This window comes from Gossypium hirsutum, chromosome A05, assembly GCF_007990345.1.
Source record: "Gossypium hirsutum isolate 1008001.06 chromosome A05, Gossypium_hirsutum_v2.1, whole genome shotgun sequence".
Lineage (NCBI taxonomy): Eukaryota > Viridiplantae > Streptophyta > Magnoliopsida > Malvales > Malvaceae > Gossypium > Gossypium hirsutum.
In genome coordinates this window covers 80,568,740-80,640,828 of record NC_053428.1, presented here as the reverse complement: position 1 = coordinate 80,640,828, position 72,089 = coordinate 80,568,740, and the positions used below count along the sequence as shown (strand labels likewise).

Genomic DNA, 72,089 nt, shown 5'->3' with positions numbered 1-72,089 from the left:
CACCACCTTGCCACTCTACCAAGGCCTTATTTGCGTCATAATTTACGAAGTTCTTCTTAAAAGCCCACTTAACCAAGTCTACTATTCACTTAAAATCCAACCTTGATATTTTACTGTGTTTAACTTAGGCTTGGGCCTTCTAAAGGCCCACTAACACACTTAAACACAATTCCAATATTCAGAACACAAAAATTTCAAAATTTACCAAAAATCACAGAAACCCGAAAAATCCCGAAAATCAGGGCGTTACAAATATAGTTACAATGAAGTGGGTGAGTACTCCGAGGATCGTACCCAAGAGAGGCAAACTACTAGATTAATCCTACGCAAATAGATTTAATTAGTATTTTAACTAATTATATTATGATAAAACATAAAAGAAAGATTTTTTTGTTTTTATAAATAGAGGAAATAAAAATAATAAAAACCTAAATAAAAAGGACGTCGAAAAACTATTTTATAAACTTAATCAATTCTAGGCATGGGTGATTAGCTTATTTCTATGGTCATAACTAATTTCTATTTTGGGTTTCTACTCAATCAAGTAGTCATTACCCTAGCAGGATCTCTCGATCTTCCATTAAACTAATGATTTGGCAAGACTGGTTTGCGGCTAAGTTGTTTACGGATAGGTCATACCAATTTTGGGTTAATTCCCACCTAAATGATTTCCTAGGGTCATCAAGCCTAAGGTTCAAGTTCTTTTGCTCCCAAACAGATGATCCAATAGGAAAATTCTACATAGAAATTAATTCATCACACCCCCACTTACTAATCCTCCATAAGAGGATTAGTTCCTTATGGATCTCGTGGGCAGAATAAAATTGAAGTTAAGGGGAAACTTAAATAATAAATCAAGATTAGAGTTTAGAGAATCCTATTTGTATTTGATAGATGAAGCGCAAAAAATCCACTAGCATTTGATTGTGTTTTCAAACCACGTTCGCCAAAGAACACAAATAAAAATATAGCTAAAGCCTAAAGGAAAGATAAACTGAAACTTAAAATCACAAAGAAAACTTGAAGTATCAAAATTTTTCCCTAAACAAGTGTTTTTAGAGCCTATTTATAGAGTTAGGGTTTTCATCGTCCTCAACATTAGGTCAGCTGATGCTCTCATGTTAACTTTTTATTGTGTAAACCAAAACACCCCTAGCTTGTAAGTATTTCCTGTACAAGGCCGATGTCGCAACACCCTAGTGCCTATTTTGCTACATTGGAGGCAATATGCTTAGGTTTAGGGTATCTTTAGGGGTGTGTCGTGAAACCCCTTGGTTGTGTCATGACACCAAAAGTAGTCTAATGATTCTTACATTCCTTTCCCTATGTTGCGACATCAAACTACCCGTGTTGCAACACCGCAACTAGTATTGAGTTTCTACACCCTTGAATGATCTCATATATAATTATTAAGTATGTTAGCTCGCCTTCAAGCCTTATTCAGCCCCTAAGGTCAATAAGAGACTCAAAATAATACACTTTTTATTAAATTTAAACTAAAATATAAAAACTTAACTAAAACATAATGAAAGTGTTTATATTCAAGCTCCTTAAGTATGAAAACTAGTTTAATCTGTTACATCAAATTAAGATAGATCACTTACTAAGTATTTGAAATACTTACCTGTTATTACTATTTTCTCTGTAGATGTTATATGCTCGGTAGGCTTTTGATCTTTCGAGCTTGGTTATATGTGGCATGTACATAGGATGGTCAAATACTTGTGATGTAATGTATGTGTTTGTGTTTTGGCATTGTTGAGCTTTGGCTATATATAAATATGTGGATATGGTAACATGAGGAAATGTTGAATGGTTATTTGAAAATGTGAATGGTAAAGCTTGGAATGTAGTATGCATATGATCTTGTTTATGGGATGAAATGGTTAAGGATTGGTATGACTTGTAATGATCTATTTTCATATTTTTGTGTTTAGGACCAAATAAGTCGTAATAGTTTAGTGAATTATGGAAATGATTATATGATAGGTTTTGGTATGGAAATGTACATGTTTTGGATATGTTGTCTTGGTTTGAAGATTCATTTTAGTTCACTTTTAGAAGTGGAATTGCATTTGGCACCAAATTGTTGATTTTTTACCTTACACGAGCTAACACACGGCCGTGTGCTCACTGTAATTTAAGGAAAAATTTCATACACGGTTACGGTTTGTCACATAGGCTGACCACACGTCCATGTTTATTTTTTGGATGAGTTACTTATTTTACAAATGGTCTTAGTCAGATACGTGGCCGTGTGTCTAATTGTTAAGTTTTTGTACTTTGACCTACACGGCCACAGTAGGATACATAGTCTAGAGATACGGTCGTGTGACTCCTTGTTCCATGATTTTAGTCTGTTACACAGCCTAGGCACACAACCGTGTAACCCCTATTTTGCAGTATTGTCCTTTCTTTGGTAAAGGTTTAAAAAAGGTCATTGATTGATTTCAATTTGATTTTAGAGCTTTCGTAAGCTCGATTTAAACCCAATTTAGATTGCAAAGAATGATTTTGTATGAATATATGAGGATTATTGCATGTCTAAATGAATTCTTGATTTACAATCATATGTAACTATTCTGTTATTTACTGTAGCATTTCATAACTCGATTCTGGTGAAGGGGATGGGTGAGGGGTGTTATAGAACTCTTGTTGAATTGCAGAAGTTTATTTCAACTAGAAAAACAAACTTCTAATTTATCTAGGATTATAGGGGGTTTGGGGCCTAGTTAATAATACTAGGGTTTTTCGTCCCACTTATTAACATAATAGGCTTTTGGGCCTCTTCCATATCGTGTCCAAGTACAAATACTTCCTGGATTTTGACCTAATACTTTATAATTTGATCCAAGCCGATATTTTTTTTTCTATTTCCTAAAATAAGCATCCAAATATTTTTCCAATTAAATAATCTTCTCAACCCAATTCTAATTCCATTAAAATCATGACAACTACTGTAAAAGAATCTTTGAGAAAATATATTTAATATTTCTACATTCAATGATTCACTACGAGCAAATGATATTTTTTCCATTTTTGAACTTCATTTAATTCGAAAAACATAAATTCATTTCCAATTCATTTTCATTCTCATTTTGAAGAAAACCACATTCATTTACAAATGATTCCATCTATTCATTTTCATTTTCATTTTCATTTTGGAGTAGACCATAATCATTTCCAAATATTTCCCAATTTTTTATTTTCACCATATCTAATTAGTTATGTTCATTTGATTCAACCTGCAATTCATTTATGGTTTCAATGAGTTAACAGAGGGACTGATTGGTCATATGCAATTGAGGCTCAAATTATTTATAATTAAGTTTCATATTTTCACCAATTAATTATAAACTCATTTAGTCATAAAGTCATTCCACTATAGTATTGTGACTGAGCTCTCCCTAATGGCATACCATTACTGTAACATCCCTTACCCGTATCCGATGCTAGAACAGTTCAGAGAGTTACCGGACTTAAACATAAACATTCATATAAAACCGAGCCATAAAATTTTTTCCCAATTTAACACTTTTAAATCACATGCAAATTGTCCCTTATAAGGGTCTACAAGACCCGAAACATACATCGGAAGTGGTTCGGGACTAAATCGAGAAATTTCAAAACCTTTTATACACTTAGAAAATCTTTTTTTCTGAAGAGTCACACGCCCGTGTGGGTAGGCCATGTGGTTGCACACGCCCGTGTGGCTCGGGACACGCCCATGTCCTTAGTCCTTGTAACTCTCTGACTATGACATCATCAACAATTTAAGGTCACACGGCCAAGTGACATGCCCATGTGCTTAGGCTGTGTGGTGAATTAAATTCCAAAAATTAAGTGCAGACTTCACACGGCTTGGGCACACACCCATGTACTAAGGCCATGTCCTTCACATGGCTGAGACACACGGTCGTGTCTCTGCCCTTGTGTTTACTACTGGGCATTCTATTTTGCATAATTAGGGTGTAGGGGACACATGGCCGGATCACACGCACATGAGGCAAACCGTGTGTCACATGCAGCCTAGACATATGCCCGTGTGTCTAACCATGTGGACAATTTCTAGGCTATTTTCCAAGCCATTTGCCACCCTTAAACACTCACACATTTACACTCACTTCATGACATTCAACATGGAAAATTTGATTATTCAAACATTCATATTCATGATTAAACGATGACTTAGTAAAGTCATCATGTTACCTGTAATACCCCTTACCCGTGTCTAATGCCGGGACAGGATACGAGGCTTTACCGAACTTCAACATACACTACTTTGTAAAATTGAGCCATAAAATTTCGTTCAAATTTAAAATTTATTCAAGAACATGCATATCGTCCCTTATATGGGCCCATGAGGCCCAAATCATACGTCGGGGGTGATTCGGGGCTAAACCCTGAACTTTAGAAAAATTTTCTTAAAACAGTTACACGCCTGTGTGCCATTGACACGCCTATGTCCCCAGGCCATATAACTCTCTGTTTATAACATCAGCATAAATTTAATATCACAAGGCCAAGTCACACGCCCTTGTGCTAGACTGTGTGGTGAATTTAATTTTCGCATTTAAGGTGTAGACTTCACACGGCCTGGGCACACGCCCTTGTCCTAAGGCCGTGTCCTCCACACAACTGAGATATATGGTCGTGTCTCTACCCGTGTGTTTACTACCATGCATACTGACTTGTAAAACTAGGGTGCAGGGGACACATGGCCGGACTACCTGCCTATGGGGCTGACCATGTGTCACAATATTTAGGGATTTCAACCCAATCATCAATATGAGCCATATTTCATGGTCATATACAAAATGGAATAATATACTAAAAAGAAGCCATCACTTTGGCTAACAAATATGACACATATAACAAAATACTAAGTCCCCTATACATGCCATACTTAAATGTATTAAGCTAATTATACCCCAAAAGATTTGTTGATAGTGTGACTCAAGCTCCAACGTCCACAATCCCCGAGCTAGCTTGACGATGCTAAAAGAAAAGGAAAAGGAGAGAAGGGTAAGCATAGGGCTTAGTAAGTCGCATGTAAATAATAAACAACATAAGTCAAGATATTCATGGATTAAACATATTATCTTTTTTATCACCACAAAATCATACTATACAAATGAACGTAGTCAAAATTGACATTAAATATCATTAAACATCAAGCTTATCTTACTCCTTTCTACTAATGCTAAATTTCCCATCATGAATCGAGTTCAATACTCATAAGGTTTATGTACATACCTGTACCGTATATTCTTACTCATATCACTCCACTCCTTAACCCAACATCTTGAATGGCCCGTTGAAGCACCGGAATACTAAAGGACACTCGGGATTGTCATACACCAATTAAAGCACCAATGCCATGTCCTCGACATGGTCTTACATGAATCCACATATCATCGCCAATTCCATGTCCTAGACATGGTCTTACATGAATCCACATATCATTGCCGATGCCATGTCCCAGACATGGTCTTACACTGGCACATATATCATCGCCGATGCCATGTCCCAGATATGGTCTTACACTGGCACATATATCATCGCCGATGCCATGTCCCAGACATGGTCTTACACAGGCACATTTATCATCGCCGATGTGATGTCCCAGACATGGTTTTACACAGGCACATTTACAATGGTGTCACGACATCCACGTCCTAAGTATTCCTTTGAGTCACCCGAGCTTCTGAGACACGAGGCTATTTGATAAACTGTAATTTATACATATTTTCCCCATGTTTAACGCATTTTATGGATGATTTTCCATTATAATTGGTGAATTCGATGCTCCTAATGCTTTAATTTCATGTTTTACACTTAGGAGAGCATAGGAAAGCGAAAGGAACAGGAAACAGGCCAAAAATGGAGAAAATGGGCCAAAGTACGAAATCAACACGGCCTGGACCTCCTCACACGGGCAGACCACACGGCCGTGTCAATCTAGCAGAATTGGATCACGACTCACACAGGCATAGCACATGCCCATGCCATTCTAATAGGCTCAAACACGGCCTGAAGTAATCGCACACGGGCGTGTCAGGCGGGTGTGTCCCTACCGAGCCCAAGTTAAGTCCAATTCAGAAAAGGCCACTTTTGAGGGCTTCTAGGTATTCCAAAGCCTATAAATACACCCTAGAAAAGGAGAAAAAGGGGAGATGGAGAATAGGAGGTAAGGAAATACCCCAAGAAAGCTGATTGATCCATCTAAGAAGCCGGATTCATCATCAAGATTGAAGTTCCCTCCTCAATTTCCCTTCAGGTGTTTTCGGTTTCCTTTATGTTTTGTATTCTTTATTCTTCTGAGATGTTTTCTTATTTAGTTATGAACTAAATCCCCTAAATACCTAAGGGGAATGAAACCTAAGACGAATCTTGTTATTATTTTCTGAATCGTATGATAAATATTTAACTTGTTTTTAATTATGTGTTTTTAATTCTTGTTTTGATATCCTAGGATACTGATTCAAGACATGCTCTTATTTAGAGGAGGAATAGACCCTGTCTAAGAGTAATTTTGTCATAATTAAGTGGAGTTGATTGCGCGCCTAGAAATAGAGTGACAAGATTTTGCCGGATTAGGGTGAAACGTAATAAGGGGATCCATAGATCGAGTTAATGCAACCCTAGAGCGTTAATTAGAGAAAAGTCTCGGTTATTCAATCTAGGGATTAGACGTTATTAGTCTTGAATAGGGATAATAGCATAACTTAGGGATCTCTACGGAGCAAGTTGAATGAATAAATCGTCTGATTCGGAGCCAGAATAACAAGTAAAGTCTAGGTGGTTTTTTCCTTAGGTATTGTCTCAAGTCAATCGATTTTACCAAAAGCAATTGCCCAATTCTTTTCTCTGTGCATTCTTAGTTTAGATAATTAGTTAATTAAAACAAATAAAACCCCTTTTATTCTTAGGCTAGATAATAAAAAGATAGTTATTACTAGTACTTTTGGTTCCCTTGGGTACGATATCTCGGTCTTGCCATTACTATACTATTGTTCGATAGGTGCGCTTGCCTACATGGCGATAATAGTTAGTTCAGGGATGAGTAATTATAATTATTTAAAACCTATCACGAAACTTTGCGATCAAGTTTTTGGCGCCATTGTCGGGGAACTAAAATATTAGGAACATTCAATTTTTATTACTTTAGCCATTTATTTTTCTTGAAATTTAATTTTATTTCATTATTATTATTTATTGATTTACTTATTCTTTCTCTTGGCAGGTTTTTATAGTTTATGACTAGAAGAAACCCGTCGGACCATTAATTTTTGATGAAGAAATCAATCGTACAGTTCGTAAAAATCAAAGAGAGATAAGGCGTAGCTTACGATACACGGAGAACGAGCGAGAAGATGATACTCAACCTCTAACCGACGAGATGGCTGAAAACCAAGGCAATCAGCTACCTCCTGCAATTGTGACTAATCAAAATCTTGCTCCACGCACTATGTATGATTATGCTAAACCTTTTTTAACAGGAACTGAATCTAGCATAGTTAGACCTGCTGTAGCTGCAAATACTTTTGAATTCAAACCTAACACTATTCAGATGATACAACAGTTTGTTCAGTTTGATGGTTTGCAGGATGAAGATCCCAACGCTCACTTAGCAAACTTTCTGGAATTTTGCGATACATTTAAAATCAATGGCGTTTCTGATGATGCCATTCGTCTTCAGTTATTTCCTTTTTCATTGAGGAACAAAGCTAAACAGTGGTTGAACTCGTTACCACGAGGGTCAATTACTACTTGGGAACAAATGACCAAAAATTTTCTACTAAAGTATTTTTCGCCAGCTAAAATGGCTAAGTTACGTAATGATATTTCTTCTTTTGTGCAAATGGACTTAGAAACACTTTACGATGCATGGGAGAGATACAAGGATCTATTGCGAATATGCCCTCACCATGGGTTACCACTTTGGCTTCAAGTACAAACATTCCACAATGGTTTGAATCCCTCGACTCGGTAAATGGTTGACGCAGCTGCTGGAGGAACCATCAACAACAAAACACCTGAAGAGGCTTATGAATTCATTGAAGAAATGTCACTGAATAATTATCAGTTGCAAGTCATGAGGACTAAGCCAACAGAAAAGGCCGGCGTTTATAACGTCGACTCAGTTACTATACTATCAAATCAGGTAGAACTTCTCAATAAAAAGATTGATGGTTTACTTGGTTCTACACAGGTACATCTAGTAATGAGGTGTGACTCAAGTGGAGGAGGTGTGCATACAGAATATCAATCCTTCAATCCCACAAATGAAGAGGAACAAGTCAACTATATGAGTAACAATAACTTTAGATCTCAAAATAACCCATACAGTAATACTCATAATGTAGGTTGGAGGAACCACCCAAATTTTTCAACAGCCACCTTATCAACAAGAGAAGAAACCGAACCTTGAGGAGATGCTCTCAAAATTCATATCAATGTTAGAAACTCGTTTCCAAAATGCCGAGACAGCTCTTAAGAATCAACAAGCATCGATCCAAGGACTCAAAACTCAGATAGGCCATCTATCCAAACTAATCTCCGAGCGACTACAAGGTAGCTTACCAAGTAATACTGAACCTAACCCAAAGGAACACCTCAAAGCAATTAGTACTCAAGATAAGGAAGGATTCATTGCACCTGAGCCAAAATTGATGCAAGAAACTGTGGTGAGCAAAGGTAAAAGTGAGGTAAGTCATAACAAACCAGTGACCGTCGAATATAAACCTCTTGTGCCATACGCTAACGCGACAAGGAAAGACCGCTCAGACGAACAATTCGGTAAATTCCTCAAACTTTTGAAAAAATTACATATTAACCTACCGTTTATTGAAGCTTTATCGCAGATGCCAAATACAATGAAATTTTTAAAAGAGCTTTTAGTAAATAAGCAGAAGTTGGACGAAGCATCGCATGTGGAGCTAAATGCAGTCTGCTCAGCTATTCTACAAAATAAGCTACCCACAAATTGAAAGATCTAGGGAGTTTTACAATTCCTTGCTTAATTGGTAGTTTAGATATAAGTCATGCATTAGCTGATTTAGGGGCTAGTTTTAACGTCATGCCTTACAAAATGTTTAAGCAATTAGGTTTTGGGAAACCTAAACAAACTAATATGAGCATTCAATTGGCAGATAAAACTATAAGATTTCCTAGGGGTATTATTGAAGATGTACTAGTAAAAGTAGATAAGTTCATATTCCTTGCTGATTTCGTTGTTCTAGACATAGAGGAGGATAATAACACCGCTTTGATTTTAGGGAGGCCCTTTTTAGCAACTGCTAAAACAATTATTGATGTTGGCACAGGTGAGCTCACGCTTCGCGTAGGAGACGATATGATCACCCTTCAAGCTCGTAATTCTGGCATCACATCGAACATTGAAGGTAATAGTCCACACCAATCTACTAAAACTGACAATATGACTTTGTAGAAATTGAGCTTCAAAGAAGTTCACGAGCCATGTTCTAGAAATGATAGAGGACACAGTCATGAAGAACGAAGGCTACGGATAGAGGAGCTAGAAGAATGGCGAGCACACAAATCGAGAACACATGATAAACCGAAACTACGCCAAAACAAGGCTGATACCTCTCCAAATCAACTTAAGGTTGGCGATAAAGTCTTACTAGATGCTGCAGATCCTCACATTGTCACTACCACACCAAATAAGGAAATCCCTCTTACGGTACTCAGTATTTTTCCATTCAGTGCGGTGGAGGTGAGTCACTCCAAGTTCGGCACTTTTAAGGTAAAAAACACCCGATTTAAACCCTATTGTGATGAGATTGATAGTAGGAATGAGGAGTATAAACTCCTCGAACCACCCTGACCATTCACTAGAGAGGTAAGTCGAGCTTAGACTATAAATAAGTGCTTCTTGGGAGGCAACCCGAGCACTAACATATTTTGATTTCTTTATTTTTAATTTCTAACACGTTAAATCATTAACTTTATCTTTGAATTGTAAATTTTTTCAGCACACACGGTCAGGCACACGGGCGTGCCTAAAGCCGTGGCCAAACAGTAGAAGAGACAGGGTCGTGCGATACGGCCGTGTGGAAGCAGGACATGATTTCCCCAAAATACGGGATGCGATAAATTCCCATGGTCGTGCGACATGGCCGTGGGTGAACTTGATAGGTGAACACGAGCGTGGGAATAGAAAAACACAGGCGTGCCAGGGGCAAGGCTCGATTTTGTTTCTTTGACATGGACGTGAGACACACCTGTGTCGTTAATGTGACACCCCTAAAGTGACCCTAGTCAGAAAGTGGTTTCGGGACCACTAAACCGAGTCATAAAGATAATTAACCGTCATAGTTGATGCTCATTATATGTACATATGCATGTGTGAAAATTTCATGTTTGAATTTTGTTAATAGTAAGTGAATTTTATCAAATAGGACTTATGTGAGAAAATTTGGAAATGTGCTAGGCAAATGTAAAGTGGCCTAATAATGCATGTTGTGAAATGATGGGTTTGCATGTCAAATTACCCAAAATTAAAGCATAGTGGCCGGCCATGCTATGGGTGGAAACATGTTGCAAACATGTTGTGTTAGTGAGTTATGTTAGAAAGAATAAAAAAAAGGGGTTAGGATTAAAGTAATGCAAAAAGGTGGAGTGATGAAAAAAAAATGGTCTCATCCATGCCCCCCCCTTTGCCGTGAATGGAAGAAAGGAAACAAAGAAAAAAAAAGTGTTCATCCTTGAACATCTTTGGCCGAATAGAAGAAAGAAAGGAAGGGAATGAGCTTGGAGAAAAATCGGCTATGAAGGCTCACTAGATTAAGGTATGTTTAGTGTTGCTTTGAAAATTCATACATCCCTTGGATGATTAGTCTAAATTCTAACTATCTCATGGATGGATTTGGGATTATTAGAGAGTTAGTATTCGACTAAGAGGCTTCAAAAGTTTTAGTTGAAGCCTTGAGACTATTAGCATGTTAGCTATATAGATGTGTTATGAGGCTTGAGGTGTTAGGTAAATTTGAACTCATCACCAAGTTCTTTAAGCAATCCAAGCTAAAAGTTTCGATATTGAGGTATCTTGAGCATCCGGCCATGGTAGGAAGTAGAAGGGAAAATATGGTTGTTGTTAGATGAAGTAGAGTCTAACAAATGAGCACATATGTGCATTAGTTGCTAGATGGAGAAGAATCGGCTAGCAAGTTGTGTGCTACGGCCGAATATAATTTTGTATATTAATGAGTAATGCATGTGTTGAATTGATGGAAAGGGAGAGGATGCTTTACTAGTGTATATATGTGTATTGGCCAAGTTTTGAACTTGAAACAAAATGGTGTTTAGTCAATACAAGTGACCATACTTGTAGAATGTATTAAGTGTTGCAATCGGCCTCAACATAGACATGTATGTTCGGCCACATGAATGAGTACATAAGTTGATGTGTATGTTCGGCCATAAGTAAGCATATTGGTGGCTTAATCTTGGCTTAGACAATCGGCTAAAAGAGAGTGTGGGTTAATATGTTGAGTTGATTCATGATTTCATATGTATGTGACTTTAATGTCTAATGTATATATATATGGGTTAAGTACCTTGATTTTCTGTTTTCGATGTTCAAATGATTAAATCAATTTATTTGTTAAATTAAGCTCAAGAGCAAGGGGGAACTAAATCCGATAAAGGGAAGGAAAAAAGTGATCGAATAGCCGCCGAAATCGTTCGACCACATCCGAGGTAAGTTTTAAGTGATTAAACGTTGAGTAAATTCAGTCATAATAGGACATAATGAGTCGATTTAATAAGATATGATGTGGCCATGATATGTTTTAAACTCAAATGGTAAGTTCATAAGTGTTTGGACTTGGAAATTTAAGAGCAAATTGTAATAATTTGCTTTGGACAGCAGCAGTAACGTGATTTTAGAAAATCACTATAAATTGTCGGTGTGGAATTATAGGCTGAATAAAATATGTAATCAAAGCTTATTTAGTCTAGTTTCTTATAAAAGAGACCGTGGAAGCAAAGAAATTTCCTATAAAGAGATATTTAAAGTTGTGTGGGACAGTGTCAGAATGACTCCGAAATCCCCTGTTCTGTTTTTAGAAAAATCATTATAATTTGTAAAAAAATGGTTATAAGATAAAATTTATATGCCTAGACTCCTTAATGAGTATAGTTTCAAATGAAATCAAATAGAACACATTTTTAATTCCGTACAATGAGAAATTTGATTCGTAGTGAAGAGTGGTCAGATTAGTCAAACAGTGAAACAGGGGAAACTTTAAGAAAAATCTGGTATTGATTGGCCAAACCAAAAATTCTGAAAATTTTCTGGATAATATATGTATGAGTCTATTTCCAGGTAAAATTAACGGCACTCCATTTGGAGTTTCGTAGCTCCATTTACGAATAATTTAATGACTGTTGCTCAGAAAAAAACAGCTTGTGCTGAATTTGGAATTTTGTTGTAAACCTTAATAAAACCATTTGAGTTGCTTATAAGCTATCGATTAAACATTGGTAATCAAAGTACCAAATTCATATTAAAGTGAAGCTATAAGCCACAAATGACTAGTATACCTAGTGAATTTTGTTATGATGAAATTGATGTACAAGTATATATATGTGATAGGGCCGAGTGGCCAATGTGATGAATGTGAACATGTGTATGTGTGATAAGGCCGAATGGCCAATGTGATGAATGTGAACATGTGTATGTGTGATAAGGCCGAATGGCCAATGTGATGAATGTGAACATGCATATATGAGATAAGGCCGAATGGCCAATGTGATGAATGTGAAAGTGTATATATGTGATAAGGTCGAATGGCCAATGTGATGGATGTGGAAGTGTATAAATGTGATAAGTCCCGAAGGGCAATTGTGTCAGTACTATATCCGGGTTAAAACCCCGCAGGCTTTATGCGAGAATATTATCCTGATTAATGTCCGTAGGCTTCGTGCTCGTACTATATCCGAGCTTTAAAGACCCGACGGCTAAATGCTAGGATTCAAGTAAGACTTTGATATTGAGTATCTGCATTAAGTTACCATCAAATAAGTATTATGTATTAAAGATGTTCAGGTACGTATTACTTACTCATCGGTGGAGTGATTTCGAGGTGAATTATCAGTATCAAAGAGGTAGGTAAATGTGATTAATATTATAACTCCAAATGTGAGAATGATCTAATTGGTAATGGTATGTTTGTATAATAAAGTCTGCGATGAAATATTCTTATGTATTAGTGCATATTCTGTCCAAAATGTTTGTATAATAAAGTCTGCGATGAAATATTCTTATGTATTAGTGCATATTCTGTCCAAAAGCCTTATGATCTGAGTATGGGTTGGGTTGAGCTAGATGTGCCAGTACAAGGTAAGGATTATGATTTGTAAGCTTACATATATGTGATAAGGAATATGTTGGTTCTTTATGTGCCTATGGTAATTTAGTACTTGTCATGTTGAAATACTTAAAAGTATGGATGTGATTATGAACAAGTGGAAAGGATTATTGAAAGTTGAAAATCGATGAAGAATGTGCTTTGAAAATATTTGACCATCTAGGTCATTATTATTCGAAAGTATATATGTGGCAGCCAAGTGTTGCGTTTAATGATATTATAGATCGAGATGAAGCTCTAGATTAACTTCATCGAACAGTTGAAATGAATGACCAATAATAGTGATTGAGAACACTTTGTCTTGCTTAAAACTTACTAAGCATTAAATGCTTACTCCGTTATTTGAATCTCTGTTTTATAGATTTTGGTTCGTCAGGTATCGGACTCGGGATTATTGAAGTCGAAGTCGCCCACACTATCAAAGCCCTTTTGGTACACTTTTGGTTGAACTCTGAAAATGGCATGTATAGGACTACCCTTTTTGTAGTGGGTCATGGACCCTTTGGATTTGTATAATTTTGGATAGCCATGCGAAAATGGCTTATATATGTTTGAGCATAATGTTATAATCATTTGGTATGGATATGGTTATTGAGAGGTGTGGATATGCTTAACAAGGATTGGCCATGGGAATGGTTAATCACTATCATAATTTGTGCTATTTATGCTAAAAGGGCTAGTTGAATCATGGAAACTATGAAATAGGTAAAGTCTACCTTAAAGGCAGATGCTGACAGCAGCAGTGATGTAGATTTGGAAAATCACTAAAAATAGTAGGAATAGAATTAAATATTGAATCAATTATTTAAATGAACCTTGATGAATCCACTTTCATATGGAAGAAACGAAACGATCATATGAGTGGTATGTTAAGAGATAATTAGGTTTTCGTGAGACAGGGCCAGAACGGTTTCTGGATTCCCTGTTCAGACTTTGGAAATTCATTATAAATTAACCAAAGATAATTAGGAGTCATTCCATATATTTATAGATTTCTCTCTGAGTCTAGTTTCTATAGAAAGAAACGGCATCAGTATTTAAGCCCTGTACAGGGAGATATCCAAATTGTAATGCATGAAGGTCAGTGTAGTCGCACCCTGTAACAGGGGAGACTTTAACTAATAAACTGTACTAATTGGCCCGACCAAAAATTCTAGAAAAAAATATGTAGATGGACATAGGAGTCTAGTTTCAGGGAAAAATCACGAAACTGATTTTCGAGTTGTGAAACTCAAGATATGATTTTTAAGGTGACAGCGACACAGTTAGCCAGCTGTCTGGAAAAATTTAAAATGGACTGCGATAGTAAGCGAATTTAGTCTGTGAACCCCTCGTGTCCGACTCCGGCAATGGTCTCGGGTACGGGGTGTTACAGTTAAGCCGTGGACAACAATACACGGGCGTGGTACCCTAACACACGAGCGTGGGATAAACGAACAAAGCTAGGCACGACCATGCGACATGGCTGTGCGCCACACACCCCCAAGACACACGGGTGTGGGATAGTAGTCGGCACGACCTAAAACGTAAAATTCGAAAAAATACGAGCTCACCTTCAGAGTACAAGGGCGTGGTTTCTCAATACCTCCACATCTCATTGCCAGTCCCATCTCGTGAACCATTTAGCGATGAAGATGTTTAGAAATATTTATTTCTTATTTTATGTTTTTATTTTTTTTATTGAAACTACTTTTTATTTTTATTAGATTTTAGAAATTTTATTTTTAAGTAATTATTCTTCCTACTATCCCCTAAAATGTTCCTGATTTTATCACAGTTATATAGAGCTCTTAAGCTCATCCTCACATAGGAACTAAAACTCCACCAGGAAAAGTTCTCCACGACTGCTATGTCCTGCTCGACCACGACCATAGCTAACACTAGATATAATATTCTTTTGGCACAGGGCTTATGGCCTAATGAACCTCTACGACCGTCGGAGTATCCTCCTCCACTCTTGAACCGATCACTTTCCAAAACTCTAGTTCGAGGAATTCATCATACAGGAAGTTTCACTTCTCTCCCTATCTTATTTTTATACTCTAATATCTGTCTTTGTACATTGAGGGCAATGTACATCTTAAGTGTGGGGGGTGATTTATTTCATTATCAGAAAAATCCCTGAATAATCATCTTGTTCTCTTGAAAAACACTCATACCATATTTAGGATAAATTTTAATTGGTTTATGATTTTGATTGATATATCTTGAATTAATACATAGGGATTTATGCATTGATTGTTTAAACTTTAAGACATTAGAGAATCAAGCATGATGAGTTGATTTTTAAGAATTTAAAATTATAGGTTGTCTCCTCAAGTCTGGGTATTACTTTGAATTGGAATTCACGAGTCTAAACATCAAAAAGCCATAATTTTTGTGAGATTTTTTAGCCTTTTGAGCATCTATTCATCCTTTCATGCTCACTTTTATTATTGCTTTGAGTGCGTCAGTATTGAACTGTTATTCTAGAACTTGCTTGATTATGCATGTCGAGACCACACCATTTGATTTGATATATCAAAATGATTAAGGCACTTAGGATTAACCCACTCATGCCATGAAAAGCCTACCTCCACGATTAACCCCTAGTAAACCCCCTTGAGCCTAACAAACCATTTCTTGTATTACCCTTAATATTAACCTTTAACCCATTATCGTTGAAATCCCCTAAATTAATCCCTATTTTTGTTGAGATTTGAGTTGAATGGATTGCCTAGCTATGTTTTTTTCTTGATATTTAGTCTCTATTATTTAACTTGTTCATAAAAAAGAAAAAAAAACTATGTATGCATATCTGTAATTTCATATTCTGAGAGAAGTTCTATTGTACGCAAGTAAAGATTAACTCTTTTTCTAGTTAGGAAACTTTTCAATTCAATCTCGATTCTAACCCTTTCTTTCAGCTTGTGACCACACCCCCTAACCAAGCCTCATTACAACCCTCTAAAGACCTTTTGATTGATGTATCATCTTAAATTATAGTGGTGGAGATTTGATTTTCATGCAAGGCTATGGTAATGACTTTCCATTATTGACTATTTAGTGGTTCGTTTATTGTCCTTAAAACACCTCGAGTGATTTGAGTAAATCTTTAGTGAGGAAGTAAAACTCTGTGATATTCTGAATTAAAGGTAATTACTTAGATGAGGGAAGACACCTATGTTTTCGGAATAAAATGCTCAACTTGGAATGATTGAAACTTTTATGTTCTTTTAGTTAAATTATCAATGTATGATTACCTATGGATTAATTTGAGATATTATTGATAGAAATTATAAGTTGAGAAGGATTTATTTTGATTATGAGTTGAGAATTTTGCTTGAGGACAAGCAAATGCTTAAGTGTAGGGGTATTTGATAAGCTGTAATTTATACATATTTTTTCCCCATGTTTAATGCATTTTTTGGATGATTTTCCATTAGAGTTGGTGAATTCGATGCTCCTAATGCTTTAATTTCATGTTTTACACTTAGGAGAGCATAGGAGAGCAAAAGGAACGAGAAACGGGCCCAAAACGGAGAAAATGGCCCAAAGTACGAAATCAACACGGCCTGGACCTCCTCACACGGGCAGACCACACGGCGTGTTAATCTGGCAGAATTAGAGCACGACTTATTCGGGCATAGCACACGCCCTTTCCATTCTAACAGGCTCGAACACGGCCTGAAGTAATCGCACAAGAGCGTGTCAGGCGGGCGTGTCCTTACCGAGCCCAAGTTAAGTCCAATTCGAAAAAGGCCACTTTTGAGGGCTTCTAGGCATTCCAAAGCCTATAAATACACCCTAGAAGAGGAGAAAAAGGGGAGACGGAGAATAGGGGGTAAGGAATTACCTCAAGGAAGCCGATTGATCCATCTCAGAAGCCGATTTCATCATCAAGACTGAAGATCTCTCTTCAATTTCCCTGTAGGAGTTTTGGGTTTTCTTTATGTTTTGTATTCTTTATTCTTCTAATATGTTTTCTTATTTAGTTATGAACTAAATCCCCTAAATACTTAAGGGGAACGAAACCTAAGATGAATCTTGTTATTATTTTCTAAATAGTATGATAAATATTTAACTTGTTCTTAATAATGTGTTCTTAATTCTTGTTTTGATATCCCAGGATTTTGATTCAAGACATGCTCTTATTCAGAGGAGGAATAGACCCTGTCTAAGAGTACTTTTGTCATAATTAAGCAGAGTTGATTGCGTGCCTAGAAATAGGGTGACAACATTTTGCCGAATTAGGGTGAAACGTAAGAAGGGGATCCATAGTTGTGGTTAATGCAACCCTAGAGCGTTAATTAGAGAAAAGTCTCGATTATTCAATCTAGGGATTAGACGTTATTAGTCTTGAATAGGGATAATAACATAACTTAGGGATCTCTACGGAACAAGTTGAATGAATAAATCGTCCGATTCTGAGCCAGAATAACAAGTAAAGTCTAGGTGGATTTTTCCTTAGGTATTGTCTCAAGTCAATCGATTTTCCCAAAAGCAATTCCCCAATTCTTTTCTCTGTGCATTCTTAATTTAGATAATTAGTTAATTAAAACAAATAAAACCCCTTTTATTCTTAGGCTAGATAATAAAAAGATAGTTATTACTAGTACTTTTGGTTCCCTTGGGTACGATATCCCGGTCTTGCCATTACTATACTATTGTTCGATAGGTGCGCTTTCCTACATCGCGATAATATTTAGTTCAAGAACGAGTAATTATAAATATTTAAAACCTATCATGAAACTTCACGATCACTATCACTAAACCTCCATTGGGTCATCACAAGTCAATTTTATTAAAGCATATATACATGTATCATATAATGGCAAATATTAAATATGTAATATTGGATTTGTTGAATTACTTACACACAGCTTACCTCAATGCAAAATGGAAAATTTACGATTTAGTCCACAACCTTACCTTTTCCTCGGTCAAGGTCTATCCCTCGTCCATCTTGATCTATAATAGCACATTTAGCTTATTTAATACACGCATTATTCACTTCAGTCCAAAAATCACGATATGGAAAAATTAAAATTTTACCCCTAAAATTTTACAAAATTACAAAATTGCCTCTAGGCTCATAAAATGAAAAATACCTAATTTTCTCATTATTCAAGCCTTGCCGATTCATTTTCCCTTTTATACCAACCCATATTTTTTATTTATTCACACATTTACACATAGTTTCTACAACTTTTACAATTAGGTTCTTTTTATCAATTTCACCAAAAACCACCTAATAAAAATTGTTTATCACACCTAAAACCTCCATATTCTTCTATTAGACATCAAAGCACAAGAATGTCATTCATGGGTATGTTTTTGGAGATGAAGTATAGCTAAATCGAGCTACGAGGATTTCAAAAGTATAAGGAACATTTAAAACGGGGCTAGAATGCACTTACTTTGAGGTTGAAAGATGAAAGAAACCCTAGCTATGACTTCTTGTGAAATTCGGCCAAGGAGGATGAAGATGGAGACAAATTTTGACTATTTTTCCCTTTTATTTATTTTATTAACCAATGGTGGCCCTTCCATTATAACTTTGATATTTTATCCCTCCTATGTCCATTTTTGTCCATAATGACATATAATGGTCTAATTGTCAAATAAGGACTTCAAATTTCAAATCTCATCACAATTAAGCCCTTAAATCAACTAGAACACATGTTTTTCACTTATTGCAATTTAGTCCTAATAACTCATTGGACACCTTATCGGTAAAATTTCTCATCGATATTTTCACACAGGCATGCATATATATCATGGACTTCATAACATCCATAAAATAATCATTTCTATCTCAAATTTGTGGTCTCAAAACCACTGATTTGACTAGGCCCTAATTTAGGATGTTACAAATTTTCCCTTTTAGGGATTTTCGTCCTCGAAAATCTTACTGGTAAACAAGTGCGAGTATTGATTTCTCATGGCTTCCTCAGGCTCCCATGTAGCCTCCTCTATCCCATGCCTATGCCATAACACTTTTACTAAGGTGATATTCTTGTTTCCCAACTGTTTGACTTCTCGATCCAAAATCTTGATCAGCTCTTCACCATAAGTCATGTCTGGTCAAATCTCAACTTCTGTTAGTGATATCACATGTGAGGGGTCTGATCTATAACGGCACAACATAGACACGTGGAATATGTCATGGATACTTTCCAATTCCAGCGATAAAGCCAATTGATAAGCTACCAGTCCTATCCTTTCGGCGATCTTATAAGGTCCTATGAAACGAGGACTTAACTTGCCCTTCCTACCAAATCTCAGAACCTTTTTCCATGGGGATACTTTCAAAAATACCTTATCACCCACTTGAAACTCAATTTCTTTTCTTTCAAATCCGCATAAGACTTTTGTCTATCTGATGCCTCTCTTAAACAATCTTTAATTACTTTCACTTTGTCCTTAGTTTCCTTAACCAAGTCAACCCTGTGCAATTTACTTTCCTTGAGCTCTATCCAATACAAGGGAGTTCGACACTTCAGGCCATACAACGCTTCATAGGGTGCCATTTTTAAACTCGTTTGAAAACTATTGCTATAGGCAAACTCAACCAAAGGTAATTATTTTTCCCAACTACCTTGGAATTCTAGATCACAACATCTCAACATGTCTTCCAAGGTTTGAATCACTCTCTCGGATTGGCCATCGGTTTGTGGGAAAAGTGGTACTAAAACTCAACCTCGTGCCAAGGTTTCTTACAACCTTTTCCAAAACTGTGAGGTAAACTTCAGATCTTTATTCGATATGACCGATAGGGGTATTTAATGAAGGATCACAATTTCAAAAATATATAGCTCAGCCAATTTATCAAGCAAGCAGTCGGTATGTACCAAGATAAAATGAGCCGACTTCGTTAATTGATCAATAATGACCCACACCGCATCTTTCTTACTCAGTGTCAAAGGTAAGCTCGATACAAAATCCATGGTAATTCGGTCCCATTTCCACTTGGGAACCATGATAAGCTGTAGTAATCCTAAAGGTACTTGGTGCTCAGCTTTTACTTGTTGACAAATTAAGCATCTTGCAACAAACTCAGAAATATCTCTCTTCACACTGTCCCACCAATATATTTTTTCAAGTCATTGTACATTCTAGTACTACTGGAGTGTACTGACAGACGACCATTAGGTGCCTCATTCAAAATCTTATGAATCAACTTGGTGTCTTTAGGAACACAAATTCTATCTCGAAACATCAAGAAACCATCAGAATCAACCCGAAAATTAGATTCAAAATCTCACTCACACTGAGTTCTTTTGGCTTGCAATTCATTGTCATTACTTTGAGCTTCACAAATTTATTGAAGGAACATCGACCTAGTTCTCAACTCCGCTACAACAGGACCATCGTCTAATAAGGCTAACCGAGCATCCTCGGATCTCAAAGCAAGCAAGGATTTTCTACTTATGGCATCGACGACCACATTCACCTTTCCTGGATGATAGTCAATTATTAACTCATAATCTTTTATCAATTCTAACCATCTCCATTGCCTAAGATTTAAATCCTTTTGGGTCATCAGGTATTTCAAACTCTTGTGATTGGTGAATATTCTGTAAGTCTCACCATACAAATGGTCTCTACAAATCTTTAATGCAAACACAATGGTGGCTAGCTCTAAATCATGTGTCGGATAATTTTTCTCATGCGGTTTCAGTTGTCTGGATGCATAGGCTATCACTCTACCTTCCTGCATAAGCACACATCCCAAACCATTCAAGGATGCATCACTGAAGATCATGAACTCCTTTCCCGGCTCAGGTTGAACTAACCTGGAGCTTTAGTCAACAAAGCTTTAAGTTTCTCAAAACTCTGTTGGCATTTCTCTGTCCATTCGAACTTAACATCCTTTTGTAACAACTTCATCATTGGAGTGCCAATCATCGAAAATCCTTTAACAAACCGTCTGTAATAACCAGCCAAGCCTAAAAAGCTTCTGACCTCTGTCACATTCTTCGATGGTTTCCAATCAACAATGGCTAAAATCTTACTCAGGTCAACTCTAGTACCGTCTTCGAACTTGGCATACAACTATTTTTCCCTCAAAGTCTGGAAAATAGTTCTCAAGTGGCCGGCATGCTCTGCCTCATCTCTTGAAGAAATCAAAATATCATCAATGAACACCACAACAAATTTATCTAAAAAAGGCCAAAATATTCTATTGATTAAATCCATAAACACGGTAGGAGCATTGTTAACCCAAATGGCATAACGAGGAATTCGTAATGGCCATACCTCGTTCTAAAGGCAGTCTTAGGCACATCCTATTCTTTAACCTGCAACTGATAGTAGCCGGACCTCTAGTCTATCTTTGAAAATACTGTGGCTCCCTTCAATTGATCAAATAGATCATCAGTCCTTGGAAATGGATACTTTTTCTTTATTGTCACCTTGTTGAGCTGTTAATAATCTATACATAGTCTCATCGAACCATCTTTCTTTTTCACAAATAACACAGGAGCACCCCAAGGTGAAAAGCTCAGTCTCGCGAAACCCTTATTAGTTAACTCATGTAACTGAACCTTCAACTCTTTTAATTCTATTGAGGCCATCCTATACGGGGTAATCAAAATAGGCGTAGTACCAGGAGTCAAATCAATGCCAAACTCTACTTCCCTAATTGGAGGTAACCTCAACAATTCTTCCAGAAACACATCTGAATATTCACATACTACCGGTACTGACTCAATCTTTAACTCAGACTCTTTAGTGTTCAGCACAAAGGCGAGGTAAGCTTCGAACCCCTTTCTTATACATCTTTAAGCAGACATGGAAAAAATCACTCCAGGCATGCCATTTAATTTATCTAGTTCAACCCGAAAAACATTACCATTCTCACATTTCAGTTCGATAAACTTTCTTAAACAATTCACTACCATATCATGAGTGGTCAACCAATCCATACCAAGAATTACATCAAATTCATCAAACGGTAATAGCATAAGATTAGCCGGGAAATAATGACCTCTAATCATTAAAGGGAAATTTTTACACACTTTATCAACTAACGCATACTTGCCTAACGGGTTTGACACCTTTACTATGAATCCAGTAGGTTCAACAAACAAGCTCATACCAGATACCTACTTCATGCAAATATATGAATGGGTAGATCCTGGATCAATCAAAGCAACAACAGGAATTTCATTGATAGAAAATATACCCATAATTACATCAGGAGATGATGCCTCTTCGCGAGCGCAAATGGCAAAGGTCCTCACAGGTGCCCTACCCTCGGGTCTCATAGTGGACTCTCTAAGTGCACCTTTATTACTCGTTCCACTACCCGGATTCCTCTGAGGTTTTCCCTTATTAGCAGTACTATCTAACCTTGTTCCTTGGAGATTTCTTCTTTCCGTCCTCTCGGGGCAGTCCTAACAAAGTGATCAGGGGAACTGCACTTAAAACAAGTTCTATAATTCCCTTGACACTCGCCAAAGTGGCATCTCCCACATTGGGGACATCCTGATCTATCGGGTTGAGCATTCCCAACACTAGCAATTGAGGTAGTCTGATCTTTTGAAACTGTGTACTGTTTACCCCTATTCTTGCTCGAATACCCAGTAGATGCATTAGATCGAGTAGTAAACTCTCTCGACTTCTAAGATGAAGATTGAAAAGATTTTCTTAGTTGCCTCTTCTTCAAGTCTCGAGACACCAAATCAGCTTTCCGTTTCTCTTTGGCCAATTCTTTAGCCTTGCATGCTCTTTCAACCAAGACTACAAACTCTTTCAACTCGAGGATGCCAACCAATAATCGGATGTCTTCACTCAACCCGTCCTCAAATCTTTTACACATGATGGCTTCAGTAGATACAAATTATTGAGCATATTTGCTAAGCCTCACAAACTCACGCTCATACTCGATAACTGTCATTTTACCCTGTTTCAACTCGAGGAACTTCTTCCTCTTTTGATCCATAATCTTTGACTGATATACTTCTTACGAAATTCCTCTTGGAAAAACTCGCAAGTCACTTTCTCCCTTGACACAACCGACACGAGGGTATTCCACATTGGTAAGCAGAATCTCTTAGAATAATACCATGCACTTCATGCACTCCTCTAGTGTGCATGACAACTCATCAAAGACCCGGATGGTGTTCTTGAGCCAAAACTCTGCTCTTTTAAGATCATCATCAATATTAGATCAGAACTCTTCAACTACTTGATTTCTAATTTGATCAACCAAAGGCCTTTTCTTTCTCACCATCTCAACAACTTGGGGAGCTACAAGGGTAGACTGAGGAACAGGAGGGGGTGGGGGAGGTTGAACACCTGGGGTTGCCCAAACAAACTCAGTGTACCAATTATTCATCATGTAGAAAAAGGCTTCTCTGCCTCCTTCTCTTCTACTAATCGTTTCAGGTCTACTATCAGGGGGCACTGTTCCTTCGGTGGGAGCAGGCATGTTACTTTCTACATCATCAGCAACTGCTCGTTCAGGATCCATTTACTATATAAAACACAATTTCAATTATCAAGAGTTGTCACACTATCATAATACACGTATGGCATGTATAGCTAGACTTCCACACTCCCTACATAGTCCTAGAATCGACTAAACTGTAGCTCTAATACCAATAAATGTAACACCCCTTATCGATGTCCAATGTCGGGACAGGGTATGAGGCATTACCGGACTTGAACATACACTACTATATAAAACCAGGCCATAAAATTTCGTTTAAATGTAAAAATTATTCAAGAACATGCATATCGTCCCTTATATGGGCCTACAAGGCCTAAAACATACATTGGGGGTGGTTCAAAACTAAACCGTGAACTTCAGAAAAATTTTCTTAAAACAGGGTCATATGCCCGTGTAGACACAAGGCACTCGGGATGCCTATTTCCCCAGGCCGTGTAACTCTCTGTTTATGACGTCAGTTGTAATATCCCGAATTAGGGCCTAAACGGAATAATGGTTTCGTGACCACAAATTTGAGATAGAAATAACTATTTTATAATTATTTTGATGTTTATGATATGATTGCATGATTGTGTGAAAATTTCATGATGAAATCTTATGCCTAAAGTGCTTAAATTGAAATTAGGGACTAAATCGAATAATTTGCAAAACTTGCATTCTAGGATTTTATAGTATGAAATTGCTTTGGAATATTAATGAGGAGGTCTTAAATAGAAATTTGACCAATTTCTAAGTCTATGGATAAAAATTGGACATGGATGGAATTTTTTTGAAAGTTTAGTAGGAAGGGCATTTTGGTCAGTTAGTTATTAAAATGAATTAAAAACAAAATTAAAAGCCAATTTTTGTCCATCTTCTTCATTAGGCCGAAATTTCAAGGGTTCTCCATAGCTAGTGTTTGTTTCAAGCTTCCAAGCTCCATAGTAAGTGATTCCAAGCCCCGTTTTTAATGTTCTTTACGTTTTTGGAATCCCGGTAGCTCGATTAAGCTTATGCTAGCAATAATTCAACCTAGGGTTCATATTTGGAAAAATAGCCATAGGTGAAATTTGTGTATTTTGGTGTTTTATGATAGAATATGAGGTTTTAAATTATGTTAGACAACTTGTACTACTCGGCTTTAAGTGAAAACGAGTAAAAGGGCTTAATCGGTAAAGATAGCTAATAGTCATAAGTGCATGTTAGAGTGTGAATTTGATGTTGCTATACAAGGGAAAAATGATCAGCATGTCACAAAACATAAGAATAAGGGATGAAGTTTAATTCCCGAGCCTAGGGACAAAAGTGTAATTATGCAAAAGTTTAGGGGCAAAAATGTAATTTTGCCAAAGTTCGTATTAAAGACTGTTTTGATGAATGTATGTATTAAATAAGATTAATTTGACATTATAGATCAAGAGAAACGAGATTCAAGTCACGATCGAGGGAAAAACAAAGTTTACGAAGAATAGGCTCGATTGCTAATATTTTGTATCAAGGTAAGTTCATGTGTAAATGTAGTAACATAATTGTCATTTTGAGCAATTTAATGTTGTTTATATGATATGATGCTTATTATTATCATGAATTGTTATGTTTTGTGGTTATTGTTGAATAATATGTAATTATGTGAATTACTTGATGAGTATAAACTATCACCGAGTATCGGTTCCGATATTCTGTGGAAGACGAAAAAGATGTGAGATCGAGGAAAAATCTCGTTTGAACCTTGGGAATAGATTAGAATACAAGTGACATGTCACTAGGATATTTGAGTTCCGAACTCGTTGAGTTGAGTCCGAGTTCACTTATGGATGTGAACGCCCGTGCTCGTTGAGTTGAGTCCGAGTTCACTTATGGGCAGGTTACATGGTAGCTTGGCTACATAAGTTCCGTAGGCTATTGAGTTTGTCTAGCTGCGGGTATGGCACTTACGTTCATGAAATCCGCGTATTCAAATTATATTCCGATGTGTTCAACGGGTGAATCTTAAGTGAATGAGAAGAATTCCTAAAATGAAGGTGATATATTGGTAAGTGTGGTGAATGAGAAATTTTACAGGTATGTGCTTAAATCTTCGGGTTAAGAACTTGGTATGATGAAATCGTAGAAAGATATTAAATGCAAACGAAACACGAATGTCTTGCTGTTGTTTATGCAAATGATGTTTTATGTGGAATTGCATGATTATGTTACTTGCTATTTGCATGTGAACTTACTAAGCATTTATGCTTACCCCCTCCTTTTCATTCATTGTAGTTGTTGACAAGCCGGCTTGAGAATCGGGATAGGTCGAAGACTCGTTCACACTATCCGAAGGCCTAAATTGGTAAAATGGCTTGTGTGTTTTGAATGCGGCATGTATGGCAAAATACTCACTTTGTGTAAATGATCTTATGATATGGCTATGGTTTGGCAAGAAAAGGGTTTGTAAATGATTAGCCATTGGAATGGCCAATCTAAGTCATATTTGATGTTATGTATGTTTAAAATGCTATTTAGTCCATGAAAATCTATAGTTAAGTAAAATTTGCCATAAAACAGAATCTGACAGCAGCAGTGATGTAAATTTTAAAAATCACTAAAAATAGTAGAAATGGAATTAAATGATGAGTAAGTTATGAAATTGAATCTTAATGAGTCTATTTTCATATGGATGGAACAAAATAGGTATACGAGTTATATTTTGTGAGATATTTGAGTTTTGGTGGAGCAGGGTAGAGTGATCTTTGTATCCCCTGTTCTGACTTTAAAAATTCACTATAAATTTTAAAAAAACAATTAGGAGTTTTATCTTACATGTATGAAATTATTATTGAGTTTAGTTTTATAAGAAATAAACGGAATAGTCATTAAAACTCTGTACAGGGAGATATCTAATTCGTAATACACAGGGGTTAGAGTAGTCAAACCCTGAAACATGGGAGACTTTAACTAATAAAATGTACTAATTGGCTCAACTAAAAATTCTAGAAAAAAATTCAAAAATATATATATGATTCTATTTTCATGGAAAAGTTACGGATCTTAATTTTGAGTTTTGAAACTCGAGATATGAATTTTTAGCCGACTGTGATGTAGTTGGCCAGCTTGTCTGGAAATTTTAAAAATAAATTGTTTGAGCTGTTAAATTAATGAATTAAGTTTAGTAACACCTTAAGCTCGACTCTGGCGACGGTCTCAGGTACTGGGCATTACATTTGGTGGTATCAGAGCAGGTTTAGTCAGTTCTCAGACTAGTGTGTTGTATGTACGGGTTTTGCTATACATGCCATATATATATTGTGATAGTGTAACGACTTCTGACCTTTTAAATGATTTTTTTATAGTAAATGGATCCCGATCCAGTTGCGGCTGATGATTTAGAGAGTAATGCACCAGCTCCGGCTGAAGGGGCGGTGCCAACTGAAAATTCACCTCCTACTGTTGGTCAAGGAGGCAGAGAAAGGGCTCAGGAAGCCTTTCTCCAGATGATAAATGCCTGGTATACTGAGTTCGTTCGTACGAACTCAAATGCACAACCTCCCCCACCTCCCCGACTCCTCAACCTGTACCCCCGATGTCTCAAGAAGTAGATCTGATAAAATTTCACAGCACTCCAGTTGACAGAATCCGTAAGTAAGGGGCCGAAGAATTCAGGGCAAATATTGATGATGAAGCCGAGAAAGCAGAGTTTTGGCTTGAGAATTCTATTCGGGTATTTGATGAATTATCTTGTACACCTAAGGAATGCTTGAAATGTGCTATATCATTGTTGAGGGATTCAGCTTATCATTGGTGGAAGACATTCACTTCAGTAGTACCGAAAGAGAAAGTAACTTGGGAGTTCTTTCAAGAAGAATTTCGGAAGAAATACATCAGTGAAAGATTTATTGATCAGAAGCGTAAAGAGTTTCTTGAATTAAAGCAGGGGAACATGACAGTTACTGAATACGAAAAGGAGTTCGTCAGGTTGAGTAAGTATGCTAGAGAATATATTCCTATAGAGGCTAAAATGTGCAACGATTTGAAGACGGACTCAATGAAGACATCAAAGTATTTGTTGGGATTCTTGAATTAAAAGAAATGGTAGTACTAGTTGATCGAGCTTGCAAGACTGAAGAACTACTTAAAGAGAAGAAAAAAAGTTAGTGGTGCAGACTCGAGGGGAAGATATTCAAGAAAAGCTGGAAATGAAGCAAGCAGTAAGAATGTAGCCAGAGATTCAGCAGCTAAATCTAAAGCAAGGGCTCCAGCTAGAACTTATGCTATAAAGGCACGTGAAGATGCTTCATCACCTGAATTGATTACTAGTATATTTTCTCTTTATGATGTTAATGTTATTGCTTTGATTGATCCTGGTTCTACTCATTCATATGTGTGCATGAAATTGGTGTCTAGTATGAATATACCTGTTGAGAACACAGAATTTATGATTAGAGTGTCGAATCCGTTAGGCAAATGTGTGATAGTTGATAAAGTATGCAAGAAATTCCCTTTAATGATTCGAGGTCATTACTTTCTGGTCGACTTGATGTTGTTGTCGTTTGATGAATTTGATGTTATTTTGGGTATGGATTGGTTGACATTGCATGATGCTATAGTAAATTGCAAAGAAAAGGTTATAGAATTAAAGTGTGAAAGTGGTGAAATTCAGCGGGTTGAACCAGATAAATTAGAGGCATTATCTAGTATGATTTCTTCGATGTCGGCTCAGAGATATTTGAAAAAGGGTTATGAAGCTTATTTGGCATATGTAATTAATACAAAAGAAGTTGAAAAGAAAGTTGAATCAGTGCCGGTTGTGTGTGAATTTGCGGACGTATTTCCAGAAGAGTTGTCGGGTTTGCCTCCAGTCAGGGAAGTAGAATTTGGTTTTGATTTGATATCGGGAAAGCTCCAATCTTGATTGCTTCGTATAGAATAGCATCAGTAGAGTTGAAAGAATTAAAGTCGCAGTTACAAGAGTTGACTGATAAAGGCTTTGTGAGGCCGAGTTTTTCACCTTGGGGTGCTCCCGTGTTATTTGTGAAAAAGAAGGATGGTTCTATGAGATTGTGTGTTGACTATCGGAAATTAAACAAGGTGACAATCAAAAACAAGTATCCGTTGCCAAGAACTCATGATTTGTTTGATTAGTTAAAAGGAGTGACATGGTTTTCAAAGATTGACTTGAGATCTGGGTACTACCAGCTGCGAGTAAAAGAGTCGGATGTGCCTAAAACTGCTTTTAAAACAAGGTACGGTCACTATGAATTTTTAGTTATGCCATCGGGTTGACAAATGCTCCTGCTGTGTTTATGGATTTAATGAATCGCATATTTCGGCCATACTTGGACAAATTTGTTGTGGTGTTTATAGATGACATCTTAATTTATTCAAAAGATGAGACAGAGCATGCTGAGCACTTGAGGATAGTTTTGCAAACTTTGAGAGATAAGTAGCTGTATGCTAAGTTCAGTAAAAGTGAATTTTGGCTTCGGGAAGTTGGATTTTTAGGTCATATTGTTTCAGATGATGGTATACGGATTGATCCTAGTAAAATTTTAGCCATTGTTGATTGGAAACCACCGAAAAATGTAATCGAGGTTAGAAGTTTCTTAGGGCTAGCTGGGTATTATCGGCGGTTTGTAAATGGATTTTCTATAATTGCTGCTCCTATGACTAGACTACTCCGAAAGGATGTTAAATTTGAATAGACGGAAGAATGTCAACAGAGTTTTGAAGAATTGAAAAAGTTATTAACTGAAGCACCAGTGTTGGTACAACCTGAATCAGGTAAAGAATTTGTGGTGTATAGTGATGCTTCTCGAAATAGCTTAGGATGTGTAATTATGCAAGAAGGAAAAGTGGTGGCTTATGCTTCGAGGCAGTTAAAATCTCACGAAAGGAATTATCCGACTCATGGTTTGGAATTGGCTGCTATAGTGTTTGCTTTGAAGATTTGGCGACATTATTTGTATGGTGAAAAGTGCCGAGTATATACCAACCACAAAAGCCTTAAGTACTTAATGTCACAAAAGACTTGAATTTGAGACAACAAAGATGGTTGGAGTTATTGAAAGATTACGAGCTTGTTATTGATTACCATCCGGGAAAAGCGAATGTGGTTGCCGATGCTTTAAGCAGAAAGTTGCTATTTGCTTTGAGAGCTATGAACACTAGGTTAAAGGTATCAGATGATGGTTCGATTCTAGCAGAGTTAAGAGCAAGACCGATGTTTTTACAAGAGATTTGTGAAGCTCAAAAAAATGATCAAGATTTGCAAGCCAAGAGAAAGCAGTGTGAAGCTGATATGGGATTAGATTTCAGAATCGGTTCTGATGGTTGCTTGATGTTTAAAAACCAGATTTGCGTACCGAAAAATGATGAGTTGATTCAAAAGATTTTGCATGAAGCACATAATGGTTGTTTGGCGGTTCATCCGGGCAGTACGAAAATGTATAATGACTTGAAGAAAATGTACTGGTGGAGTGGAATGAAAAGAGATATTTCCGAGTTTGTATAAAAGTGCTTAGTTTGTCAACAAGTGAAAGCTGAACACCAAGTACCTTCGGGATTACTCCAGCTTATCATGGTTCCTGAATGGAAATGGGATCAGATTACTATGGATTTTGTATCAGGGTTGCCGTTAACTCCGAGGAAGAAAAATGCCATCTGGGTAATAGTTGATAGACTGACTGAATCGGCTCATTTTATTCCTGTACGTACGGATTATTCTCTTAATAAGTTGGCTGAATTTATATCCGTGAGATTGTTAGACTTCATGGAATACCTTTGTCAATCATTTCGAATAGAGATCCGAGATTTACTTCACGGTTTTGGCAAAAGTTGCAAGAGGCATTAGGTACGAAGTTAAATTTCAGCACTACTTTTCATCCACAAAATGATGGACAATTAGAGAGAGTAATTCAGATTCTTGAAGACATGCTCAGATGTTGCGTATTGGAATTTCAATGAAGTTGGGAAAGATACTTACCGTTGGTAGAATTTACTTATAATAATAGTTATCAGACGAGTTTGAAGATGGCACCTTATGAATCATTGTATGGTTGTAAATGTCAGACGCCATTGTATTGGACTGAACTCAAGGAAAATCAGATTTATGGAGATGATCTAATAAAAGAAACCAAAGAAAAGGTGAAAGTGATTCGAGATTGTTTGAAAGATGCTTCGGATAGACAAAAATCTTATGCGGATCTGAAACAAAAGGAAATTGAGTTTCAAGTTGGTGATAAGGTATTTTTGAAAGTGTCTCCATGGAAGAAAGTCCTTAGATTTGGACGGAAGGGAAAGTTAAGTCTGCGTTTTATTGGACCGTATGAAGTAATTGAAAGAATTGGACCAGTAGCTTATCGGTTAGCATTGCCATCTGAATTACAGAGGATGCATGATGTTTTCCACGTATGTATGCTACGTCGGTATCATTCGGATCCTTCACATATAATTTCACCGACAGAAGTTGAGCTACGACTGGATATGACTTACGAAGAAGAACTGATTAAGATTTTAGCTTGAGAAGTCAAACAACTAAAAAATAAAAGTGTCGCTCTCGTGAAAGTATTGTGGCAAACGCACGGGGTAGAAGAGACTACATGGGAACCTGAGGAAACTATGAGAAACCAATACCCACACTTGTTTACCGGTAAGATTTTCGAGGACGAAAATCCTTAAAGGGGGGAGAGTTTTAATATCCCGAATTAGGGCCTAAACAGAATAGTGGTTTTGTGACCACAAATTTGAGATAGAAATAACTATTTTATAATTATTTTGATGTTTATGATATGATTGCATGATTGTGTGAAAATTTCGTGATGAAATCCTATGCCTAAAGTGCTTAAATTGAAATTAGGGACTAAATCAAATAATTTGCAAAACATGCATCCTAGGAGTTTTTAGTATGAAACTGCTTTGGAATATTAATGAGGAGGTCTTAAATAGAAATTTGACCAATTTCTAAGTCTATGGACAAAAATTGGACATGGATGGATTTTTTTGAAAGTTTAGTAGGAAGGGCATTTTGGTCATTTAGTTATTAAAATGAATTAAAAACAAAATTACAAGCCAATTTTTGTCCATCTTCTTCATTAGGCCGAAATTTCAAAGGGTTCTCCATAGCTAGGGTTTGTTTCAAGCTTCGAAGCTCCATAGTAAGTGATTCCAAGCCTCGTTTTTAATGTTCTTTACGTTTTTGGAATCCCGGTAGCTCGATTACGCTTATGCTAGCAATAATTCAACCTAGGGTTCATATTTGGAAAAATAGCCATAGGTGAAATTTGTGTATTTTGGTGTTTTATGATAGAATATGAGGTTTTAAATTATGTTAGACAACTTGTACTACTCGGTTTTAAGTGAAAACGAGTAAAATGGCTTAATCGGTAAAAATACCTAATAGTCATAAGTTCATGTTAGAGTGTGAATTTGATGTTGCTATAGAAGGGAAAAATGATCAGCATGTCACAAAACATAAGAATAAGGGATGAAGTTTAATTCCCGAGCCTAGGGAAAAAAGTGTAATTATGCAAAAGTTTAGGGGCAAAAATGTAATTTTGCAAAAGTTTGTATTAAAGACTGTTTTGATGATTGTATGTATTAAATAAGATTAATTTGGCATTATAGATCAAGAGAAACGAGATTCAAGTCGCGATCGAGGGAAAAACAAAGTTTACGAAGAATAGGCTCGATTGCTAATATTTTGTATCGAGGTAAGTTCATGTGTAAATGTAGTAACATAATTGTCATTTTGAGCAATTTAATGTTGTTTATATGATATGATGCTTATTATTATCATGAATTGTTATGTTTTGTGGTTATTGTTGAATAATATGTAATTATGTGAATTACTTGATGAGTATGAACTATCACCGAGTATCGGTTCCGATATTCCATGGAAGACGGCAAAGATGTGAGATCGAGGAAAAAGCCCGTTTGAACCTTGGGAATAGATTAGAATACAAGTGACATGTCACTAGGATATTTGAGTTCCGAACTCGTTAAGTTGAGTCCGAGTTCGTGAGATGTAACTAGGCATCCGAACTCGTTGAGTTGAGTCCGAGTTCCCTTATGGATGCGAACGCTCGAGCTCGTTGAGTTGAGTCTGAGTTCACTTATGGGCAGGTTACATGGTAGCTTGGCTACATAAGTTCCACAGGCTATTGAGTTTGTCTAGCTGCGGGTATGGCACTTACGTTCATGAAATCCGCGTATTCGAATTATATTCCGATGTGTTCAACGGGTGAATCTTAAGTGGATGAGAAGAATGCCTAAAACGAAGGTTATATATTGGTAAGTGTAGTGAATGAGAAAATTTTACAGGTATGTGCTTAAATCCTCGGGTTGAGAACTTGGTATGATGAAATCGTAGAAAGATATTAAATGCAAACGAAACACGAATGTCTTGATGTTGTTTATGCAAATGATGTTTTATGTGGAATTGCATGATTATGTTACTTGCTATTTGCATGTGAACTTACTAAGCATTTATGCTTACCCCCTCCTTTTCATTCATTGTAGTTGTTGACAAGCCGGCTTGAGAATCGGGATAGGTTGAAGACTCGTTCACACTATCCGAAGGCCTAAATCGGTAAAATGGCTTGTGTGTTTAGAATGTGGCATGTATGGCAAAATACTCACTTTGTGTAAATGATCTTATGATATGGCTATGGTTTGGCAAGAAAAGGGTTTGTAAATGATTAGCCATTGGAATGGCCAATCAAAGTCATATTTGATGTTATGTATGTTTAAAATGCTATTTAGTCCATGAAAATCTATAGTAAAGTAAAATTTTCCATAAAACAGAATCTGACGGCAGCAGTGATGTAAATTAGAAAACTCACTAAAAATAGTAGAAATGGAATTAAATGATGAGTAAGTTATGAAATTGAATCTTGATGAGTCTATTTTTATATGGATGGAACAAAACAGGTATATGAGTTATATTTTGTGAGATATTTAAGTTTTGGTGGAACAGGGCAAAGTGATCTCTGTATCCCCTGTTCTGAATTTAAAAATTCACTATAAATTTTAGAAAAATAATTAGGAGTTTTATATTACATGTATAAAATCATTATTGAGTCTAGTTTTATAAGAAACAAACAGAATAGTCATTGAAACTCTGTACATGGAGATATCTGATTCGTAATACACAGGGGTCAGAGTAGTCGAACCCTAAAACATGGGAGAATTTAACTAATAAACTGTACTAATTGGCTCAACAAAAAATTCTAGAAAAAAATTAAAAAATATATATATGAGTCTAGTTTCAGGTAAAATTTACGGATCTTAATTTTGAGTTTCGAAACTCGAGATATGAATTTTTAAGCGACTGTGATGTAGTTGGCCAGCTTGTCTGGAAATTTTAAAAATAAATTGTTTGAGCTGTTAAATTAATGAACTAAGTTTAGTAACACCTCAAGCTCGACTCTGGCGACGGTCTCGGGTGTGAGGGCGTTACATCAGCACAAATTTAATATCACATGGCCAAGTCACACGCCCGTATGCTAGACCGTGTGGCGAATTTAATTTTCACATTTAAGGTGCAGACTTCACACGGCCTGGGCACACGCCCATGTCCTAAGGCTGTGTCCTCCACACGGTTGAGACACACGGTCGTGTCTCTGCCCATGTGTTTATGATCGCGTGATTTCGTGATAGGTTTTAAATATTTATAATTACTCGTTCTTGAAATTAACTGTTACCGCGACCTAGGCAAGTGTACCTATCAAACAGTAGTATAGTTTTAGCAAGACCGGATTGTCGAACCCAAAGGAACTAAAAGTACTAATAATGATTGTCTTTTTATTTTCTAGCCTAAGAATAAAGAGGTTTTTGTTTTAACTAACAAATTATCTAAACTAAGAACTCACAGAAAATAGAATTAGGAAATTGCTTTTGGGAAAATCGATTAAATGAAGGCAATACCTAAGGAAAAATCCACCTAGATTGTACTTGTTATTCTGGCTCCGAATCAAACAATTTATTCATTTAACTTGTTCCGTAGAGACCCCTAAGTTATGTTATTATCCCTATTCAAGACTAATAACGTCTAATCCCTAGATTGAATAACCGAGACTTTTCTCTAATTAACACTCTAGGGTTGCATTAACTCGATCTATGGATCCCCTTAATAAGTTTCACCCTAATCCGTCAAAATCTTGTCACCCTATGTCTAGGCTTATCTTGAATAAGAGCTTATCTTGAATCAGTATCCTAGGATATCAAAACAATAATTAAGAACACATAATTAAGAACAAGTTAAATATTTATCATACGATTCAAAAAATAATAACAAGATTCGTCTTAGGTTTTATTCCCCTTAGGTATTTAGGGGTTTTAGTTCATAACTAAGCAAGAAAACATCTCAGAATAATAAAGAATACAAAACATAAAGAAAACCCAAAACTCCTGAAGGGAAATTGAGGAGAGATCTTCTGTCTTGATGATGAATCCAGCTTCTGAGATGGATTAATCGGCTTTCTTGGGGGTAATTCCTTGCCCCCTATTCTGTGTGTCACTTTTCTTCCTCCTCTAGGGTGTATTTATAGGCTTTGGAATGCCTAAGAGCCCTCAAAATTAGCCATTTCCGAATTGGACTCAACTTGGGCTCAGCAAGGACACACCCGTGTGACTCGCCCATGAGCTATTACTTCAGGTCGTGCTCAAGCCTACCAAATTGACACAACCGTGTGGTCCGCCCGTGTAAGGAGGTCCAGGCCGTGTTGATTTTGTACTTTGGCCCATTTTCTCCGTTTTTGGCCTGTTTCTCGTTCCTTTCGCTTCCCTATGCTCTCCTAGGTATAAAACATGAAATTAAAGCATTAGGAGCATCGAATTCACCAATTCTAATGGGAAATCATCCATAAAATGTGTTAAACATGGGGTAAAAATATGTATAAATTACGGTTTATCAAATAGCCCCACACTTAAGTATTTGCTTGTCCTCAAGCAAAATTCTCAACTCATAATCAAAATAAATTCTTCTCAACTTATAATTTCTATCAATAATATCTCAAATTAATCCATAGGTAATCATACATTGAGAATTCAACTAAAAGAACATAAAAGTTTCAAACATTTGAAGTTGAGCATTTTATTCCGAAAACATAGGTGTCTCCCCTCATCTAAGTAATTATCTTCGATTCAGAATATCACAGAGTTTCACATCCTCACTAAAGAATCACTCAAATCACTCGAGGTGTTTAAGGACAATAAATGAAGCACTCAATAGTCAATAATGAAATGTCATTACCATAGACTTGCATGAGAATCATATCTCCACCACTATAATTTTAGATGATACATCAATCAAAATGTCTTTAGAGGGTTGTAATAAGGCTTGGTTAGGGGGTGTGGTCACAAGCTGAAAGAAAGGGTTAGAATCGAGATTGAATTGGAAAATTGCCTAACTAGAAAAAGAGTTAATCATCACTTGCGTACAACAGAGCTTCTTTTTAGAATATGGAATTACTAATGTGTATACATAATTTTTTTTAAGAACAAGTTAAATAACATAGAATAACTATTAAGAACAAGACATAGCTAAGCAATTTGTTCAACTCAAATATTGACAAAAATAGGGGTTAATTTAGGGGATTTCAACAATAATAGGTTAAGGGTTAATATTAAGGGTAATAAAAGAAATGGCTTGTTAGGTTCAATGGGCTTTACTAGGGGTTGATTGTGGAGGTAGGCTTTTCATGTCATGAGTGGGTTAATCCTAAATGCCTTAATCATTTTGACATATCAAATCAAATGGTATGGTCTCGACATGCATAATCAAGCAAATTCTAGAATAACAGTTCAATACTGACGCACTCCAAGCAATAATAAAAGTGAGCATGAAAGAATCAATAGATGCTCAAAAGGCTCAAAAATCTCACAAAAATTGTAACACCCCTTACCTGTATCCAAGGCCGGAACAAAGTACGAGGCATTACCAGACTTAACCATACAATAGACGAAAACCGGGCCATAAAATTTTATTTAATTCAAAACTTTTCGAACGCATGCATAGACTCATATTTAAAGACATATAACGTGGCATAAATGAGCACTTACACATCCATAATCGTGCAATAACATGTCTTTCACTTTAAACATATTTGCTTACCAACCCTATATATAATATACATTCTTACATTAACTAGAACTAGACATGCTAAATCTTATTCTCATTTTATACCATCATAACGTAGTTACCAATTTGTCTATTAAACATCCATATTCAAGGCAACATTACTCATTTCCATTTAATTTATAATCCACTGGCCTACATTTAACTTACCTGATGTATTACCAATCATGCATAACAAACAAAGCTAACTATATCATCACATCAAAACATAGGACATGGCATGATTAATTAAATTTATAAACCATAATGGATAAGGACCACATCTCATGATCATATACGATAACTAAATGCAGACTGATACGTGTGGTCAAAATCATAATAATAATACATATCACAAACCAACTTCCTATACATGCCACTCACTTGATATTTCTAATATTTGAATTAATTCTCCCAAAAATAATAGTTTGATAGTGTGATTTTGCCTCCGACGATCTCCAACCCCGAGCCGACCTGCCAGTACTAAAGAAATGGAGAGGATTGGTAAGCTTTACGCTTAGTAAGTCCATATGAAATTAATAAGCAATTACTAACATGCTTTTCAAGATAAAACACTATAATTGTACAATTACACATGTTCAGGTTAAGCTGTTTTATCGAGTTACACTTACTAAATCATTTATATCTGAAGCTAAAAAACTAAAAATTTAGTTTTGTTAATTTTCCTTGAAACTATATTCATATACCTTTCTCCAATAAACCCATAAAATTTCCAGAATTTTTGGTTTAGCCAATTAGTACAGTTTATTCATTAAAGTTTCCCCTGTTTTTCTGTCCAACAGTTCTGACCTCTCTTCACTAAAAATTATTTATCTCATATTTCGGGACTCGAATGATGTTCTTGTCCATTCCTCCTGAAAGTAGACACATTGAAGATTCTCTTAATATAAATTATAACTCATAATTATTTTTTTAAAATTTTTAACAATTTTTCCAAGTCAGAACAAGGGATCTTGAATTCATTCTTACACTGTCTCACAAAAATTAGAATATCACATAACATAGAACTCTTTTGCTCCCTATGTTTCTTTTATATGAAAATAGACTCATTAATATTTAATTCCATAATTTTTTTGGAATTTAATTCAACTTACACAATTTTTTGTGAATTTTCAAAGTCATGCAACTGCTGCTGTCCAACATTGTTTTACTACTAAAATTCACTCTTACATAATTTCAATTAATCCATTTTGTCTTATCAAAGTTCACTCAAATATCGAGCACATTGCTCATAATTTTCATAAACATATACCTGCACTTATTCATCATATAATAATGTTCACATGTATTTTTACTTAATCGACTTTCCCGTTGAACTCTTCGGAATAATAATTGATACTCAGTTGCCTGCACATATTTTCACACTTGTAGATAAGGCTATCTAGTACGCATAGTAGCCTGCACTTAGTACTACACATACGACCAATTATCCGGTGCACGTAGTAGCCTGCACTTAGTACTACACATGTGACCAATTATCTGGTACACGTAGTAGCCTGCACTTAGTACTACACATACGACCAATTATCCGGTGCACGTAGTAGCCTGCACTTAGTACTACACATGTGACCAATTATCTGGTACACGTAGTAGCCTGCACTTAGACTACACACGTGACCTCACAATAGATCATTCTATCGTTTCTATTCCAGAGGCTCAACCGGGAAATTCCTCACTTTCCAACATGTTACAAATTTATTCATATTCCTTTTTCAATTTACAACAAATAGTTATTCTATAGGCAGCCACATTTCATATGATAACAAAATATAATAAAATAAAAAGAATCGATAAATTATTTACGTACATACTTGTCGAAATCTCATCAGGTACAACCGTGTAGCAATTCATACAACCTAGGTAATAGTAATTTAACACTCAATTCATGTAACAATAATTTTCCATTCAATTTCACATGACACAACAAGCATTACATTTTCCATATCATACATACCATCCATCAACTTCTCTTAAACATATTAAATCATACAATTTATGCCATATCAATAGATAATTACAATTCATGCATGGTATTGCATTATTATTAACACACGAACTTACCTCGATCTAGAAACAGTAATTTACCATTTTAGTCCATAACATTGTATTTTCCCGATTTAAGCCCAAATCTCGATTTCCTTCATCTATAATATCACATTTAGCCTAATAATTAGTCACATTATTTATATGGGTCCAAAAATCATATTTTTACAAATTTGCATTTTGACCCCTAGACTTTCGCATATTTGCACTTTCGCCTCAAGGTTCGGAAATTAAACTTCATCCTATTTTATTATGTTTTATGAGATGCTGATCATTTTCCGCTTCTATTGCAACATCAAATTCTCACTCTAATATGTATTTATGAACATTAGGTATTTTTACCGATTATGTCGTTTTACTCGTTTTCACGTAAAATCACTTAGCAAAAGTTGTTTAACACAATGTCAAGCTTCATATTCTACCATTAAATATCAAAATACATGCATGTCATTCATGGGTAAATTTTTAAACACAAACCCTAGCTCAAAATAATGGTAGAAATAGCTAGAACATGTTACCGGGACTTTAAAAATGTAAAGAACATTAAAAACGGGGCTCGAGATCACTTAGAAATGAGCTTGTAAAGCTTGAAAACCCTAGCCATGGTGTTTTTCATGAAAAATTCGGCCATGAGGAAGAAGATGAGCAAATTTGGCTTATTTTGTCATTTTTAATTCATTTAATTACCAATTTACTAAAATGCCTTAATGAAAAACTTTTAAAAACCTATCATACCATGTTCATTTTTGTCCACAAACTTCAAAATGGTCTAATTACCATTTAAGGACCTTCAATTTAAAAACTCATAACAATTAGACACTACTAACATGTAGAACTCAACTTTTGCACTTTTTACAATTTAGTCTTTTTGACCAAATTGAGTGCCCAAACGTCGAAATTTTCGAATGAAATTTTCACGAAATCATTCCGTCAAATCGTAGACCATAAAAATATAATAAAAATTAATTTTTCTCATCGGATTTGTGGTCCCAAAACCACTATTCTGACTAGGCCCAAAATCAGGATGTTACAAAAATTATGACTTTTTGATGTTTAAAACTTGTGAATTCCTACTCAAAGTAATACCTAAACTTTGGGGAAACAACCTAATATTTTAAATTCTTAAAGATCAAATTATCATGCTTGATTCTCTAATGTCTTGAAGTTTAAACAATCAATGCATAAATGCTTATGTTTTAATTCAAGATATATCAACAAAAATCATAAACCAATCAAAATTTATCCTAAATATAATATGAGAGCTTTTCAAGAGAACAAGGTAGTCATTCAGGGATTTTTCTGATAATGAAATAAATATCCCCCCACACTTAAGACGTACATTGTCCTCAATGTACAAAGATAGATATTAGAGTATAAAAATAAGATATGGAGAGAAGTGAAACTTCCTGTATGATGAATTCCTCAAACTGGAGGTTTGGAGAGTAATTGATTCGAGAGTGGAGAAGGATACTCCGACGGTTGTAGAGGTTCATTACTCCATAAGTCCTGCGCCAAAAGAATATTATATCTAGTGGTAGCTATGGTCTTGGTCGATCAGGACATGGCAGTCGTGGAGAACCTTTCTCGGTGGAGGTTTTAGTTCCTATGCGATGATGAGCTGAGGAGCTCTATATAACTATGATAAAGTCAGGAACTTTTTAGGGGATATTAGGAAGAAGAATTACTCATAAAGAAATAATCGAAATTGATAATTAAAAATAAAATTCTAAGATCAACTAAAAATAAAAATAAAAAGTAGTTGTAATAAAAATGAAAAACATAAAATAATAAATAAATGTTTTTTAACATCTTCATCGCTGGATGGTTCGCGAGGTGGGACTGGCGATGAAATGTGGAGGTGCTGACAAATCTGGTGTAGAGTAGCATCAATGTTGTCAAAACGTTGAAAACACTGTTGCTCGAATCAAGTGAGGCGCTTAGAGATGTTAGCATATGAAGCCGCTGCATGAACTGGACGAGAGTGTGGTGGTGCCTAAGTCAGTGGGTCCTCGTGCTGTGGAGGGACATCATCAGGAATGTCCTCGTAGGCTTCCTCCTCGGTAGATTGGGCGAGACGATACTGGGGAGGGTAGGTTCCTCGGCGCCTCTCGATCATCCTCATGCTAAGCATGCTCGAGATATCTTGTGGAGACATTTGGCCGATGATGGTAAAGGATGATTCTTGGGCCGCGGTGTTGAGGAGCCCGAAGTGTCGAGCCAACTGAGTCACGTAGGGGCCAACGGAGATGACCCCCTTCTGATGCCACTCCGTCTGGTGTTGAATCGTGAGGGCGATGAAATAAGCGAGGTCGATGACATGCCCATGCGACATGCACCATAAGAAGTAGGCGTCGGTGAGTGTTGACGAAGCCGAAGCTCTCTCGCCTCCCTGTAATTGTGTGAGCCAAAATGGCGTGTAGGTACCTTAGAGAGGGAGGGAGAGCCGATGCCTTAGAGCGGCTGGGATTGTAGGCGGCCCCACCTGGTACTAGTGTGTCCCAGCATCGTAAAGGAGAACAATGGATGTGGCGGTTGAGAGCATGTAAGTCATTCTCCTCTTTGAACTTCTCTATATATAAGCCCAGTGCAGCACCGAACTCTGGGATGCTTAGCTGGCGGACTAACCCGCCTAGGCGAAACTGGACCGTGCCGAGATCATCATAGTTTGTCATTACTGTCTGAAGATGGAACGTTGAGCATAGTTCCATCGTAAGTTCGAGGTATGTTGGCTCAATAATCCCAAAGAACAGCTCCCAAGGGTCGGTGGTTAGGAGGGCCCGAATTGCATCAGCCAACTGAACTTGTTCTACGGTAGCCCAGTCGATGCAGCGGCCCGCAATTAAAGGTTAGGCTTGAAGGATTTGGAAAAGTTCTTCTTGGGGCCCTCAGGGAAACTGAATGAGAGGGTGACGAATTTCCATGGTTGGACTCGCGGAGGATGACGTTCCCTTCCTTTTCTTCGAAGCAGGGACAGCGGCCTTCTTTCCTCATGAAGACGACATTAAAAGCTTGTAATATAAACAATAATAGTAATAGATAAACGAATAATAATAATAGGTAAACAAATTCGAAGAAGTAAAAAGTCATGAATTTGAACAATCTTATTTCAGCCAAGACTACTGATATAAAGCAAACTCAACCACAATAACAATAACAATAAGAATGAGAATATAAATGTAATGGGTATGAGGTTTTCCTAATCTCGATTTAACATGGAATGTATGATAACTAATCCTAGGAATGCAAATTAAATTATAGACATTGATATGGTAATAGCATGAGAATAAGCATAGTAATGTCATGACTAACCTAAGAATGCAAATTAAATGATAGAATAATGAGCAAAATGAAGAATAGTTCAAAAGATATTAAGATTATATTGATACTAAGTATTAGAAATAAGTAAATTAGAAGTGAAAGGAGTAAACAAACGCTAGGGGAGAGAGATTGAGCGTCAAAAATGGAGTGGGAGCGGCGCACGGGTGTGGTAGGGAGGGCGTGTGGACTTGCAGCAGCTAGGGTTAGGGTTTTTGAATGGGGAAGAAAGTGAATAGTGCAGGGTATTTATAGATCTTGGGGCACACGGCTAGGGAACACGCCCGTGTTCCCCAATTTTCAGCCCGTGTGATTCACGAATTTTGAAATTGGGCGCGTCTGACATTTAATACACGTCCGTGTTCCTTAGGCGTGTGGGTGCACACGGCCGTGTCTGGCATTGTTCGCTTCTCCCATGCCCGTGTATGAAAGCCCCACGCCTGTGTTCATTTGATAGGTTCGACCATGGGTGTTAGACACAGGCGTGTCACACGCCTGTGCTGTTTTAACAGGTTCGCCCACAGTTCTTCCACACGGGTGTGTCGCACACTCGTGTTTGTTTTGGCAGGCTCGACCACGGCCATGTCGTACGGCCGTGGCATTTTATCGTAGCCCGTGTTTGGGGAAATCTTTGCCCTGTTTTCACACGGCCCTACGCACGCCCGTGTGCTTGGCCGTCTCTGTGGAAAACCTGTATTTAAGTGTTCTGTTAGTAAGTTAGATGTCGAATACTAAATTTTAAAAAATTTAATACAGTTAGTGCTTGGGTTGCCTCCCGAGAAGCGCTTATTTATAGTCTAAGCTCAACTTACCTCTCCGTTGAATGATCATGGTGGTTTGAGGAGTTTATACTCCTCATTTCTGCTATCAATCTCATCAAAATAAGGTTTTAAATGTGTGTTGTTTACCTTAAAAGTGCTGAACTTGGGATGACTCACCTCGATCATACTGAATAGGAAAATGCTGAGTACCGTAAGAGGGATTTCTTCATTCGGTGTGGTAGCGACAATGTGGGGATCTGCGGCATCTATTAAGACTCTATCTCCAACCTTAAGTTGATTTGGAAAGGTATTGACCTCGTTCCATCAAAGATTTAGTTTATCAGGTGTTCTCGGTTTATGCGTCCGCCATTCATCTAGCTCTTCGATTTGTAGCCTTCGATCTTCCTGAATAGGTCCTCTATTATTGTTTGAGAATGACTCATGTACTTCCTTCAGACTCATTTCCTGCAAAGAAGGTTGTACTATATTGTCAATTTTAGTAGAATGGGTTAATCGATCACCTTTAATTTCTGATGTGCTTCCAGAATTGCGAGCTTAAAGAGTGATTGTTTCATCTCTCGCACGGAGTGTGAATTCACCTGTGCCAACATCAAAAATCATTTTAGTCGTTGCTAAAAAGGGCTTTCCTAAAATTAAAGGAGTGTTGCTATCCTCCTCTATGTCTAGAACAATAAAGTCAATGAGAAATATAAATTTATCAATTTTAACTAGTACATCTTCAATAATACCCCTAGGGAATCTTATAGTTTTATCTGCTAATTGAATGCTCATCCTAGTCTGTTTGGGTTTCCCGAGACCTAGTTGCTTAAACATTTTATAGGGCATGACGTTAATACTAGCCCCTAAATCAGCTAATGCATTATTAACATCTAAACTACCAATTAATCAAGGAATCGTAAAACTCCCTGGATCTTTTAGTTTGTTTGGTAGCTTATTTTGTAGAATAGCTGAGCATACTGCGTTTAGCTCCACATGCGACGCCTCATCCAACTTTCGCTTATTTGCTAAAAGCTCCTTTAAAAATTTCATTGCGTTTGGCATCTGCGATAGGGCTTCAATAAACGGTCAGTTAATGTGTAATTTTTTTAAGAGTTTAAGGAATTTACCAAATTTTTCATCTGAGCGGTCTTTCCTTGTCGCGTTGGGGTATGGTACACGAGGTTTATATTCGACGTTCACCAATTTGTTTGTATTGTGATCTACCTCACCTTGACCTTTGCTTACCACAATTTCTTGCCTCGGTTCTGGCTCAGGCTCAACAAATCCTTCTTCATCTTGAATATTAATTGCATTGAGCTGTTCCCTTAGGTTGGATTCAGTATTACTTGGCAAGCTACCTTGTGGTTATTCAGAGAATAGTTTGGAAAGCTGGCCTATTTGAGTTTCAAACCCTTGGATCCACGCTTGTTGATTTTTAAGTGCTGTCTCGGTGTTCTGAAAACGGGTTTCTGACACTGATATAAACTTTGAGAGCATCTCTTCAAGGTTCAGCTTCTTTTCCTGATGGTAGGGTGGTCGTTGAAAACCCAGATGATGTTGTGGTCTTTGATTTCCTTGACCGCCCCACGAGAAATTGGGGTGGTTCCTCCAACCTACATTGTAGGTGTTACTATATAGATTGTTGAGGTCGAGGATTATTACCCATGTAATTTAATTGCTCATTATCCATGTTGTGGCCATAAGGTTGGTATTCCGAATGGTTTGGTTCACCTCCACTTGCTTCGTACAGCATTACTAGGTAAACCTGTGAAGAACTAAGAAAACCATCCATCTTTTTATTTAGAAGTTTTACCTGGTTTGACAGCATAGTAACCGAATCGACGTTATAAATGCTTGCTGCTTTAGTTGGCTTAGTCCTCATGACTTGCAACTGATAGTTATTCAGTGATATCTCCTCTATAAACTCATTGGCATCTTCAGGTGTTTTATTGTTGATGGTTCCGCCAGCAGCTGCATCAACCATTTGTCGAGTCGAAGGATTCATGCCATTATGAAATATTTGAACCTGAAGCCAAAGCGGTAACCAATGGTAAGGGCACCTTCTCAGTAAGTCTTTGTATCTCTCCCATGCATCGTAAAGTGTTTCTAAGTCCATCTGCACAAACGAAGAGATATCATTACATAATTTAGCCGTTTTAGTCGGCGGAAAGTATTTGAGTAAAAATTTTTCTGTTATTTGTTCCCAAGTAGTAACTGACCCTCGTGGAAATGAGTTCAATCACTATTTAGCTTTATTCCTCAATGAAAAGGGAAACAACCGAAGACGTATGGCATCATCAAAAATGCCATTGATTTTAAATGTATCGCAAAATTCCAGAAAGCTTTCTAAGTGAACGTTGGGATCTTCATCCTGCAAACCGTCAAACTGAACAAACTGTTGTATCATTTGAATTGTGTTAGGTGTCAGTTCAAAAGTATTTGCAGCTACAGCAGGTGTAACTATGCTAGATTCGGTTCCAGTTAAAGAAGGTTTAGCATAATCATTCATAGTGCGTGGAGTAGGATTTTGATTAACCGCAATTGCAAGTGGTGCATGATTGCCTTGGTTTTCAGCCATCTCTTCGGTTGGAGGTTGAGTATCGCCCTCTTGCTCGTTCTCTGTGTATCTTAAGCTTCGTCTTATTTTTTTTGGTTTCTACGAACTGTGTGATCGATTTCTTCGTTAAAAAGTAGTGGTCCTGACGGGTTTCTTCTACTCATAAACTATAAAAACCTGCCAAGAGAAAGAAAAAGTAAATTAATAAATAATAATAAAAAATTAAATTACAAGAAAAATAAATGGCTAAAGTAATAAAAATTGAGTGTTCCTAATATCTTAGTTACCCAGGAACGGCGCCAAAAACTTGATCGCGTTATTTCATGATAGGTTTTAAATATTTATAATTACTCATTCTTGAAACTGACTATTATCGCGATGTAGGCAAGTGTACCTATCGAACAGTAGTATAGTTTTAGCAATACCGGATTGTCGAACCCAAAGGAATTAAAAGTACTAGTAATGACTGTCTTTTTATTATCTAGCCTAAGAATAAAGAGGTTTTTGTTTTAACTAACTAATCATCTAAACTAAGAACTCACAGAGAATAGAATTGGGAAATTGATTTTGGGAAAATCGATTGAATGAATGCAATTCCTAAGGAAAAATCCACCTAGACAGTTCTTGTGATTCTGGCTCCGAATTGGACAATTTATTCATTTAACTTGTTCCATGGAGATCCCTAAGTTATGTTATTATCCCTATTTAAGACTAATAACGTCTAATCCCTAGATTGAATAACCGAGACTTTTCTCTAATTAACACTCTAGGGTTGCATTAACTCGATCTATGGATCCCCTTATTAGGTTTCACCCTAATCCGGCAAAATCTTGTCACCCTATGTCTAGGTGTGCAATCAACTCCGCTTAATTATGACAAATGTACTCTTAAACAGGGTCTATTACTCCTTTGAATAAGAGCTTATCTTGAATCAGTATCCTGGGATATCAAAACAAGAATTAAGAACACATAATTAAGAACAAGTTAAATATTTATCATACGATTCAGAAAATAATAACAAGATTCGTCTTAGGTTTCATTCCCCTTAGGTATTTAGGGGTTTTAGTTCATAACTAAACAAGAAAACATCTTAGAATAATAAAGAATACAAAACATAAAGAAAACCCAAAACTCCTAAAGGGAAATTGAGGAGAGATCTTCAGTCTTGATGATGAATCCGGCTTCTGAGATGGATAAATTGGCTTTCTTGGGGTAATTTCTTGCCCCCTATTCTGTGTGTCCTTTTTTTTCCTCCTCTAGGGTATATTTATAGGCTTTGGAATGCCTAAGAGCCCTCAAAATTAGTCTTTTCCGAATTGGACTCAACTTGGGCTCGGCAGGGACACGCCCGTGTACGATTACTTCAGGCCATGCTCGAGCCTGCCAAATTGACACGGCCATGTGGTCTGCCCGTGTGAGGAGGTCAGGCCGTGTTGATTTCGTACTTTGGCCCATTGTCTCCATTTGTGGCCCGTTTCTCGTTCCTTTCACTTTCTTATGCTCTCCTTTGTATAAAACATGAAATTGAAGCATTAGGAGCATCGAATTCACCAATTCTAATGGGAAATCATCCATAAAATGTGTTAAACATGGGGTAAAAATATGTATAAATTACGGTTTATCAGTTTACTACCATGCATACTGACTTGTAAAACTAGGGTGCAATAGACACATGACCAGGCTACCCGCCCATGGGGCTGACCGTGTGTCACACAGGGCCTAGACACATGCCCATGTGTCTACCCATTTAGAAAACTTTGAGGCTATTTTCCAAGCCTTCTTGTCACCCTTAACAACCCTAACACACACTCACATGCCAATGGTGGTTGACAAAGCATAAAAGGGTTACTTAGACATCCATAGTACTCATGCATGATAAATTCATATCGGGTTTACCCAATTGAGACTCCTTGACTTGTCAAGTTCATTCGATACATTTCTTACCTTTATTAATATAGTGACCATACCAATTGGCATCATTTATCCATCAAGCATAAATTTCACATTTTATCAACCATTTGGCACACACGACAAAAGTAATAACACATCTCATGCTTGGAACAATATTTAGGGATTTTAACCCAATAATCAATATGAGCCATATTTCATCGTCACATACAAAATGGAATACTATACTAAAAGGAGCCATCACTTTGGCTAACAAATATGACACATATAACAAAATACTAAGTCCCCTATACATGCCATACTTAAATGTAGTAAGCTAATTACACCCCAAAAAAATTGTTGATAGTGTGACTCAAGCTCCGACATTCATGATCCCTGAACTAGCTTGACAATGCTAAAAGAAAAGGGAAATGAGGGAAGGGTAAGCACATGGCTTAGTAAGTTGCATGTAAATAATAAACAACATAAGTCAAGATATTCATGGATTAAACTATTATCAATTATCACCACAATATCATACTACACACATGAACGTAGTCAAAATTGACATTAAATATCATTAAACATCAAGCTTATCTTACTTCTTTCTACTCATGCTAAATTTCCCATCATGAATCGAGTTCAATACTCATGAGTTTTACGTACATACCTATACCATACATTCTTACTCATATCACTCCACTCCTTAACCCATCATCTTGAATGACCCGTTGAACCACCGGAATACTAAAGGACACTCGGGATTGTCATACACCAATTAAAGTACCAATGTCATGTCCTCGACATAGTCTTACATGAAACCACATATCATCATCGATTCCATGTCCTAGACATGGTCTTACAGTGACACATGTATCATCGCTGATGCCATGTCCCAGACGTGGTCTTACACTGGCACATATAACATCGCCGATGCATGTCCCAGACATGGTCTTACATTGGCACATATATCATCACCGATGCCATGTCCCAGACATGGTCTCACACAAGCACATTTATCATCACCGATGCCATGTCCCAAACATGGTCTTACACAGCTACATTTATCATGGTTTCATGACATCCAAGTCTTAAGTATTCCTTTGGGTCACCCGGGCTTCTAAGACACGAGGCTATCACTAAATTTTCAGTGGTTCATCACAAGTCAATTTGATTAAAGCATACATACATGTATCATATAATGTCAAATATTAAATACGTAATATTGGAGTTGTTGAATTACTTACACACAACTTACCTTGGTGCAAAATATGGTAAATTTACGATTTAGTCCATAACCTTACCTTTTCCTCGGTCAAGGTCTATCCCTCGTCCCTCTTGATCTATAATATCACATTTAGCTTATTTAATACAAGCATTATTCATTTCAGTCCAAAAATCATGATATGGAAAAATTATAATTTTGCCCCTAAAATTTTAAAAAATTACAAAATTGCCTTTAAGCTCGTAAAATGAAAAGTACCCGTTTTTCTCATTATTCAAGCCTAGCCGAATCATTTTCCCTCTTATACCAACCCAAAATTTTCATTTATTCACAAATTTAGACATAGTTTCTACTATTTTTACAATTAGGTCATTTTTATCAATTTCACCAAAAACCACCTAATAAAAGTTGTTTATCACACCTCAAACCTTTATATTCTTCCATTAGACATAAAAGCACAAGCATATCATTCATGGGTATGTTGTTGAACTTGAACCCTAGCTCAAATTAATGGTAGAAATAGCTAAATCGAGCTACAAGAATTTCAAAAATATAAAGAACATTAAAAACGGGGCTAGAATGCACTTACTTTGAGCTTGAAAGATGAAAGATACCCTAACTATGGCTTCTTGTGAAATTCGACCAAGGAGGAAGAAGATGGACACAAGTTTTGACTATTTTTCCCTTTTAATTCTTTTTGATAAACCGTAATTCATACATATTTTTATCCCATGCTTAGCACATTTTATGGATGAATTTTCCTTAAAATTGGTGAATTCGATGCTCCTAATGCCTTAATTTCATGTTTTATACTTTGGTGAGCATATGAGAGTGAAAGGAATGAGAGAAACAGGCCAAAAACAGAGAAAATGGGCCATAGTACGAAATCAACACGGCCTGGACCTCCTCACACGGGCAGACCACATGGCCGTGTCAATTTGGCAGAATCGAAGCACGACTGACACTGGTGGACCTCCCGTGCCTATTTAATAGGCTTGACCACGGCCTTAAGCAATCGCACACGGGCGTGTCCCTGCCGAGCCTAAGTTTAGTCCAATTCGAAAAAGGCCAACTTTGAGGGTTCTTAGGTATTCCAAAGCCTATAAATACACCCTAGAGGAGGAGGAAAAAGGACACACAGAGATGGAAGGAGGGAACTGCTCAAGGAAAGCCAATTGACCCATCTCAGAAGCCAGATTCATAAGGACATGTTGAAACTGTGCCATGCCCAAGGAGAGGAGATATATGACGATGATTCCAAGATAGGCAAAATAAAAGCTGAATTGAACTTCGATGAATCTTCCCAAAGACAATCAGAATATGAGGAGATTAAATGGAAATATGATTTTAAGCAAAAACCCTCTATTGAAAAACCTCCCAAACTGGAACTCAAACATTTACCAAATCACTTGGAATACGCATTCCTTGGAAATAATTCTACATTACCAGTTATATTGCGTCTAACTTGCAACCCAAGGATAAAGAGGAATTAATTCAAGTATTAAAAGAACATAAAAGGCCATAGCTTGGAAAATTTTTGACATTAAAGGGATCAGCCCTTTCTTTTACACCTACAAAATTTTAATGGAAGATGAATATAAACCAGTTGTGCAAGCTCAAAGATGACTGAACCCCAACATGAAGGAAGTTGTTAAAGTTGAGGTAATTAAACTTCTAGATGCTGGAATTATTTATCCTATTTTTGACAGTTCTTGGGTAAGTCCAGTGCAGGTTGTTCCTAAGAAAAGAGGCATGACTCTGGTAGCTAATGAGAAGAATGAACTAATTCCAACTAGGACAGTCACAGGTTGGAGAGTTTGCATTAACTATAGGAAGCTAAACAATGCCACGAGAAAAGATCACTTCCCCTTGCCATTCATTGACCAAATGTTGGAAAGACTATCAGGGCACATGTACTACTGCTTCTTGGATGGACTATTTGACTATTTTCAAACCCCAATAGCTCCTGAAGATCAGGAAAAAATGACATTCACATGTCCATATGGTACATTTGCTTATCTAATAATGCCCTTTGGATTATTTAATGCTCCTGCTACGTTTTAGTGATGCATGATGGCCATCTTTGACGAACTCGTAGAAGATATCATGGAGGTATGTATGGATGATTTCTCGGTATTCGGTAACTCTTTCCATCTTTGCCTTAAAAATTTAAAACGAGTTCTAATAAGATGTGAGGAAACTAACCTTGAACTTAATTGAGAAAAATGTCACTTTATGGTTCAATGAGGTATTATACTAGGACATAAAATTTCTAGTAAAGGGATTGAGGTTGATAAGTCTAAAGTCAAAATCATTGAAAAATTATCTCCTCCTAGTTCGGTTAAGGCTATTAAAAGTTTTTTAGGACATGCTGGGTTTTATAGAAGATTTATTAAAGATTTTTCTAAAATAGCTAAGCCTTTGACCAAATTACTAGAAAAAGATATGCTCTTTAATTTTGATCAGGAATGTTTAGAAGCATTTAATACTCTAAAGGAAAAATTGATTAATGCACCAATTATAGTAGCACCTGACTGGAATTTACCTTTTGAACTAATGTGTGATGCGAGTGACTTTGCAGTAGGTGTAGTTTTGGGACAGCGAAGGGACAAGCACTTTCAACCTATTTATTATGCTAGCAAGACTTTGACAGCTGCACATGAGAACTACACCACCACAGAGAAAGAATTGTTAGCTGTGGTTTTTGCATTCGATAAATTTAGGCCATATCTAATATTGTCTAAAGTTTTCGTTTATACTGACCATTCTGCCCTTCGCTACCTGTTAACTAAGACTGATGCAAAACCTCGACTCATTCAATGGATTTTGTTATTGCAGGAATTCGACTTGGAAATTCAAGAGAAAAAGGAGTAGAAAATCTCGCAGCTGATCCTTTATCCAGGCTTGAAAATTCAAGTACTAAAGAGCTAGATGAAGTGGAAATAAATGATTCGTTCCCTGAAGAATAATTTTTTGCTATTTCTGACTCGGAGGTACCTTGGTTTGCAGACATCGCGAATTTTTTAGCCGCTAACGTTATCCAAAAAAGGTTGACACATCAGCAAAAGAAACAATTCTTTACTGATGTGAAAAACTACTTTTGGGAAGATCCTTTTATTTTCCGTATATGTGCAGATCAAGTTATTCGGTGGTGCGTTACAAGAACAGAAGCACTAAAAATCTTGGAACAGTGCCCTCAGGACCAGCTGGAGGACAGTATGGTGGAAATAAGATCGTACATAAAATACTTGAATCAGGTTTTTATTGGCCCACCTTATTCAAAGATGCCAACATGTATGTTATTTCTTGTGAAAAATGCCAAAGGATAGGTAATATCTCTAACTATGATGAAATGCCTCAGGCATATATGCGTTCAGGTGAAATATTTGATGTTTGGGGTATCGACTTCATGAGTCCATTCCCTAGTTCATTTAGAAATAAATACATCTTAGTAGCTGTCGATTATATGTCTAAATGGGTTGAAGCTCAAGCTCTGCCTACAAATATGCTAGAGTAATGGTATGTTTCCTTAAAAAACTTTTCTCTCGATTTGAAACACCTAGATTAATCATCAGCGATAGGGAGACTCATTTCTATAATGCCCAATTTGAAAAGACCCTCAAGAAATATGGAGTTTACCACTGAACAGTTACCCCTTACCACCCTCAAACTAGTGGCCAAGTCGAAGTGGCAAATCGAGAACTTAAACGTATCCTGGAAAAGATAGTAGGATTAAACAGGAAAGATTGGGCAATGAAAGTAGATGACGCATTATGGGCCTATAGAAATGCTTTTAAAACCCCCATAGGAACATCACTATACAAACTTGTTTATGGAAAAAGTTCATCTACCATTCGAGTTAGAACACAAAGTATTCTGGGCTATAAAATTTCTAAACTTTGATCCCAAACTTGCAGGTGAAAACAAGTTTATGCAGTTGAACGAGTTAGACAAATGGTGAACCTATGCATATGAAAATTCAAGACTATACAAGGAAGCAACAAAATGACGCCATGATGCTCGGTTAAAACAAAATAAACAATTTGAAGTTGGAGATCTTGTACTATTATATAACTCGAGACTCAAATTGTTCCCTGGGAAGCTTAAATCACGATGGTCAGGTCCGTTCATAGTCAAAATAGTTTTTCCATACGACACCATAGAAATAAGTCACCCATTGCAAGGTACTTTCAAAGTAAATGGACATCGCCTCAAACCTTACAACGGTGAGAAATGTAAAGATGATAAGGAGGAGCTACTACTCCATGAATTTCCTTAAGTATGCTCACATGGTAAAGTCTAGCTTAGACTTTAAATAAGCTCTTCTCGAGAGGCAACTCGAGCACTAACAATATTACTTTCTTTAAATTTTAGTTTTTAAAATCTAACATATTAACCAAATTATTGAACACAGGCTTTTCAGAACCACACGGTCAGGCACACGGCCGTGCGACACGGCCGTGTGAAAACAGGGCAAAAATTTCTTCCCTAACAAGGGATGCTATAAGTAGCTACGACTGTGCGACATGGTCGTGGGCGAAACTGCCAAAATAACATGGGCGTGAAACACGCCTGTGTTTTTAACCCATGGGTAAACCTGTCAATTTAACACGGGCGTACATCTGCATACACGGGCGTGGGAGAAGTGAACAGAGATTGACACGGTCATGCAACATGGCCGTGTACACCAATGCGCCTAATTTCAAAAATTACGAACTGCACGGGCTGAGCTTAGAGCACAAGGGTGTGGCCCAGGGCCGTGTGCCCTAATTTCTCTATAAACACCTATTATTCATTTTATTTTTATCTCTATAATTTGAAATTATTTGTTTTTTATTTCCTTTTAATACTATTTTATCCTGAGATTTTACAATTTTTATTCTTCGGCTATTTCATTACGAGTAATTATGCTTCAGTATACCTCTTAAAAAGTTCCTGATTTTATCACAGTTATAAAGAGCTCCTCAGCTCATCATCACATAGGAACTAAAAACTCCACTGGGAAAGGACTTATGGACTAATGAACCTCTGCCACCACCGGAGTATCCTCCTTCACCCTCACACCGATTATTCTCCGAAACTCCAGTTCAAGGAAATCCATTCATCACTTAGGAAGTTTCACTTCTCTCCCTTTCTTATTTTTTCTTTTTTGCATATCTATCTTTGTACATTGAGGGCAATGTACATCTTAAGTGTGGGGGGTATTCATTTTTATATCAGAAAAATCCTTGAATGATTGCCTTGTTCTCTTGAAAAGCTCTCATATCATGTTTAGGATAAATTTTGATTGATTTATGATTTTTATTAATGTATCTTAAATTAAAACATAGGCATTCATGCATTGTTTATTTAAACTTTAAGACTTTAGAGAATTAAGCATGATAAGTTGATTTTGAAGAATTAAAAACTTTTAGGTTGTTTCCTCAAGTTTAGGTATTACCTTGAGTTGGAATTCACAAGTTTGAACATAAAAAAAAGCCATAATTTTTGGGAGATCTTGAGCCTTTAGAGCATCTATTATTTCTTTCATGCTCACTTTCATTATGAGTGCGTCAGTATTGAATTGTTATTCTAGAACTTGCTTGATTATGCATGTGAAGACCACACCATTTGATTTGATATGTCAAAATGATAAAGGCACATAGGTTTAACCCACTCACTCCATAAAAGCCTACCTTCACAATTAACCCTTAGTGAACCCCCTTGAACCTAACAACCCATTCATTGATTTATCCTCAATATTAACCCATAACTCATTATTGTTGAAATCCCTTAAATTAATTTGATCCCTATTTTTGTTAAGATTTGAGTTGGAATAATTGCTTAGCTATGCTTATTCTATTTCGTAATTTGACTTGTTCTTAAAAAAAACATGTATACATATTTGTAGTAGTGATCTTCTGAGCTAAAGAAGTTAAATTCCATATTCTGAGAAAAAGCTCTGTTGTACGCAATTGTTGACTAGTCATTTTTCTAGTTAGGCAATTTTTCAATTCAATCTCGATTCTAACCCTTTCTTTCAGTTTGTCACCACACCCTCTAACCAAAGCCACGTTACAACCCTCTAAATACCTTTGATTGATGTTTCATCTCAATTTATAGTGGTGAAGATTTGATTTTCATGCAAGCCTATGGTAATGACTCTTCATTATTGACTATTGAGTGCTTCATTTATTGTCCTTAAACACCTCAAGTGATTTGAGTGAATCTTTAGTGAGGATGTGAAACTCTGTGATATTTTGAATCAAGGTAATTACTTAAATGAGGGGAGACACCTATATTTTCATGATTAAATGCTCAACTTGGAATGTTTGAAACTTTGATGTTCTTTCAGTTGAATTTTCAACGTATGATTACCTATGGATTATTTTGAGATATTATCGATAGAAATTATAAGTTGAGAAGAATTTATTTTGATTATGAGTTGAGAATTTTGCTTGAGGACAAGCAAATGCTTAAGTGTGGGGGTATTTGATAAACCGTAATTCATATATATTTTTATCCCATGCTTAGCACACTTTATGGATGAATTTTCCTTAAAATTGGTGAATTCGATGCTCCTAATGCCTTTATTTCATGTTTTATACTTAGGTGAGCATAGGAGAGTGAAAGGAATGAGAAACGGGCCAAAAACGGAGAAAATGGGCCAAAGTATGAAATCAACACAGCCTGGACCTCCTCACACAGGCAGACCACAGGGCCATGTCAATTTTGCAGAATTGAAGCACGACTCACACGGGTGGACCACATGCCTGTCCCTATTTAACAGGCTTGACCACAGCCTTAAGCAATCGCACACAGGCGTGTCCCTGCCGAGCCCAAGTTTAGTCCAATTCAGAAAAGGTCAATTTTGAGGGTTCTTAGGCATTCCAAAGCCTATAAATACACCCTAGAGGAGGAGGAAAAAGGACACACAGAGAGGGAAGGAGGGAACTGCTCAAGGAAAGCCGATCGACCCATCTCAAAAGCCGGATTCATCATCAAGATTGAAGATCTCCCCTCAATTTCCCTTCAGAAGTTTTGGGTTTTCTTTATATTTTGTATTCATTATTCTTCTGAGATGTTTTCCTTTTTAGTTATGAACTAAATCCCCTAAATACCTAAGGGGAATGAAACCTAAGACGAATCTTGTTATTATTTTCTGAATTGTATGATAAATATTTGACTTGTTCTTAATTATGTGTTCTTAATTCTTGTCTTGATATTTTAGGATATTGATTCAAGATAAGCTCTTATTCAGAGGAGAAATAGACCCTGTCCAAGAGTACATTTTTCATAATTAAGCGGAGTTGATTGCGCGCCTAAAGATAGGGTGACAAGAGTTTGCCGGATTAGGGTGAAACCTAATAAGGGGATCCATAGATCGAGTTAATGCAACCTTAGGGAGTTAATTAGAAAGAGATTTCAATTATTCAACCTAGGGTTAGACATTGTTAGTCTCCAGAGGGATAATAATATAACTTAGGGATCTCCACAGATCAAGTCAAATGACAAGTGAAGTCTAGGTGGATTTTTCCTGAGGAATTGTCTTAATTCAATCGTTTTTCCAAAAGTAATTCCCCAATTCTATTTTCTGTGATTTCTTAGTTTAGTTAATTAGTTAGTTAAAACAAACCCCATTATTCTTAGGCTAGATAATAAAAAGATAGTCATTACTAGTACTTTCAGTTCCTTTGGGTTCGACAATCTGGTCTTACTAAAACTATACTACTGTTCGATAGGTACACTTGCCTTCATCGTGATAATAGTTAGTTTCAAGAGTGATTCATTATAAATATTTAAATCCTGTCACGAATATCACGATCACTTTTATTAACTAATGGACCAAAATGCCCTTCCATTATAACTTTGATATTTTATCCCTCCTATGTCCATTTTTGTCCATAATGACATATAATGGTCTAATTGCCAAATAAGGACTTCAAATTTCAAATCTCATCACAATTAAGCCCTTAAATCAACTTGAACACATATTTTTCAGTTATTGCAATTTAGTCCTAATAACTCAATTAGACACCTTATCGGTAAAATTTCTCATCGATATTTTCACACAGGCATGCATATATATCATGGACCTCGTAGCATTTATAAAATAATTATTTCCATCTCAGATTTGTAGTCTCGAAACCATTGATCCAACTAGGCCCTAATCCGGGATGTTACATCACCCATTCAAATTATCATACTTTCATATGGCATTCCACACCAATTTCATGTTTATTTATCATCTTTACCAATTTACCTTCAAGTTACACATTTTAACCACATTTATTGCATACTTATTAACCATATCACAATCATCAAATGTACATGCCAACCATCACACTCATCAACCACAAACGACCATAACCATATTTAAACATCAACACATTTGCATGCATGCATCGATAAATAGGGTTACAACCTAGAATAATCAATATGAGCCACCTCTCATGGCCATATACAAAATAATCATGATACCATCATGAGCCAACACATTTTGCTAATCAATATGACACATAATAAAAAGGCCAAGTCCTTATACATGCCATACTCAAAATAATAAGGCTAGCTATACCCCAAATGTTCAATTGATAGTGTGATCGTGCCTCCGACATCTTCCGATCCCTGAGCTAACTTGGTGAAACTATAAGAGATGGAAAAGAAAAGGGGTAAACATAAAGCTTAGTAAGTTCACAAGAAAATAATATGCATCATAAAAAAACATAAATCATGCATTTAACATAACGAACATAATCTTTCTTTTTATCAAATCTCATGAATTTATTTCTCATATATATATATATGTATACATGTTCTTACCACAAGCTCATCATATTTCATGTCATTCACATGAGTTCAATGTACATACTTGTGCCACTTGCACATAATAACTTACTTTTTTGTCTTGAAGCAATCATTAAGATCGCTCATTGAGCTTCTCTTAAACTACCCGTTTAACACTCAAAATATTATCGGATACATCAAAAACTTGCACCTAAGTGCCTTATATGTAGCCAATGCTACTCCATATCTCAGACCATATGTTGCTCGCTTACGAGCTACTCACGAGACTGCTCATACAGGCTAACAGGTATCTGCAACACGTGCCGAACTACCTCACCATTAATAACATATATGAGGCCAGTACCCGAACGTCAAAACATGTGTCATACATATCACGAACTTAGACCACAACTCAATGAGTTGGGATGTCACGTATCTCATGAACTCAGACACAACTCAATGAGTTCAAATTACATAATTCCTAGTGACATGTCACTTGTATCCTAAACTATTCCTAAGGTTCAAACGAGATTCTTTGATACCACATTTCTATCGAACTTGCTCATAACGTTGATTTCGTTACTCATAGCACCAATCACATACTCATGGAATAATCAAGCATACTCGTAATAATAAATAAGCATTAACATTCACTTGATATCAAAGTAATAGAAATATGACATAACATTTTATATGAACTTACCATACGTGCAATATTAAAGCATTCAAAGTATGGGACATGTTACATTATTTACAAATGAACTTACCTCGATACAAAAATGATAGAAACGAGCCTAATCCTCGTAAACCTTATTCTTCTCCTGTTTAAGACCTGAATCACGTTTTACTTGATCTATAATGCCAAATTTAACTTTCTCAATACACACAATACTCGTATTGACTCATAACATATACTTTGGTAAAATTACCCTTTTTACCCTTAACTTTTCACTTATTTACACTTTAGTCCTTAGGCTCGTAAAATGAAATGCATGCAATTTCTTGGTTATCCAAGCCTAGCCGGTCCATATTCTACCTCATATCAGCCCATATTTTCCTTTATTTCACATTTCTACTACTCATTTTTACACCTTTTACAAACAAGTCCTTTTTAGGTGGTTTTACTAAAAGTCACTTAGTAAAATATGTTTATCACACATCAAACATTCATATTCCTCCATTAAACATCAAAATACAACCATGTTACACATGGGTCAAATTTCATACATGAACCCTAGCTCAAAATAATGGTAGGAATGGATAGATCATGCTTCAAGGATTTGAAAAATGTAGAGAACATAAAAAACGGGGCTAGGGAGCACTTACAATCAAGCTTGAGAAGTTGAAAACCCTAGCTATGGAACCCTTGTAAAATTTGGCTATGGCTTGAAGAAGATGGACAAGATTTTCACTTCATTTTCCCTTTCTATTCTTTTATTTACCAAATGACAAAAATGCTCTTAAGGGCTTTCTTTCAAAATTTTCCTATTCATGCCCAATTTGTCCAAATTTTTAGAACCTAGTCTAATTGCTATTTAAAGACCTCTAATTGATAATCCAATGCAATTTCTTGCTTAAAGCTCCTAGAACACAAGTTTTGCAACTTATTCAATTTAGTCCCTAAAGTTAACTTGGACATCTTAGGCATAGAATTTATTCATGAAAATTTTACACAAGCATGCAATCATATCATGAACCATCAAATAATCATAAAATAATTATTTCTATTCTGGATTTGTGGTCTCGAAACCACTGTTCTGACTAAACCCTAATTCGAGATGTTATAATTACGAAAGCAATTCTATCAGTGCTCGTCCAATGACATTGTTAAGTGTGTTACCCTTATAGGGTATCCTTAATCTCTTTGGGGTAATATCCGTTCTCCTAATATGATCCTATTTAACTTATGGTAACTATTACATCTTCCTTTTATGAAAAGTCGATTACTATAAAATAGTAATCAAGTCATTCATCACAAAGACGAATGACCCGCGACCACATTTACTTTTCATCAAACATGTAATGCCAATAAGAGGATATCGTTTACCTATGTCTCGGGTTATGAATCCCACTATTGTGATTGATGCTACATACTGCAGAAGTCGTATGCCCAACGTACCAACTTTTGATTCCTTATCTATTTGAACTCAGGCTTTTACTTACATGAATTATACAAGTGACGCATACATAGTCCATCATCCACTCAAGATTTAGGTACGCCACACTATGAAAGTCACAAGTGAATAAATCCATAAATGGATTCAAGATTTATTCTTTTTGGGTCCAGTCTGATGTACTCATCCGTTTCGACACCTAAGGCAAAGCATATTCCAAATTGGACTTGATAGATGACATATTAGTCTTTCAATCAGTTTTCTCATAGGTTCATCTACTCATACAAGCTGTCTTTCCATTTTACGATCCTACCATGTAATATCGCTTAGTATTAGTTTAAACATTAGACAACCAATGCGCTAATATTTGATTCTATTTTTCTTGGCATGCAAAAACTGTATAAGGACAATTATACAAAGTATATTAATGTAATCCATGTATTTTTTTATTAACTAATCTATTAAAAAAATACAAGTTCATAAACGAATATAATACACTTACGGCACCAGATCCAACAATCTCTCACTTGCCCTAGTGAAGTAGATGAGTCATATTCTACATTCTCATGCTCTCCATGTGTTTAACAAAACTCCTACATAGTAGATACTTAGTAAACGGGTCTACAAGGCTGTCCTCAAATACTACCTTGACTACATCCATGATTCTATTTACAATTGCCTCCTTTATGATATGATACTTTTGATCAATATGTTTTGTCTTCTTGTGGTTTCTTGTTTCTATGGTATTATCTATTGTCGCATTGTTGTCAAAATACAATGTGACAGTTTTTTCCATACCAAGAATAACTTCAAGATCCATAAGGAACTTTCAAAGCCATATTACTTCTTTAGTAGCCTCAGAAGTATCCACATATTCAACCTCCATAGTGGAGTCAGTAGTACAGCTCCATTTTACACTTCTCCACACAATGGACCCACTGCCTAAGACAAAAATGTAAATTGATGTCTAGTTCCTTAAACCTGTCATGTTTGGAAGCTAGTATCAATATATTTGATATGAGTAAGATCTCTTTCAGAATACACAAGCATATAATCCCTTATTCTTCGTAAATACTTGAGTATATACTTAACTACTTGCCAATGTCTTGGTCATGGAATCGTCTGCTATCGACTCACCAACCTTAATGGAAAATAGATATCTAGCTGTATGCATAACATAACATACATGAGACTTCCTACTACTGAAGAATAAGGAACATTTCTCATGTTTTCTCTTTCTTTCACTGTTTTAATATAGCCTTTCGAGAGAGATGAAATCCTAATATGGAAGGTTGATTTCCCTTCTTCAAATTGGTAATTGCATAACGCTCAAATATATTGTCTATGTATGAAGCCTGAGACTGTGCTATCACTTTTTTCTTTCAAACTCCTAAAATTCAAATACTTTAACAAAATTAGCTCTCCCAAGTCTTTCATGCTAAACTGTTGGGTTAACCACAATTTAATCGATGACAATGTTCTTACATCATTCCTAATGAGTAGAATGTCATCGACATGTAGAACAAGAAATACCAGTTTTCTATTCCCAAAATGTTTATATAAACACAAGGTTCCACTACATTTTGCTCAAATCCAAAAGTCTTGATCACTTCTTCAAATCTTTGATTCCATGAGTGGAATGCTTGCTTAAGTCCATATTTAGATCTAAGCAGCTTACAAGCTTTATGATCGTTTCCTTTAGTTATATATATTTGGTGGATTGCATCGTATAGATGATTTCTTCAAGATAGACATTCAAAAACATTATCTTCACATCCATTTGTTAGATCTCGTAATTGAGAGCTGTCACAATTGATAATATGAGAAATAACTTGAGCATGACAAGCAGAGAGAAGGTTTTTTCGTAATTGATACCTTATTTTTAAGAATAACCTTTTGCTACAAGTTTGGCCTTATAAGTTTCCATTTTTCCATCCATATTTTTTCCTATTGTAGATCCAGTTACACCTTATGGGTTTGACCCTTTCTTCTATAAGTTCTCACACTGAGTTGGAATCCATATAATTCATCTCAACTTTCACAACTATTTTCTAGAGCTTGGAATCAACACTCTGCATCGCTTCATCATACTTGAGTGGGTCATCATCTTTCTATTCGGAAGACTTAGTGTTTAAAACACTTCTGCTACATTGGAAGAACTCAGGCCTACGAGAGATCCTCTTGCTACGACGAAGCTGTAATGACTCAAACTCTAGTGGTGCTAAAAAAATTATTTTGGGATCTCGTTTCCCTAAATCGAACCTGTAAATATTTAATATATACATATATTGAATTTTGGATAGGTAATTTAGATGAATTAGTGATTAATTAAGGTTTAATGAATAAATTGTAAAGTCCAATCGCTATAGATTTTTAATTTGAAAATGGCTTGAGAACTTAAATTGTAATTAACTAAAGGTCCAAAACATCAATTAGACCATGATGAAACATTACGTAGTGGACGATTTAAGCATGAGACTATTAAATAAATTAAACTAAGAATTATGAATTAGATTAAAGTTAATTACTTAATTAACCAAGTTAATTAGACTATATATACATGAAATTCGGTGGGGAGAAAGAGAAAACTCATCCTCCCCAACCAATCCAAATGAAAGAAACAAGAGGAAGAAGAAGCCATTTTTGTGGGTTTTAAAATTTTTAGCTTCAAATTTAAAGTTAGTCCCTAGTTATTTTCTTGTAAACTTTATAGATTTAAGGTCACAGGGGCTTGATTTAGCTAGTCCATGTACCAATTTGTAAAAATTTTAAATCCTTAAAAGATTTCATCATTGAGAATTGAAAGTTTTAGGTTTTAAACCGGTAGATTTTAAGCTTAGATATAAAAAGAGACTAAATTGTAAAGGTAAATAATAGTTTCGTACATTTAGGGCTAAACTAAATAAATTGTAAAATTAAATATAGTAACAAGAAATAAGAGGTTCATAATGGTTAATAGTGAAATCGGATTGCAAATTGGAGCTTTAGATTGAAAGTTATGTTAGTCCCGATTTTGTGAATTTGGTGGAATATTAATAGTGTTGTATGTTAATGTTAATCTATAGCTAATGTCGACCCAGATTTCTCGAGGGGGAAAGGAAAAGCTAAAGCTGTCGAAGAATAGCTTGGAATTTTTGGTTTATATTTCTATAATTCAAATTACTTAAATTGTTGAATAATTCTATTATTTTGCATAGTATGACATTGAGGTAAGTTAAATATGACTGATCAAATCGTATTGGTATGAATTTAGATTGATTATTGAGATAAAGGACTAAATTGAATAGAATGAAAAATATTATAACTTGATGAAATTGTGAAATTGGCTTGGAATTGTAATGAATCATGTTGTGCTCTATACATATTGATGGATTGGTTGATGAATTTGAAATGTGAAATACAAAGTTGAGTTATATTATGAATGAGATGATTTGTTACCCTATAAATTATTTGGGAAAAGTCAAATATAGTTGGCATGCCATAAGATAGATTGAGTATGGGTTATTTTAACCACATTTCGATGAGTGCAAGGCAAAATTTCCACTTCGATCATACCGACGAGTGCTGGGTGCAATATATTTACTTCGGATTCTTCGATGAGGCACTGGGTGCCAGATTTGTGTTTTGGTTGTATCTGTGTATTCGTTCGAGTCTGAGTCAGATTAATAGGGAATTAAAATGAAAGTTTGATAATTTTATATGAATTGAATTTCTCATCTGAATGATTAAGTGAATCGGATTATAAGTCCAAAGGTAGATATAAAAATGAGATGAATTAACCAATTCGACTCAGGATTTGGAATTTTAACATGATGTATACTTATATTGACTAATTGAATATGAATTGAATGAATCATATACTTTAAATGGTATTTATGTTATGATGGAGGATATTTGATTAGAATTACATGTAGATTAAGTGTTTTAATTGTTCTATCTTGCAATTTACCTATTGAATTATAGAAATTGCCATTGAGCTTTATCTCTTAACGTACGGTTTTCATGTGTAGATTAGGTTCAGTTCAAGATATCAAGCATTGACTTCAACATCCAATCAAAATTTTGAACTCAACAATGTTGGTGTATCCTTTTATGTAAGTTAAATGGCATGTACCTAGTTAAATCATTTTGGTGTTTAGCTAGATTTGATGATGTTGAACTTATATGTTTGGCATTTGGATTTAATCATATTAAGGCTAATTTAGTATGTGAATTATCATATGTATGTATATTATAAAAAGGTACTTCTATTATAAAAAGGTACTTCTACAAATGGTAGTTGTGAATGTAACATGTATATATGTGATTAAATTAAGTGAGCTAAATAGTTAATTGGGTAAATGAATTAATTAAATGCATTAGTTAAAGTATAATTAACTTAATTGATTATGGATTTGGATGTATGAGTTTTGAATGAATTTCTTTAGCTATTGGGTTATGATTGATAAGGCTTTAGACTAATGTGTTTTAGTTTTGAATGTGTCAGCAATTGGTATTAGATTGTTGTTTATAATAGCTAACCTTGTAGTATGGAAGTATATGTGGTAATACTTGGAAAATTGTAGGTTTTATGGACCGATATTGCAAAAATAGTATATGATGTCGCAACGTTGTTCGAACATTGTCACAACAAGAAAAGACCTGTAATGTCATGGCAAGACGAGAACCCCGTCGTCTCGACAAGGCTAAAACAGTGAATGACGTTGCAACGTCGAATGGTCTAACGTCATGATGTTACAAATTGTTAGACACTTCACGACATGAAAATACTGATGTCACGATGTTAACCTTGCATTTTGAAACTTTTACGGCTTTGTCCTTGTAACACCCTTGACCCGTATCCGTCACTGGACTAGGATTAAGAGGCATTACCGGACATATTGGAACATTTCGCAATCATTTCACAGTTAACAGTCATACATTATCATATTATAGCCAAATATCAACATAAAGACCCTTTCTTAGGTCAACGAGACCTTAAACATGCATTAGGAAAAGGACAGGACTAAACCGAACACATACAATTTTTTTCGAAACTTAACAATTTTCTAAGTTACAAAGGTCACACGCCCGTGTGAACAAGCTATGTGCCTTACATGACATTAGACACGCCCGTGTGTCTAGGCCGTGGCAAAATAGGTGATCGCATGATTTGTAACAAGTAATAAATATTTATAATGAAGATCAAACCTAGACTAACTATTATCACGACGAAAAGGCAAGCGCACCTATCGAATAATAGTATAGTAATGGCAAGACTGGGATATTGTACCCAAGGGAACCAAAAGTACTAGTAATAACTATCTTTTTATTATCTAGCCTAAGAATAAAAAGGTTTGTTTTAATTAACTAATTATTTAAACTAAGAACGCACAGAGAAAAGAATTGGGGAATTGCTTCTGGGAAAATCGATTGACTTGAGACAATACCTAAGGAAAAATCCACCTAGACTTTACTTGTTATTCTGGCTCCAAATCGGACGATTTATTCATTCAACTTGTTCCGTAGAGATCCCTAAGTTATGTTATTATCCCTATTCAAGACTAATAACGTCTAATTCCTAGATTGAATAACCGAGACTTTTCTCTAATTAACACTCTAGGTTTGCATTAACTCGATCTATGGATGCCCTTATTAGGTTTCACCCTAATCCGGCAAAATATTGTCACCTTATTTCTAGGTGTGCAATCAACTCCGCTTAATTATGACAAATGTACTCTTAGACAGGGTCTATTCCTCCTCTGAATAAGAGCGTGTCTTGAATCAGTATCCTGGGATATCAAAAAAAGAATTAAGAAGACATAATTAAGAACAAGTTAAATATTTATCATACGATTCAGAAAATAATAACAAGATTCGTCTTAGGTTTCATTCCCCTTAGGTATTTAGGGGTTTAGTTCATAACTAAATAAGAAAACATCTCCGAAGAATAAAGAATACAAAACATAAAGAAAACCCAAAACTCCTGAAGGGAAATTGAGGAGAGATCTTCAGTCTTGATGATGAATCCGGCCTCTGAGATGGATCAATCGGCTTCCTTGGGGTAATTCCTTACCGCCCTTCTCTGTCTCCCTTTTTCTCCGAATTGGACTTAACTTGGGCTCGGTAGGGACATGCCCGTGTGCCACGGTCGTGTGACATGATTGCCAAGCCGTGTTCGATCTGTTAAATTGCACACGGCCGTGTGGGTCAATGGCTAGGCTATGTGAATCGTGAAAGCCTTGGTCGACACCCTCGAAAGACACGGGCGTGTGAGCTACCCATGTGGTAAGGCTTAGGCCGTGTCATCTTCTCGATTTGGTTTGTTTTGTCCCTTTGTGGCTCGTTTTTGGCTCCTTTTGCTCTCCTATGCTCTCCTAAGTGTAAAACATGAAATTAAAGCATTAAGAGCATCGAATTCACCAATTCTAATGAGAAATCATCCATAAAATGCATTAAACATGGGGTAAAAATATGTATAATTTTCGGTTTATCAATAGGTCATACATACTGACTTGTCCACACGGCTACAAGACACGCCTGTGTGCTACGCTGTGTGAAAATTAGGGAGGCTACTTACTTGGGTCACACGGCCAGTCACACGTCTGTGTGTCTAACCTATACTCAAAACTGACTTGGCCACATAGCTTGGCAAATGCCCGTGTCTGCGGCCGTGTGGTCTACCCTGGCTCATTTCAAAATGGCCCTCGAACAACACGACAGAGACACACGCCAGTGTCCCTGCCCGTGGGAAAAAATAGGCCATTTACAAGGCCAACTTGCCACCCTAATTTTGGGTCCTCCCTACAAGATCAAAACCAAATCATTTCATACTAAATTCCAACCAAAACATAACCAAAACATACACCATTCATGCCATATCATTAACAACCAATTTCATGCTTATATCCATACCAAATCATGCTAAATCATATGCCAAAGTCATACCAAAACATATGTTTCATAACTCAATTTACTTCATTCAATCACATGCCATAATCTTACCAGATCCTCAAATAGACACATACCAAAATCTTACCAAATTGACCAATTCTCTTTGGCCATCTAGGAACACATCTATTGGCAATATTGCATCACATAGTTTATACTCAAAAGTCATTCATAAACACAACCAAAACCAAAACCAAGCCATATCACATGGCTAAATATTCATAGCTCAAAAACATACCACAATAATCCTAGCCTATACATGCCATACTTAAATATTTACAATTTCAAAAGGTACCAAAGATGAGTTTGATAGTGTGGTGATGATCCTTGACAATTCTCGAGCCGTCAGTAGCTTCGATATCTAAAACACAATGTAAACACACACAAAGTAAGCTTTCAAAAGCTTAGTAAGCCATATACAAATAAACTTATCATTTTAAACATATAAGCATCATAAAATACATATATTTTACAGCCAAATACCATTACAAACCACACAGTTCATATACATTACACATATTCCCAATTCATTGCACATATAGCATAATTTTTCATACTTATATCACATATCATCACTTACATATATACTTAATTTTCATTCTCAATCATGATATACATTTCAAATGTACATGATTGGGATACACAATCACATAGTTATTAGTTTCTTGGAATGCCCATTGAACCGTACGAAATCAAATAGGATACGTAGATAGCTCGAAAAGCTCATACAATGCCATCGTCCCAAACATGGTCTTACATGTAATCAAATATCGATGCCACTGTCCCAGACAGGGTCTTACAAGTAAATCAAATATGATGGCAATGTCCTAGACATGGTCTTACATGTAAATCTCAAATCGATGTCAACGTCCCAGACATGGCCTTACATGAAATCATATATCGGAACCTTATGTCATGACATATGTATCCTAACTATTCCTATGGTTGGTACGAGGCTTTCAGACGTCGTTACATTATCGAAACTTTCTCAATTTCACATATTCAGCTTCTATAACCATTCATCACAATTCAATATCATATAAACATGAATAAATCAATTAAAACAAATTAATTTGTATATCGACTTACCTCGTACAGAAACGAATAGAAATGTACGACTATTCAACGACTTTCGATTTTCCCCAATATAATTCCGTTTTCTTTGGTTCTTGATCTATATAAATTCAAATTTAACTCTTTTATTCAACAAACCATTCAACTCAATCCATATACACATATTTATGGCATTTTAAAAATTAGCCCTCATATTTTCACATTTTTACATTTTAGTCCCTATTTCATAAAATCACAAAATATGCATAATTTCATTTCATGCATACCTAGCCAAATTTTCCTGTAGCTCATACAAGCCCACATATTTCATTTATTTCATATTTTAGCCCCTCAAGTTCTCATTTTTACAATTTAGTCTAAAATACTCAAATTCATCAAAAATCCTATTACAAAACATAATAATCTAACACATATTTTTCATTTTCTATCATCAAACTTCATAAAAATCATATTATCAACAATGAAACATCTTTAAATCATAATTAAATTCAGAAATTGAGGCATGGGCTTGAAAGATTACTAAGCAACAATCACAAAAATGTAGAAATTATCAAAAACCGAGTCAAAACCACACCTTAATCAAGTAATCAAAGTGTCAAACTCTAGCAAGCTTATTTCCTTTTCTTTTTCTTTTAATTTTCGGCAAGGATGAACACAAATGACTAATTTCATGCATTTGTTTTATTAATCTAATAACATTAATATACATTTTACTAAAATAGCCTTATTATTATCATTTAAAATCCATTAACCCTTGGCATATATGTTCATTTAATATATCAATGGTCTAATATCAACATAAGGACCTCATAATTAATAAGCCATGACAATTCAGCACTTATTCCTGTAGCACACAACTTTTTTATTTTCCGCGATTAGATCCTTTTTCTAAATTAAGCACTCAAACGATCAAATTTTCACACGAAACTTTCACAGATATCAATTCAAATACTATAAGCATGAAAAATAATATTAAAATATTTTTTAACTCAGATTTGTGGTCCTGAAATCATTGTTCCAACTAGGGTCTAAACTGGACTGTTATAGTCCTTCTTTAACCTCGTATTACAACTTAAGCTTTCATAAGCTCGTGTAAGACTAGAAAATAATTATTTATTGTATTGATTGTATGTTTTGGTTGTATTTGTCACACTCGAAAATGTTAAAGGATAATTACAAGAATAATTCTAGGTATCTAGATATAAAACTTTCTATTTATGAGTGTCTTAATGTAATTATATGTATCTTGCTAACTGATTTGGTCATTGGTTAGATTCCAACTATTAGTCTCGTTACATTAGAACTGGGTATGTTCTTTAGTCGAAAACTTTATGATGAAGAACATTAATTCTGATGCTAATGAATTGGTTTTGGTGAATGAGTGCAGAAAGGTTATATAAGAGATAGACGTCATTCTCCTAGGAGCATTGTCTCTTTTTTGTATTCATTTTCGTTCTTCTATCTTCTTTTGTGGTTTGTTTTATAAGAGAGAAAAATCAAAGAGTGGTCTGCATGGGGGGAAAAGCTAATGTATTAACTTATGAAATTGGTAATTTAGTAAAGTGGTAATCTTTCTAACTCTTCTATATCTTTTGATTGAGGAAAAAGGAAAAAAAATTGAGGATTTCAGTTTAATTCATTGAATTTATATTGTGATGATTAAGGTTATAGTTAACCTTTAAAGTTTTTCTATATGGAAATGATTCATGGTTTTCTTACATATGTATGCCTTCATTTTGATTCTGGTATGGGTATTATGCTTAACTAATCAAGAAAGATGAGGCTCAAGTGATAAAGGGAAAATTTAAGCAGATGTAATCAGTATCTGCTTTCGGGTATTTTGCTGGTGAGTTTTTAAACTCAAATCCTCAGTGTTTGTTTATGTATATCAGTATTGTGTTGTTGTGGGATGTTTTTCATACTATTTAAGTATGCAAAGTGTAATATCTCATTTTTTAGTGGTGTCAAAAACGGTGGTATTGGCACCCCAATTTCGACGAGTGAGCCAATATCTTATTAAGTATTTAGTGTTTATAGAGTTAGATTAGAGTTGTATTAAAATTTGGTTAAGAAATCTTACCGTTTGGTTAAGAAATCTTATCGTTTGGTTAGTTAATTAAGTAAAAAGGACTAAATTGTAAAAGATGCTAAACTAGCTTTTATTAGTTAAATGTGCTTGATTGCTAAGGAAAAACTAAATTAATGGACATGGTTAGTAATTAAACCTAAATGATGGTTAATGGACAAGTATGGACATTCTATGTTAATTATTTAGTTAAATTTTAAAGGTAAATTAGTAATTGAATTAATAAATGAAAGAAAACAAAAATAGAATTTCTGTCATCTTCCTCAATTCTTTCTTTACTCCATCGAAACCACCATAGAAAATTCCTTCAAGCTTCAGTTAACCCTATTTCATTGCATGTAAGTGCTTTTCTCACTCGTTTTTAATAGTTTTTACGTTTTTAAAATCGTTTCAATTAGGTCCTACTAACCCGTACCTTCGTCTTTAAAACTGTTAAGAATTTTGGATTATAGCATTTAGAAGTTATTTTATTTTTGATAATAAGTGATGAAATTGAAGTGTTAGTTGTTGACTTTGATTAGTTTATTAATTGAATTTTTGATAGTTTTAGTAAATGGAGTTAAATGACAAAAAATTTAAAATTTCATGGATATTGTGTAATTAATGAATAATTGTGGACTGCCCTAGTTTAGAATGAAATTTGGTTAGCATGTAAAAATTGTAAACTTTTGTTAAATTTGAAATTTTTGGGTTTAGGGACTAAATTGTGAAGAATGTAAAACTTTAGGGAACATATGTAATTAAGGAAAAGTTAAGAGTCATATGTATTAAATTGAGTGTGAATTGTAGGTGAAATTAATATATTGTATTTAAATATTATTTTGGATCAAGACTTTAATAAAAAAGACAATAATCGTGGAAAAGGAAAAATTGTAGAATAGTCCCTGCTTTGAAATTGGAAGTGACTGTAGGTAATTCATAGTATTTCAATATGTAAATGTAAATTGCTTGGGATTATTTTTTTTTTTGCTAATTATTAGTAGATTAATATGTGAAACTTCCATAGTTAAGTATATATCTGTTTGAAAGGTACAATTGAGTAAGTATGGAAATGACAAAGTGCCCTTGAATACATAAAAAAGTAATGAAATTATGTTTACTTCCTAGTTGAAATACATAAAAAAGTAATGAAATTATGTTTACTTCCTGGTTGAACATAGTAATCGCGTAGGATATGATTGGCATGCCAATAGGGTTAGAATGTGTGCTTATACGAGACTTGCACTTTGATGCCTCTATTTATTTGCTCTTCAGTGCCTCTGTTTGCATTTTGGTGCCTCTGTTTGCAGTTCGGTGCCTTTGATTGCATATTCATGCCCCTGTCTGCACTTCAGTGTAGCTCCCCAAAAAAATCTTTTATATTTATTTTCTATGTTTGTGACATAACTGTGTATCTGCTTCAGTGGTTAAGTGTTCCGGGTGTGTGTGTGAGGTCCCAAGTTCAAGCTTTAGCTTGGGCAAATTTTTGTTTTTAAATGAATAAACCCCTATCTCTAATCAGTAGGCTTATAAATAAATGTTGGTAAAATATGTCAGAATGGGCCTGCTAGTCTAGTGGTTAAGTGGAGTGTTAAGGGGGTGGAGGTTTGGAGTTCAAATCTCTGCGCAATCAAGAGGATATATTTTTGCTACTGGTGCCGTGTGGTTGTTGTGGTCGATTTTTAGGAGGCTAATGAGGGTGATTTCAATTGTTGAAAGGATTGTGGTGGGTGAGTAGTGAGGATTTTGAGGAGATTTTAGGGATTGTGTATTGAGGGGAGTGTTTTACTGGATATGGGCATTATCTTGAGGAATTTCAACCAGAATAGAATTTTTGGCTGAATGGTTTTCTTTCTCCTTTCTTTTTGTGTTTTACCGATTTTCTACTCTCCATCTTTTCTTTCTACTTTTTTTGTTAGCTGAAAAATCCCCACTTGCTGCCTTTTTTTTCAAAATTCAGTTCCCTTTTTCTGTTCTCAGATTTTTTACGCTAGTTTCCTTTCCCCTCAAGCTGACTGTGTGTCATCTTGCTCTTCTACTTGGCCGAATATTGCTAGTCTTTGATTCCCCTTTTTGATTCATTCTCTCTTGCGTTGCCGAATTGCACTCTGCTCTATCGTCAGTAGGGTAAGTGATTTAGGTGTTTTGTTGTCTCATTTTATAAAATACTAAATGAAGGGTTGTGATTGATCAGTAAGTATGATTTAATTAAAGTTTGCAGTGAAATTCGATTAAAAGTTTAACGAAAAGGTTTTGTGACTCTTGTTTAGGTGGAGACCAAGAGTTGGTTGGTGCACCTTCAAGGAACTAAGGGAGTGATTTTGGTTGTTTTCGGTAAGGGGGTTCGGTTGTTGATCGATTTTTAACTTCGTTAGGCTCTGATTAAATATCGAGTAAGTAGTTGACTAAATGATGTTTTGGGCT

At 35.9% G+C, this 72,089-nt stretch overlaps 2 non-coding genes across 2 annotated transcripts; one reads left to right on the top strand and one right to left on the bottom strand.

Annotated features, from left to right (window-relative positions):
* Nucleotides 1–7,831: 7,831 nt before the first annotated feature.
* LOC121229983 (small nucleolar RNA R71) lies at nt 7,832–7,938 on the bottom strand. Its single transcript, XR_005927934.1, has one exon. It is a non-coding gene; the product is annotated as a small nucleolar RNA R71 (small nucleolar RNA).
* Nucleotides 7,939–45,089: 37,151 nt separating this feature from the next.
* Nucleotides 45,090–45,196, top strand: LOC121230136 (small nucleolar RNA R71). Its single transcript, XR_005928088.1, has one exon. It is a non-coding gene; the product is annotated as a small nucleolar RNA R71 (small nucleolar RNA).
* The last annotated feature ends 26,893 nt before the right edge of the window (nt 45,197–72,089 follow it).